The 71240-nt window shown below is 42.3% G+C and overlaps 6 protein-coding genes across 6 annotated transcripts; 3 read left to right on the top strand and 3 right to left on the bottom strand.

Moving 5' to 3' along the window:
* Positions 1 to 4020: 4020 nt before the first annotated feature.
* On the bottom strand, positions 4021 to 7739 carry LOC131281105 (G-protein coupled receptor 52). Its single transcript, XM_058310359.1, has 3 exons — positions 7571 to 7739; positions 7235 to 7493; positions 4021 to 4597 (listed from the first exon to the last, which is right to left on the bottom strand). The coding sequence occupies exons 1-3, from the start codon at positions 7737 to 7739 to the stop codon at positions 4021 to 4023; spliced, it is 1005 nt and encodes a 334-aa protein (XP_058166342.1).
* A 16171-nt stretch (positions 7740 to 23910) lies between these two features.
* LOC131293906 (uncharacterized) lies at positions 23911 to 24331 on the top strand. Its single transcript, XM_058321956.1, has 2 exons — positions 23911 to 24056; positions 24133 to 24331. Exons 1-2 carry the CDS (start codon positions 23911 to 23913, stop codon positions 24329 to 24331), a joined length of 345 nt encoding a protein of 114 aa, XP_058177939.1.
* A 7453-nt stretch (positions 24332 to 31784) lies between these two features.
* LOC131293905 (fibrillin-2) lies at positions 31785 to 43783 on the top strand. Its single transcript, XM_058321954.1, has 8 exons — positions 31785 to 32434; positions 41998 to 42000; positions 42261 to 42353; positions 42431 to 42516; positions 42586 to 42807; positions 42899 to 42990; positions 43557 to 43652; positions 43736 to 43783. The coding sequence occupies exons 1-8, from the start codon at positions 31785 to 31787 to the stop codon at positions 43781 to 43783; spliced, it is 1290 nt and encodes a 429-aa protein (XP_058177937.1).
* Positions 43784 to 43974: 191 nt separating this feature from the next.
* LOC131284400 (uncharacterized) lies at positions 43975 to 46170 on the bottom strand. Its single transcript, XM_058313258.1, has 2 exons — positions 45816 to 46170; positions 43975 to 45443 (listed from the first exon to the last, which is right to left on the bottom strand). The coding sequence occupies exons 1-2, from the start codon at positions 45992 to 45994 to the stop codon at positions 44279 to 44281; spliced, it is 1344 nt and encodes a 447-aa protein (XP_058169241.1). The 5' UTR covers positions 45995 to 46170; the 3' UTR covers positions 43975 to 44278.
* An 884-nt stretch (positions 46171 to 47054) lies between these two features.
* On the top strand, positions 47055 to 47887 carry LOC131280998 (uncharacterized). The gene is made up of 2 exons (XM_058310254.1): positions 47055 to 47370; positions 47445 to 47887. The coding sequence occupies exons 1-2, from the start codon at positions 47200 to 47202 to the stop codon at positions 47733 to 47735; spliced, it is 462 nt and encodes a 153-aa protein (XP_058166237.1). The 5' UTR covers positions 47055 to 47199; the 3' UTR covers positions 47736 to 47887.
* LOC131280987 (syntaxin-17) lies at positions 47759 to 49256 on the bottom strand. The gene is made up of 2 exons (XM_058310243.1): positions 48712 to 49256; positions 47759 to 48631 (listed from the first exon to the last, which is right to left on the bottom strand). The coding sequence occupies exons 1-2, from the start codon at positions 49031 to 49033 to the stop codon at positions 48021 to 48023; spliced, it is 933 nt and encodes a 310-aa protein (XP_058166226.1). The 5' UTR covers positions 49034 to 49256; the 3' UTR covers positions 47759 to 48020.
* Between the last annotated feature and the right edge of the window lie 21984 nt (positions 49257 to 71240).

Genomic DNA, 71240 nt, shown 5'->3' with positions numbered 1-71240 from the left:
TCTGTTTGGAATGCCCCGATGAGGGACTTCGGTTTCGAGTTTCTGTTCCTGCACCCTCTTCGCCAAAACTGTTGCTCGTGGCAAACCGATCCTCTCCGTTTAATGTAAAATGTACTACGCGGTTGCGTCTATTCCAAAAGCCAAGCGCAACTGGGAATGCTTTTGTTTACTTCCATTCTTTTCTAGGGCTATGATTTAAGCCAGATGTATGGCACACCCTTCGATGCAGTGCGGGCTAGAGAGTGATGGTGTATGAACTTTTTGTGTGCTTTTTTTACGCACAAGCTGGTGTTCGATAAAAATTTCATAGCTGAAACGTACATTTCTCGTACTTTTGCAAAAACGTACATTTGCTTTCTTTTTCTTTAACTATTACTTTGGTCTGCTGGGCGTTATTCGTTGCGATATTATACCATTTATATTTGGCTGCATCTTCAACTGTTCTGTTCTACATGCCATAACTCGTGGAAAAAATGGGAAAGGGGGCAGTTTTACTGTTCAACAACCTTTTGTTTCACATTGAATGTTTGTAGCTTCATGACGCGCGACTGCGCTGTGTTCAATCGGTAATTGAGACTCTTGTGGCGCTCCGCCGAAATAAAGCTATTCCTACGAGGCCCTCCTTATGGACGTCCTATCGGAGGGTGAAGCTTCTGCACACATCGGATCGTGTTTTCGCAAACACCTCCCAGAGAAGAATGTGCATCCATACTGTTGGCGGCGGTCAGCCGAAAGGATTCCGATACCGCGGTCTGGTGCGCCAAACCTGTTCTATTCGGTTTGCTTAACGTTTGTCCCACAATCCAACGGGGGTATGAGTAGTAGTGTGTAGGCCATATGGAAACGTATATGCCGCAAAAACATGACAGTAAGTATGGCTTAATTGGTATGCACCGCGTGCGTGTCTTGCAGAAAGTATTCCCACTGCTTGAAAGGGGGACACATTGATTAGAGTGGCCTAATATGTTATACTCACTTCCTATCCGAATGCCACGTACTACACGTTGACTAGCTTGGTGGGTAGAAGTAGTAGCCTAGCGGTTGAAGTAGTTAGTACATGTCGGACTTTTGTCGTGAAAGGACGTGTCTTAGTACCCCAGCCCTAAATGGATCCTGTTGCTTCACTGCCACTGCCGCTGCTCGTTTCTTTTCCCTCTCTCTTTCTGGCTGTATCTCTTTCTCTTACAAACAAACGTTAAAGGAATGCTTGAACAATGGTCTAAGGAAATGTCCCTGTTTGTTTATTATTATTATTATTATTTTTTATAACTGGTACGATCGCCATTGGGTTGACTGAAATCCCTCAGTACTTCAACCGTTCTTAACAACCTTCCAAGTTAATGCAATTTCAACCATACATCAATCCTTATCAGATACATTAACCCTTAACTCGCTAACATTACTTGCTGTTGCTGTATCTAACTTTCGTATTTTTCATTTTCTAAAGTTTCACTAACTCTCACACAAATTCCATACGTATCATGTACAAGTACGAGCTTAACCCAATTCCTACTCCAACTGGCTCTCTCGATATTCCGTCCTCTATGCACACTCCTGCTATAGATAGCCACCGCTCGTGGGCATACTTTGTATGAAACGTTAACGAACTTTCACGTACACTTAAACTCAACATACTACGCTTCTAGCGAACTTCGAGTGACGCGGCTGCATTCATCTCTCTCCCTTCAACATTCAACCGAGAGTACCGATTCGTTGTCTCTTGGAGTCTGAACTAGCTTTTTTCACCGGAGGAAGCTAAATGATGTTTTACGTCGATGCGTTTCAACTTCGAGCGTTGAAATTGTATCACTCGATGCATGTGCATGTGCTAAATCGATTACTTAAGTTACTCTGGCGTTGCTACCAACGGGGAAGGATCGCGAAAGTTCGTACAGTGGACAAATGAACGCGCCACTATGCGTAACACTCCGGCCTTAACCGATTCGGCCTGGTTTGTGCAGTCGCAAATAACAAAGATACTACAAAAAACGAACGACGTCCAGATGCGAACGAACCGGCCCTTGTGTTCCGAGGGACCGTGCATCTGCTAGCTTCTACTACTATATAAAACATAAAACGCCAGATCGTCCAAAGAGGATGTCATGCGGATTTTTCAGCGTACCCTCGGTATTGCTTGACAAAACAACCTCAAACGAATCAACGCGAGCTGCCTGTACTGATCTTGGTGTTGGGCAATTCAGGCCGCCAGTTCTATTCATGTATGGTACAATTTTAACAGTATGGCGTGCAACGAGCTTGGGTTTACGTTTTCCTACTCCAACCGAACGCCTTTCGAATTCCCACTGAATGTATTTTAAATCATCAATGCTGGTACAGTCGTTGCCTGTTCGAGTCCTGTTTTGGTAAGTGCCATTGCGTTCGCTACAACTCCTACGCTTCAAACTCCCCGAAACGCTCCAGTACTCCTTGGAATAGACGGTTTACATTCGGTAGTCGAGGGTGATTTGACGGTGTGTATTGTTACTCGTTTTTGTTTTTGTTAAATCTCACTCTTTAAAAACCTAGAAAATATAATTTTCTTTGAATTTTTCACTTCAACTTGCATGTATGTACGATGCCCTAAGAGAAATACTTCTCGCTGGTGTGGCTCTTTCTTAATGGCATCCGACCAGTACCTCAAAACTTTAGCTGCATTGCAGCTTAGCGTGCGTACACTAAGCTTCTGTTCGGCTCTATTTTGCAAATGTAAGTTTTTGTCTTCTTCTGACCTGGACCCTGCAGGCGGGGTGCAAGAGCGAAGCCATTTTAGCCATTTCTTCATTGATACAGCATTTTTTTAGTATTCTTTTGCTTGTTTTATTTGGCATAAGTTTATTATTCTAAATTTGTATTTTATTTTTCATCGCGTTGCGCAAACCTGGGTTTCCTCCTTCGCCGTTATGCATGGATTTTCCTTGTATGTTTTTTGTTTTATATCTTTTATAGATTCGTTCATTATGTCTACGGTGAGCCCTGAAAATGTTTGTTTTATATTAATTCCGCTAAAAGCACATCAGACGCGCCTGCGTTCTCTTCGTTCATTCGTATTCATTTTTTTTTATTCTGCCTCTTGCTCAACATTTTCAATTTCCACCTAGCGGTGTTGCCTTTGCGCGATGATCTCACTCATGGTAAATGTTCAAGATCTTGCATGCGCGTCCTGCGGAGTTTTTTTAGCGCGAAAAATCGCTTTCCAAGTCCGCTCGCTAGAACACACCGAAACACACCGAAACACAAACGTGTTTTTGTGTCTGTTCTAACATGTAATGTACGCTTACGGATTGCGAGACAGTTTGATTGTTCGGTTCCTTGAAGGTTACTTGTCTGGCATCTACACAGCCCTTTTTAAAGTAGTACGTACGATGCCGAATTTTGTTTAGTGTGATGTTTAATATTGTTCTTGTTTTTTTTTTTAAACAGTTTCATTCCAGTGCACACGGATAGGTGAACACGTGTAATCGTGATGTCCTGTTAGTCCTTAATGTGGTATACCTGTCTGAATTGAGCACTACACCAAGAGTAAAACGTAGCTTACGCATATTTGAAAATTTAAATTGATGTTCTTCTTGCGAATGAAATGCTTGCTAGAACCGCTTTGTCTCCTGATTTTTTCTCTTTTTCCTTGAAAAAGGATGAAGTGGATGAAATGGAACTGCTATGAGACATACGTAACCGATCTGCGCAATGTGTTGAATGTTTGTTAATTTTTTTTTTCCTCTCGTTTCTACGCACAAGCTCAAGCACTGCGCGTTACAGAATGCTCGCTTTATTTTTCGTAGTTCTAAATGGGTGTCACACTCCGCGGCATCATTCAACGAATGCTTGGAATGGAGCAGTAACTTGTTCTAATTAGCGGCGGATTCTACTTTATCTGAGTGGGATAAGATTTGTTTTTATGTATGTTTGTTTTAATAGCACAAAGTTTGTAAACTTGATTGTACGTTCATTCGATTTGACTAAACACACAGTGTGAGCGTTGCGGCTGGGTGCAGGAAGGTGCCCGTAGGGCCGATTAGCGTCTTAGTCATCCGTTTCGAGCCCAATCAACTCAGCCTGCTGACGGCCCTTCGTCTTGCAGCAGATGGTGAGGAACAGGAGCCGCACGAGCAGCCGGAACTGCTGCGACATGGTCGTCATGATGATGATCTTCCAGAACGAGTTGAGGATGCCGATCCAGACGGCGGCAAAGTGCAGCAGCGGATTGTCGATCGTGTCGCCGCTGACGAGCTCGTAGATGCGTAGCCCGATGAACGGGGTCCACGAAATCCAGAAGGAAAACACCAATGCGAACGACATGCAGTGACTGGGGTTCGCTAGGTTCTCTGCCAGCGCCGTGGCGTACTCCTTATCGTGGATCGGTGCCCCCGATCGCACTTTGCGCATCATCGTGAAGATGTAGCCGTAGTTGTACACGATCGAGATGACACTCGGCCCCAGGACCAGGATTGCCAGCGTTGCGCTATAAGCCTCTATGGTGCCCCACTCGAGCATACAGATGTGGGTCACTTTGTTGTAGTCAGCCCTGTTGTACCCAAGGAGCGGGGGGCTGCACAGCATGGCTGCCGAGATCCACGTGAACGCCATCCAGCATTGGCATCTGCAAAGTCGGTTAGTTAAGAGAGCGGATGGAAATAGCAAAGAGGAAAAAAAGCACGTTAGCAAGGGTTCCTTGATCTTCAGCACGTGCACGTGCCCACGTGCAAGGAAAAGAAGAAAATCGAACTGCTTAAGGCGCCAGTTGTGAACGATACGAAGACGGTCGTACGCGTCCCCCGTCGTCCCACTTCAGCCGTGGCAAGGAGACGGACGGGCGCGGGTACAACCGACGACAGCTCTACTTTTACAGGTTACAGCAGTACACTACAGGGAAAGTACAGGGGAACACGCGGCCAGGCTGCGTAGTGTGTACACGGACACAAGAGGTGCCGCCACGTGGCTTTGCGTTCGTTTCTGCGCATTCCGCTTTGATTCAAGAAAAACGTGAAACCACCACCACCGCCAGAGGGGAGGAAAACAGAGGTGCAAGGTGCGCGTGCCTACACAAACAACAATTACCGCCAACATTACATCTACCAGGGAAAGCGATAGTACTGATCTACACATAAAAAGACGAGCGAGCGAGCGAGCGAGCTAGCGAGAGCGTTGCATGGTGGCAGGTGTACTTAGATGCCGAAGGCTACTATCTACGCGCACATGCTTCAAGTGCCGTTTGTCAACCGCCATCGATGTTTATGTGCTCGAAGCGACAGAGTAACCATACACCGGGTGAGCCACACATAACTGGTGTTACAATGCTGCTGTTGAAGAGACTTAAGTGTAACGGTAGATAGCAGACATTATGCGTTTAGTACAGTTTTAGAACATTTGAGTTATGGATAAAGCTCGTTTGCCATAAGGTATTTTTGTTAGCGTAACCATTACTGATAAAGCTGTATTTATTTCATTTTGTTAGGGTCACTTCTTTTATGTGCTTCAAAACGGGAAATAAAAAAAATTGAGGACACGGGTGCTAGTTAGGTTTTATGAGTGTATGAAACAAATGTTTCGGTGGATGTGCAATGTGTTTAATCGAAGACTACTTCTAGCAACAATGGTATATACACTAACTATACACAAAAGTGGAAGAGTTTGAACAAACAGAAAATATTTGGATTGGGCTCAACAATAGAGTATAAAGGAATTTATAGAACGAAACTCTATATACAATAGCCAGTTAAGCAAGGGATACAAGAAACAATACGGAAGTTTCGATGGAAAGCGTTAGAAGGATTATTAGATTAAAAACAAATGTTGGTAAGTAAACATCTGGCTAAAGTATGCAAACCTTCCATTCCTAGATTTTAGTACATATGGGGAGGAACAGCACACACCAATAAACATCGATCAATAAAAGATTCTTCCGTTCTTTCGTTTTCTCTCTCCCGTCGCGTGCACAGATACACGCGAGTTGTTATTGTTTGGTTTGGTCATTGTTTCATGTCCGTGTTGTCCAGCACGGTGAATATGATCGAGGGGTTGTTTGCGACCATTCGGGGGGGTTGTTTTCAGGATATGGGGATTGATAGTTATTAGTTTTGTTATTTCGTTTCCAACCCGGAGGATCGGCACGGGGTTTGTTGGTGGTCGTTCGGTCGGTTGATCACGAAAACGGCACGCACAACGTGGGGGCCGAAGTGTGTTTGCCATAAAAGTATACCATAATGGGACGGCAACGTTTCGGTCATTTTGGTGTGGCGTGTGTGTGGACAATATATTTGATGCCAAACCGATCAGCCGTAACCATGAATGCGGAACGAGAGAAAGAGAAAGATAGAATGAGATACGGAACACAATCGGGAGATGTAAGAACAGGTACAAAACGAGATGGGATTGAAAAAAAAGAGAGAAACAGAGAGACAGAGAGAGGCAGACAGAGATAAACAAGATAGAGATAGCAGGAGAATGTGGAAAATCATTCGGTTTTCCAGCAAACAACGCGAAACGTTAAACTAAATCGAATGTTAAACCCATTTTCCAACAGAACAAAAAAAAAACGAGAAACGACAGACAAAACCGAAAAGATAGGTAGAAAAAGCACAGTAGAACAAAACACAACAAATTTCAATCCTTTGTTTCACACTAAAACAAATAAGTCTTCCACTAGAATGTTACATAAAGGTTTAGTACACACACGAACACGAACCATTCTTGAAAGTCAAACGGGTGTATTATGGCGGAAATTGGAAAAGTTGTTAAGATTATGTGAAACACACACACACGGAGGTAAGTGGTTAGTAGAGGATACATTGCACTACTACATGGTGTGATTACGCTTTAGTACACAATCGATTTAGTACACATCACGCACAATACACAACCGAGCACGCAAACAGACATACATACGCACACACATACACACCCGCCGATAATGGCATTATGCACACCAATACGGTGCGATAGTGAGGGAAACAGTTTCGTCTTATAGGCCATGGGGTAGATATAGGATTTCGTGTACATTTTGGGAAGAGTTCGTCTGGAACTTCGGACTTCTGGAGCAAAACATAATTTTAACCGGAAGAATACTGGAAAAGGTTTCTTTGGGTAACTATTCCAAAGTGAAGGTTCAGTTGTGTTGCGGGAGGGAGGGGGGATACCGACGGGAATGTTGGGGAACAATAAGGTACGAAGGATAGTCCTCCGGTTCCGGTTTGATTGAACTCCTCTGGTAAACCGGGAGAGGAAGGTCAACATTTACCTGGTTTTGGTTTGGATCGTTTCGTAGCGTAGCGGTTTCCGCACGGCCAGGTATCGATCGACCGAGATCCACATGAAGGTGTAGACCGAGATGGACCACAGGGTCACCTCTAGGTAGCCCACCATTCGGCAAAGCACATTGCTGTACACCCAGTCGCCATAGAATGCCGGATAAACCGACAGCGAGACGATGAACAGGCCACATAGCAAGTCGGCGACCGCCAGCGACAGCAGGTAGTAGTTTATGACCTCATGGGGACCTACGAGGGAAGGCGTTAGTAGAGACATGCTCCGTTGCAGTGCAATAGCACTGATCAGATGGTAGCGGATAGCTTACCCTTAAAGTTAAGATATGTGGCTACTACGATGAGGTTCGAGATGACAATGGCGACCGCTAGGATGAAGATGATCGTGGCCTGCGTTAGCGCCTCCAGGGTTGAGCCGGTTTGCAGGTGACTCAGCCCATGCATCGTAACTCCTGAAACAGAGACGGGCGAGATAAGCATCGTACCCTCGCCGCATCACTGCGTCACCGGATCCGGGATTACCTCACATCCGGTCATGACGTGGCGACGGCGAAGGGCCAAATGCGTACTCGCTTGAACCGTCGTCGTGTTCGGAGGTTCGTCACTGCGTGCCTGTCCTCTGTCCGGTGGTGTTTTGCTCTGGTGCTCACACTTTTTACGGGGGATCCCTCAATACATTGCTTCCGATGGAGGTGTTTATTTGTTTTGTTTAATTGGATCAGTTCATGATTCGATTTCCTTAGAGTATCTCGTAATACCGCACCAAATGTCACGCACTGAATTTGTTGAACTACCGCTCCTGTTTTACTCAGCAATAATGGAAGAACTGTTGATTTTCAAAGCCAACTTTAGCGAAACTATTTTTCCATGCCAAATCTGAAAGAATGATTAGAGAGGCAAATGTTAGTAGAGAATTAAACTTATCTGCATTTTGTTCTAAACGAATATAAAGCTATATAACACGTTGACTGCCACGTCACCCAAAAGTAGGTTAGCAACAGCAATTAGTTCTTAAAAGTGTTTGACCCATAAATACATGAAAATTCAACATAAAAACTATATTAATATTTCAAATAAGTTATTTGGAAAGTCTTTGCTTGGTCTTCAAAACCCGTCGGTTTAACAAATGTTATAAACAATTTTTATTTAAAAAGATTGTGCTTACAAATTGTGCTAAAAACGCTTGGCAGTCAACGTGTTATGTTGTAAATATTATGATCGTTACTTAAAACTAGAAACAAATGGAAGATGCAAAATGATACATGAATAAATAAGACTTATACCGAGAGAGATGAGAGCTTTTATCACGAAATTTATTGTAGAAGCTTTCCCCAGAGAGACTGTCTCGTGTTACTTATTGATTAACAGTGAAAATATTTGGACGTCAGTCTTTAAATGTTCAGAGAAACGTGAAATAATGTGCTTATTATTTGACCATACTTCACAACACGTCAGTTTTCGCTGTAAATGTACCGGTTTTCTACTTTTGGGGACGCCAGACGCTCGTTTGCATATCTAATTTCCCTTGTGGCTGCCAACATACAGACACCAGTTGACTCATTATGGCACCCGTTACTGCTGAAGGCCTTGCGATGTGCTGAATGGTTGACGTTCGTTTCACACGAATTGTTTTTATTGAGGTAAAAGCATTGGAGTTGAAACACATTCCAAACCGGTTGGTAATTATTGAACCGTTTGGTGGCTTTTGAAAATACTCTAAGCTTTTCTCTGGTCACACACGAGAGAAAAAGGCTTCGTACATTTTTTCCAATAAAAATGCACATTTATCTTATTTCCCAGTGCCGAAAACCTCGCTTCACTCATACTTACACGTCAAACGACGTACAAACGTAGTGCTTATCGTAAACGTGCTACATAGTTTCAAATTCCACGTAATGGCGCTACATCGCAACGGAAAAGCGTCGTTTCCGGAAGAAAAGGATTTAATGAACGGCCTGCATTAAATGCAATTGCATAATTGTTAAATTATGCACCTCCCCATGTTTCACCGCTGGTTACTCCGCGTGGTAAAGTGGAATGCAGTAGTTCGCGCCGGACCGGGTCAGGTCAGTTAATGTCCGGTGGTCAGCAAGGAAGAAAAGGAACAGTAAATAAAATAACCCCTACATCGCTCGGGAACGGGTCTGGGATTAACTTGCAGTGGAGCAAAGGTGCAAAGGACCGCGTTGGCATGCGTCCATCGATTTGGAGGCATGATTTTATTGCCCTCAGACACGCGGCCGCGTGCTTTGTTGCTAAAGTTACACGGCACGGCGGAAAACGAGGATATCCACAATGAGAGTGCTTCCCCGTTTGATAAGTACACAATAACGGGGATGAACTAGTAGAAGGGAGTACCGGGAAGTAGCCTTTATAGATCTTGTAAATCAACGCAATTGGAACAGTTAGTACTTGATTTTTTGTTATTAGTGCTTAAGTCAGTTTATTTATACAGATATCAGTTATTCATTTGCTCAACCATCGAGCTAAACATAATTATCTCTCCTGAAAGCTGAAAGTTGGTATGAATCGCAAAAACAATTCAAGTCAAATCCTCAGGCTGCACATGAACCACCAGGCGCCCCCATTTGATGATGAGCGAAACCAAATGTGTCAAAATTATATCACAATTGCAAAGAGCACCGGAGAGCCGTCAACGAAAAGTCGTTCAAATGCAATGCGAAAAAAGTACTTATGTGCAAGTGTGCATTGGAAATCTCATATTTGACACCGAAATGCGTATCCCCAGCGTCATAAATAAAGCTCTCAGCTGATGACAGGCTTATTCCAATCCAGCAGGCTCGGTAGTCCAGCCATCAGTGAGGAAGGGCATAGAGCTTGTCATGTCGTGTTCTCTCGCAAAATGCACATGTGTTTCGAGCCTGCGAATCCGAGCGGAACGGTTCGTTTTTATTGAGTTGTCCATCGGTCCAAGCAACAAGGACGAAATGGTTTCGCTCGTCTGTTATATCGATATTTTGTTGTTATGGTGTAGTATTATTTTTCTTGCCGGATGTTGTTGGAATCTTTGCTGCGATCCAGAGACCCATCGCCAGGCTGTTGAAGGTCGGTCGAGGGAATGTTTGAAAGTGGAACGCGCGGTTTCGGTCTCGATTCGATGGCGCGCGAGTAAATCACTTTCATCAACACGAACGAGCTGAAATGTTGCCCTAGGGAATCCTTTTCCTAATTTTGCATACACTCAAACGAGCGACGGCGCACGATAAGGGAAACCCGCTCCGGGGGAGGAAAATTCAAAATCGATCCGGTTAACGAGACCGCGAGCCAATTCACGATGGATCGATTGCCAACCGTAGGACGAAGCTTCTACAGCGCGTACGACCTGGTCGGATTCTTGCTGGTGAACCCCGATGGCAGAACGGTGATAAAATTCCTTATCCGAGCTCTTTTTTCCAGCGCAATTTTCAGCACCATCTCGCTGGGCGTGTGTGCGTGATGGAAACATGGAAAAACTGCTGGGAATTGCAGCGCCGATTTTTTTGTTTTGCCTTTTTTTAACATGTTTTTATTACGAGTTTCTTATTGATTTTGTAAACCAGATTGGCGCGATACGGTGCGATACGCACACCGATAAAGGGAATCGTTTGAGAATATTCGCACGTGTTTTGATTAGTTGTGTGGAAAGGGGCAACGATGGTTCGATATTGGCTTTTGACCTCTACGGGGTGGGAATGTTCGGTACGATATTTTATGACACCCATCAAACAAACTGTCTATCATTTTGCATAGCTTGATTTAGAGAACCTGCTTTCGCAAGGTCATGAGAAAAACAAATAGTTTTCGTGGTTGCTAATAACCCACATAGTGGGTGACAGACAATGCCGATGTTGCCACGAAACTAGTGTATAATTGTACCTGTATAGAAATAGGCTATACTAAAGCAAACAATTATCCTTATTAAAGTTTAGTCTATTTGTTATTTGTTTAAAAAAAACGCAGTATTTGTTTTATGTGTTTATTTTATCAAAAAAGACTGTACCAAACAAATATTCTAAAAACGATTGGTAGACAAAGAGTTAAGCTGAAAGACCAGGCCAAACATTGAATTCCATTTAACACGTTGACTACTAAGCGTTTTTAGCACACTTTTTTTAGTAAAATATGTAATTTAGTAAATATGTGTATTTATGGTTTCATTTATTTATGGGGGCCGTGACAGCCGAGCGGTAGCGCCAGTTATAAAATCGGTCCATGACCACCTCGACGGCGTGAGTTCGAATCCCAACCGAGACCGGACCCTCCCCTGTACGAGAGGACTGACTATCCACGTACATATAGGGTAAAACGGCTCATAAGCCCTTTAACGGGCAGGCATGACCCACAAGGTCTTTACGCAAAGAAGAAGAAGAAGAAGAAGAAGAAGAATAAAAAGAAGAAGAAGAAGAAGAAGATGGGTAAAAAACTTTTAAGAACTAATAGCTGCTGTCACCCACTTTTGGGTGACATGGCAGTCAACGTGTTAATTAAAAAAAATTACTAGCAATTGTTCTAAAATTGCAGTCAACATGTTAAAATATCTTGGGAAATCAATTCTTAGAAAACCAAAGAAAGACTACGCTTCCAAAAGACTATATTTTTATACTTACAGCAGCTTAACTCTACATCAATGCTCTACTGTACTAGTGTACTATATAGGAGGTGCTCATGGCGCAGCAGTAGCGCGAGGAAGCACCACCCTATAGGTGTGGAATCGAACCTCGAGTCTGGCACCCTCCGGTACTACGAACGCCTACGAGAGAGGCCTTGTCCCACTAGGGGATGTTATGCCTCATAAAAAAAATATTAGAGCAAAAAGAGCTGATGTACTACTGCGTCCAAAAAATAAGGTGCAATTGGTGCTCAAACTGTGCGCGTCAAAGGTATTGGCTGATTGTTATTTTTTAATTGTTAATATATGTGTTTTTGACTTCTCCAGCAAATCTCACCTAAAAATATTCATCCGGATAGGAGATATGATTTTTTTTGTGGCCTACTACACGTATAGACCTCGATTGGCTAGTTTTTTGGTCATGGCTTATTCCTGACACGGTATTTATTCGATTGATAGATTATTTTACAGTCTTAAGCATAGTTACAGGTCTCGTCTACAGTAATAATGCATTTGGTCTTGTCAATTTAGTCGGATAGCGTTGTTTCACCCACTTCAACGCGACGCCTTTTTTAAAAAAAAATCAACGATTTTGGTACCAGTCGAGTCCCAGCCCCAAAACCTCCTCTAAAATGGTATTTACTGATACTTTCGATAATTTAATATTATCAGTGAAGTCTCTAATCATCAATCGACGATTATTTAACATTGATTCCTAAATATTTTGAACGTGAGCTTCGTCGAATGCGGAATCGTTGAGGATGATTTGTCCCATGACGCCATTTTGGCAATTGTGGCCATGGCGGCCATTTTTGAATACACTAAACCCCTCGCAAACATTTTTTTTTCGACATTACTGCATCACCAAAAGCTATTTCAACGAATCCGCAGCTAAAAATTAGTTACGCATACAAAATTTTAAGCAAATTCTTTGCTCCCCAAATGTGGCCAGGGACGAAAAACGAGGGTCATACGTGTAGTAGGCCACAAAAAAAATCATATCTCCTATCCGGATGAATATTTTTAGGTGAAATTTGCTGGAGAAGTCAAAAACACATATATTAACAATAAAAAAATAACAATCAGCCAATACCTTTGACGCGCACAGTTTGAGCACCAATTGCACCTTATTTTTTGGACGCAGTAGTAAATTGCTGATATCACCCGCGACACGGGGCAGTCAACGTGTTTAATGATCTAATGCAAATAAAGTGTTCATTTTCGCCAGGTCAATTGTCCTATATTTTAATTTGTTATTGATGTCAATTATGCATCTATTTTCAACTTTTCACATGAACATTAATGTTAAGTATGTGAAATTTCTATAACCATGCTTAGCTCGGATAAATAATCAAAGGTATCTTTCAGATTTCAGCCTGCCCTGTAGTTAAACTTTTCGTTTCAAAGTAATGCAATTCACATTTTTATTTTATGTTTCTCATGCTTATTTTGAAAAATGAACCATTTTCAGAAACAAGAGAACCCACATCTTCCAAAATATATATGCATAGACTTTCACGAACAGAAGTAAGACTTTATCTTTTATGTGTCCATGGAAAACTACGCTAACACAATTTAGGGTTCCGTACACTTTGTTTCTCACTTTTGTTTTGCTCTGTCAGCCAAGATCTTTCGATATTTCTCAAGAATATCGTTCGATATTTTGTTCTGACGGCGAAAAAGATGCATCGTAGTTTAGTAGCTAGTTTGCCGTCCACTATAGCCAGCAAGAGTGTATGTGTAGGTGTGGCTGTGTGAATTAGAGAAAGGGTGAGAAGAGAAGAATGGGCGAGAATGGTCCGATCGAGGCCATCTTCTCAATGGACTTCAATGACATGCGTAGCACGTGACCAATCGGGCTTTCTGGGAGCCAGCAGTAGCGTTGGTGACCTTGGCCCAAAAATCTTGTGGTGTGTGTGTGTGTGTACATGTGTGGCCTTGTGCAACCGCGGCAGAAGCATAACAGCGGCATAATAACAGTACATAAATGCATAATCACTATGCGGTCCAAGAATACCCTCCCACTAATGGGAGGCACACTACACAAATGTTCCACCATCGGGTGGAAGATAAACGGAGAATATCTCGTCCCTTGCCGACATTCCGACTCCGTCCGATTTCGCACACCCCCAACCTTTCCTCGTGCTGCCTCTCTCATTGCGCACAAGGTGCAACAAATGGGCGGAAATGGGTTTCACCATTTTCCGGACTGGGGAGAAAAATCCCAGCGATTCCTCGACCCAAAGGAACCCCTCTCATGGATTGAGGAAGCCGTATGAAAAGAATGGGAAATGAAAAAAGCCTTATAGAGGTTGTGCAGCATCCTACGGCGAAAGAGAGCGAGCGAAAGAGACCGCGCGTCCGAGTGAGCTAATGGTGAATACGTTCTAGACTCGACGTATGACGTCAGATCGCTCGGGGCAGTACGTTTTCCAGCGCATTTCCTCATTTCGACACCCTTTCAATCGGGCACAGCAAACGGATGGAGCTTTCCCGTAAAAGTTGCAGTTTATGTAGCGCAGCTTTTCAACAAAATGGAGCAGCCTGCAGCCAGCGAACGATTTGCAAGTATGTTCCAGTCGCTCGGAAAATGGAGGAAAAAGTTTATGCTACAAAAGACTCGGAACGAAAGGTGCGCAGAGGAAAAAAAGAGAAAGAATCAAGTGAAAAGGTTTTTACAATAGCGTGGGAGTGGAATGACATAGGTTCACTAATTATTTTTAATTTGCTTTTTTCCACGCTCCCGGAAAAAGCGATGATCCTATCTTTCACATTTTTCCCATAAAGATACTCACTTTTGAATTATGCTTTTTGGCTTTTGTGCTCGATTTCAACAGAGAAAGATGCATAATAGGTTAGTGCTGTTGTGAGCGTTTTTTAATATCCACCAAAATGTTAAGTCGGTTAAATGGCTTTTCAAGAATCGATACAGGGATTTCTACGATACGTACTTTTTGTATCCTCTTAGCACATTTTAACATTTTCTTTTCATAGCGTGACAAGTTTTTTGGGTAATGAAGTCTTAGAATCCGTTCAAGTTTCGACTAAAGCATAGAATAAAGAATGAAGACATTTTTATCGTTTTTTTTTAAACATCGGTTGCAGTGAACTATTATTAATTGGCATATGTTTTAGTGTGAAAATTGAACTTCAAAGCTTTATTTGAAAGCGATAATTTAACAGTTTTTGTTATTTTGATAACTACTGTTGGAATCTAGTGTAACAAACGTTAACCTGTTGTATATCGTAAGTGTGTTTCAATTAAAAACAATTCACAACTGACACGTTCAAAAGTGTTTTAAATAAGGGTAGAGCTAGTTTTAATTCTGTGGATAAATTCAAGATTGAGTGTGCAGTCATTTCGCAGCAGTGAAGCTTGAGCTGCACCTTTTTACAGTAATTTCCACATAATTTGTGATTGATTTTCCGTTGGGCTGTCTCTGTCCATCAGCTGCACGATACATCCCGTCTTCCAACAGAATGCACACGACTAGTGCACAGACAAGCGTTCACTTAGCATAGCAAAAAGAAAAGCCAAAGTGGAAAACAATCACACTCATTGCTCGTTTTGCAGGCGGAATCTCGTGCCTTACGTCCCGGTTGCGGGGCAACGTTCAGCTGGCAACCGGCCAACACCCAATCGTTGCGGGCCCCAGACGATGTGCTTTGCAATCGATTATGCACGTGATTTGTACAATAAGATGTCACCAACTTTCGCCCCCGTGGACCGCACACGTCCTGTGGGTGTCCAATCCCCGTTCGGAATGCCCCGTTCGCGATGATGCCCCATCCTTGCCGACGATAATCTTTACGAAACCAGCACCTCCTTGCTGCGGTATGCATTTTATTGGCATGCGCTCGTTTGCAGCTGTGGAGCGAAAGTTTAACGTTGGCTCTTTTCTCGTTGGTCAATCGCTTCATTTATCAATTATCTTCCACCCGACGACTTCGGCAAAACGGCCCGAGTTGACAGGACGGAACGCTCATCCTATCGACGTCTTCACCGTACACAAGGATGTGTTACCGTGTTTCGGAAGGCCAACTCTCGAAACGCATTCCAGGCAGGAGGAGGACGTGGGCGGATGGTGATTTAATTTTCCAAATTACCCGAAAATCACACTCGACAGATCTCGTTCGCGAGCGCTCCATCCGCCATTGGACCGCCATATGTGAAAACAGTGGCTCCCGGGGACGTGTGTGCGTTCCACTTTTCCGTTCGATATGCGATCGGAAAAGGGGTAACGGTGTGGATGGGACAAGGCTGACCATATTTAATGGCGCCATCAAAATTAATTTATGTGAAGAGCCTAGAGTGGGCGTATGTGTTACCAAATTCAATGAACCTAAGGCCCGCAGTCGATGCCACTACTCGGACCGGATTGATTGGTTTTGGACTTTTTAAAGCTTACGCTTTGTTGGAGTGGAAAGAAAAAGGGTTATATTTTTCGTCAACGACTGGTGGCTTTCGCCTGTTAAGTGGTTGATTATGGTTATTTTTCAAATTGGATCATTAGTGTTAGGTCATAGTTTCTATCTCCCTAATAATTCAGCTTTTCGTTGGAGGTTTTATTTGTAACTCTTTGCTTATGGATACTAGCATTATCATTATTTTAATAAAGGTATAATTAAAGCTTTGTACAGCTTTTGAGTGTTTAAGAACTATTTATTACGTTTGATAGCTCGAATTGTTTTATGATTGGAAGTTCAAAAGCAGAATTATAAAAGTATGGAAAAGTAAGTATTTTATCATTATCGCATTAGTTTCCTATTACCATAATATCATTAAAAAAATATACGTATGGATTTTTAGCTGTGTATCTTGAACAAATCTAAATATAGGTGTTTAAATAAAAAAATGAGAATAAAAATATAAATTTCCCTACTATGGTGTTTATTTCTTGATAGATGATTCAATAACTCTACGTAAGGATTTTCGACTTTGTATTCATTGTGAAAGAAATGTAGGGAAAATATTGTTTTTAAACCCAGTTTTCCAGAAATATATATTATAAAAAATAAACATGAGTTTACCTATAAACCCTACTTTGAAAACTAATGGTAAATTACGCATACAGTATTTCTACTAGAAAATTGAATAACAAAATTAAATATAAAAGTACTGAAGTCGGTCATAACAAAATAAATAACAAAATTACTGACATTCGTTTGACCACTTCAGCAACTTATATTCCACCAAACTACTTTATGCAGAGTAGAATCGATGGTGCTGTCCGAACCGTACACCGCATTGCATTTCCTTCCGTACGTGAGGTACACTTCGGTTGATAATGTTTTAGCCGGTTTCAGACGGTGGCCGTGAGGGGCACGTCGGGCCTACTCAAACAAGGGAAATTTTGAACGAGGACCTTATATCGACCCCGGTTCAGCAGCCGGGACGCCGAAAGGAGCAGCTGAGTCAACAAAATGGTGCAGATACGCGTACACGAAAACGAGAAAGAAAACATCAAACGGTTAATTTTCCGTACAACTGGGAGGGAAAATCGATTTTCTCGGCACGCAATAATTCCGGCACCGGGTAGTGAAGGGCACCTTTCGAAGTATGTTTTTTTTTGTGCTATCGTGGTTGGCACCCGTGCCGGGTTTCCCGAATGCTTTTCGGGTGGTTTTTCGTCGATTCGATCAGCGTTCTGTGTCCATAACAGTGGAGCGCGGCGTCGTTCCGTTGTGCGTTATTTGAGGTGAAAAAACCCGGATGCCACATTTCTGGAGGATACAAACTACTGATTTCAGATCAAATTAATTGGCCTGGGGAACGGCCAGAGACCGTTTCCCAAGAAAAGCATTTGATCAAAAAGCTTAGGTAAAATTCATCAGAAGCTGTTTTTCCTCCGATAATCATCTACCGAAATTCGTAAAAATACATTTTTGGGCCATGTTTCTCCATTTCTTCTTTATAGTCTATCGGTGTGCAGAGTTAGCTATTCCCTTTCGGCGTGACCTCGAGCGACAATGCTGCAACCGACGCCAATGGAGCAGACTGGGGAAAGAAAAATTGTCAACAAAAATGCCTGAAGCACACTTTCTAGCTAGAGAATTTACATAACAGCAAGTCCTGTCACGACAAGTCACGACAACGAGCCAGGCACCTCTAGTTCCCACCGTGACGGTGGGGTTTTCATGTGCACGGCAAGGTACCTTTTGGGCAGAAGATAGGAGTTGCTTTTTTTAAGGAAAAACACCCATTACCCCGACACCATGGAGATGCCAGAGGCCATGGACGAATTCCAACAGCGAGCGTTATGTACGTTCGGTAAGGTGGAATGTAAATTTGTTCACGAAACGCCATGTTGAAGTTCCTAGGGTCGTTCGTAGGAATACGACTGTTTTGCAGACGATACGGAGACACAATGAATGAGAAAAATTTCAACAAATCGTTTACCAATTTTTGTGGTTAAAGGAGAGTTTTCTTCTAAATTTGATTCTGCCCAGCCAACAGGGAAGCCTTCGCCGACGGTTTATTGTTCGAATCGAACGCATTTGTTTAGATATCATCTTCACTGGGAAGAAATTAAAGCTTTTGAGAACCTTCAGTGCATTTTCTGTTCCACCCCGAAACACATTTGACGTGTTTGTATTTTAATTAAATCTCTTCTAATTAAACACCTGCTGGTTTTAGCAAACAGATTGGTTTCATTTTACGCCCTACGATGACACGTTTCTTTACACAGTTTTACACAAGCAAACGGGCTCACGCTGCTCGATCGCAGCTTCATTAGTCACCTAATCAAAGTTGACTACATCCCCTTCGGGCCTGTTTCTTGTTGTGGCAGTATCACTTTCACGCCCACTAATCCTCAACCCACATTTCCAGGCGTTCGTCTCCACTCGCCAACACGACAGGATATGCTCCGAACAGACAAAGTGTATGGCTCTAGTTTGGATTTTAATCAAAACTGGACGTTCCACGCCCTTCGGCAGAGCAAGATGATTTTTCTTTTCGGTTTTTAATCCCACCATTCCGGGGATTGTGGTAGGAGTCCCTTCATTTGAGTGCACTCAGCACGGTGGTGTTTTGGTGGATACTTACACCAGCGTTGGCACAATCTAGTACAACGTAATCCAAGATGTTCCCGGTGGATTTTCGCCTTCGACCGCACACTGTCAGAATCAGTTCGTTGTTGATGCCGTGCAGACGATCTCGATTATGCTTTTGTCACAATGAACAATCACACACAGACACACGTCCACTCTTGCACCAATGAGGGGCCACCTTTTGTGCCAATGAAATGCTTTCCGTACTTCACTTCACTTGAACACCGTCGCAAACATTTGCTAGAACACTGCTGGCCAAACCACGTCTTCTTTAAGACAATTCATCAAAAATTTGTAGTAGCCTTCAGCTCCAAACTGCTGATTTACCTGGTCGGTATATTGTTTCACGCCAAATTATCCACCCCGTAGTGCACTACCGGACCGGAATAGCGTTGTGGTGGTAGTGTTTTGTAACCGTTTGCAGATCCTTGTTTGCTGGGCCTCGGAATCGATTCGGAAAAGCGCGAACCTTCGTACTTTGCCGAAGCCGGATCCCAAGCGCCGCTCGCGCCACTCAAACTCACTCTCCGGCACTCACCACGTTATGTGTGTAGGTGTATGGACGTCCCTTTTTTGCCTGCTGGTACGGGTTTTCCGGCGAATCCTTTTTCGGCTCCGTTTTAGCTACGGCTCCAATCACTCTCCCACGCGATATGGTGGCTTTTCTAACTCCCTTTCCTTCCGTTTCAGCCGCAATACACGCACACAGGTTGAACACACGCGATCACAATGGAACAGGGATTCTTATTTTCTACTTATCTCTGTTCGCCACCTCAATGATCTGTTCGAAAGGTTGGAAGGTAAATGATAATTCTTCAAACGAAAATGGTTGCTACCATTTTTTAAGTAGCACAAGACAACTCCTTCAATTCTTCAATCGATAGAAGTTATCTAACAACAAAGGAAACGAACAAACAAGTTTAGTCATTAAAATCAGTGATTAAAAAGTGCAAAAGACGTATAGAGGATTCTTTGCATGATTGATTTTCGGTAACCTATGAGCATTACTCATACACTGCACGAAATTACAAGTATTTCATAGCACTTCACTGACCAAAGACGCTTCGCTATAGACCAGACGGGTGAAACTTTGCCCAACTGAGAAATGTTTTTCTCAGAGATAAACCTACTGGAGTCTTCTTTCGGGTGTCATACAGAAGGGTAGAAAACATGGATATTTGGCCTCAGAAAACTTTCACGACCTTCCGCACCGTTCCGTTGTACTGTTACACAAAGCAAAACGCAAGAAACATTCACAACGCACGCGGATACCTTGAAAAGGGCGAGTTTCCCGGACCGTGCTCGTCGTTCAGCAAATTCTACGGAAAGTCCTTCACTGCCAACGTGGGTTTCGTTTTCTTCCTTGCGCTGTGTCCTTCCGTTTTTTTCCCTGCTGCGCCTGCTGCCAAGGCGAAGGTGAATGCTGTGCGTACCGTCACGTCCGACAGGCACCACACGACGACGTTTACGCTCGCTGCTCACTCACAATACTGATCGGGAAAAGCCGTGCACCACTGGAGAAGCTCCAAGTTTTCCCAGCCGCAAGGATGCCAGCGTCCGAGCATCGCGAGAGTTTGGAACTCATTGAAATTGGGCTTCCGATGGAGGCGCCCGGTACGTTTCGGGAGCTTTCATCACTCATTTCCCAGGATGTCCCCCAAGCTCCGTAGAAAGGATTTCTTTATCAATACGCGGTCGGTTGTTTGAGCTCCCTCGTTGTTGGAAAGAGTGAGTGTGTGTGCGAGTGTCACCGGAAAAATGGTTTAGAAACGCGTGTTTTCCACAAGTGGAGAGGCTCGGCCTCGAAGAGGTGCTTTGATAGCGTGGCAATTGCGTAACAGGGCAGCAGCAGTGATTGTTACGCGATTGTTTGTGGCAAACAAACAGGCAAAGCAAGACAGAGAAAGAGAGGGAGAGAGAGAGAGAGAGAAAGAGAGAGAGAGAGAGAGAGAGAGAGAGAGAGAGAGAGAAAACGGGATATAAAAAACAGAAAGGGGTTAGCAAAGGAAAGGAACGTATCAAGAGTAATATTTCCCACGCGTTACTTATGAGCACACTGACCTCAGATCGTTTGCAATAGTGATGTTATAAGCCGATATTATTATATGGCAAGGTGCACATACAGGTGATAATAGTACATAGGACCATTTAATTTTTTTCATTTTGTTAGGCAAGAAAAGTGTGTGAGCAATGTTCTGTTCCACACTTGCGTCTTGTTGAAAAACTACTTACAAGCAATAAACGTTTAGTGAGCTTTTAATAAGATTTTAAATATCGTAGGTCTGTTGTAAACTTTATTATTCATTGATACTATTACTATGTGACGACAGTAGGTTATAATAATAATATAAAATAAGGCTTTGAACCTATGAAGGGGCCTGTTTAATCGTAAGAAAACAATATTCATGCTCAATTACTACCAATGCATTATGTTTTTAAATCATTCATCAATCTTAATATCAGAACGAGTAAAGTTTATTTATTTCGTGCTGTTTATTTAGGCTGTGTTCAAATATTTTCTTATTTCAACGTTAGTCAGGAAGGCTTATAAAAATCTAATTAAAAACGTGTTATGTGTTTCTAATGTACTGATATTTTCCTTTATTTTATTTAGAATATGTAAACAATTGTATGTGTTAATTAATTAACCGAATCCATTTACTACGGCAATTAAACTATAAAAGTGTTTCTTAAAGAAAGTATTTGCAGAAAGGTGTAGCACAGCAAGATAAATACTAAAATTTAACAGTCAAATTCGTAAAACAACTCTCAAAACCCAAACGGGATGTTCTGGACCATATTTTCGGCTATACTAATAATACTTCTATTATACCATATACGGACGATATATAAAAAGCACGCTATAAATCACCAAACCAATTTACAACCCAACGATGTGCGATTGGGTTATCAATTTACGTAATCAATGCGGGGTAATTACAATGCTTTATCGTTCGTCATTATAGCTTTCCACAAGCCCAAAGCGAAAGTTGTCCGGGATAACCCATTACAGCACAGGAACCATCCAACAAGCACGCTACGTAGCGAGATAAACAATCTAAAAATAACATTCCAACAGTTCGCGCGAAACCACTCTTCCCTAGAAGAAGGAAAACGCTATGTCCGGAAGCGCGACGCGTACTATCGGAAAAATTGAATGACGACGAGTCAGCCGACGCCTGCGGGTTCACCCCTACGGATACGTTGTTCCCTGTCGCTGTGGGTTTAGCAGGCATGTAATCGCTGCATATTTCAACATGTAGTGGTTCCGAACCTACGTTCCGAACGGGGGGAAAATATAGATCTAAGCATTTTCCAAGCACCGTTCCGATAGAGAGGGTAGATGACACGAGAAGCACTGGTGATTCAGGTTCTAGTACTCGGACCTCTTAGCACCCTTCGTGCATCCGTTTACTAGCAGCAGTTTGAAGGACACTTCCGGCATCTGCTCAACTAGGCCAGGCGAATGGAAAGCGTCTTCTCTGACATGTGCTATTGTTCGGGGGAAAATGCCGTAAGAAAGAGATGATGGTCGAACATATTTACCGGAACCTAGTGTATCGAAATGATGTGATGCTTTGATAAGCACACATTGCTTGTTCAGAAAGAAAGAAAACCTAAGAAGCATGAAATAAAGAAAAGTGGTGAATAAAGAGTGGAGGACGTGGAGAATTAAAAAAAAACAGATGTAGGAAGAATACCCTAAGAACTCGGTAGTACGTCAGTGTTCGTTTGTCTATATACACCACGGACTCTACTCGTCCATACAAACTTCGGGTGAGAGAAAAGTATCGGGTGGTAAAGGATTCCCGCTCTACACCAATGACCCTCTCGTGGAAAATGGTCCATTGAAGTTTTTCCGCTTACCGCGTTCATGCTGTGGAAAGCGGTTTTCCTTCGAAGGTGAATGGTTATAGCTGAGCGAATGAAACCAATTCCTTTGAGAGGAAGAGCGCAAAGGTACATCGGGAAGGGATAGGGTAAGACGAAGGGCGATATGAGTGTATTCGTCGAATGTCGAGGAAAACTAATGAGTAACCCAATCTCTTCCAAAGGCTAGCCATTTCACGGAGAGCATGGAGCTTAGAAAATGAGAACCCATGTTTTGGTGAGGAAGGAAAATGAGTGTTCCTTTTCCACCAAGCATCACCCACCGCGGAAGTCCATAAACAATGATGACGTCATTGTGTCCCGGGAATTAGAGTACGTATGCGCTCATGGTAGGCAAAGCATTGCAAGAGCCTTAACTACTTTTTTTTTGCACGAGGTATTTATTCATTGATTAAGGATGAACGGGTTTGAATGATATTCGCCTCATCGACACGACTGTTACCTAATTAAGTATTGAGGCAGGTCATTTTGCAGATGTGAAGCAAATTTTTTGACACAATATTTATCTTTGGTAGATAACTTGAAATAAAAATTGCTGTCAACAATACCTTGACATGCATAGAATTCGGCCTTGACCAAGAAGTGTCAAAGGCACTACAAAGGGTTTCAAATTCAATTCCTGAAACATTTATTCGTAAATCATTTACTATACCTTCACAGTGTACAAAAAACATAATTTATCCTATCTTAGAATTGATTGACTTGTTCCATTTCTTCCGTCTTACAGCTCTTAACAACATCCGTTATTCTTTCACCATATTTTCTCTATCATAAAAAAATAAGCGACTACTTTAATCTATAAACACTATTTTTCAATTGAAACACTATAGTTAAAATTGAACGTAACATCCAATTAAATGGTTTATGTCCAAACAAATGTTTAATTATTTAAACTCAGACCACATCTCACGTGTTAAATTGTTTATTCAAGCAATCCAACAACAATTCAATGCGGCAAAAATTGCCAATCTTAGTCACCTGTGATAAAAAAGCTAAATGTCATTTGACATAAAAAAATCATTATTTTGGAAGACACGCTTCAAAATTTGCTGTATAATTTTTATTACCATCAAAATTCTTCGCATTGTTTTCCGCAACATGAATGTCGTTTTTCTATACGGTTACGTGATTGCCAGTGTAAGTGCGGTCATTTCGATGATTTACTTCGGTTTATACAACTTTACTCAGCAGCGAAATTTGCGCCTCATTCTGGACAGTACGGTTTTTCGGCAGATTTACGAACGGTAAGATATCTCAAAAAGCAGTATTTTAATCGATTTGGTACCTAGCTGAACTCTGATCGTATTGTGTCCAATTTAGTCGAAGAAGTCACCCATCCCCGCACAAGTACGCCAACAGGCACCGCTCGAAACTGATCACTCGTCGGCTGCTGAACAAGATCAATCAACTCAAACCCCGGATTCATCTGCCCTCGGAAGTGCCACGATGGAAGCTGATCTGCACGCCAACCGGTGAAGTGCGGGCCATCCCTTTGGCACCCTGCAACGAAGCCAAGTGAGTGCATGAACCGGATGATCAACACCCGTACCCAAGTGGAATCGCATCGACTAAGGCCAATGGTTGGGGCCCTTTTTCGCAAATGCATTCGCACCATAATAAATCAATCCGCGCAAGATCAATAAACGTTCTCGTCAGTCGAACAGTAAACACTCAACTTGGAAATTTGCTCGACGCTTCCTAACACAGTACTTAAACTATCTGCTGCATTAAGGTTGATTTGCACGAACATTTCCATCGCTCCCTAGACCGCTTCAATAGCTTCTTACACTACCGTATGGATAGCGTCAATTCATATCTGGAACATGTCGCTACGGCTTTCGACGAGTTTGGCTTTACTGGAAAACACTTCTGTGAATCAGTGGTTTATTTAGGATCGAAGGAAAAAGAGTAGTAAAGGAAATGATTGAAAATAAAGAATAGGTTTAGGTACATTTTAATTGTCACTCCTTATTTATCAAAAATGTTCTCCTTGGAACCCAAAACAAAATCGCAAATGTGGTCATATGCTTACAATCCTTTGAAACTATGATCTAGCTTATTATTTAAATGTGATGTTTTACTTAGTGCATTATACATTATATCATATTCATATACAAAACTACTGTACAACGGGACTATATTTTCGATTTATGGAATCGTTTTCGAAGCTCATCAATAAATCGTTCAACAGTTTGTAACTGTTATTGAAACTGCCCTCGTAGGCCGGCATCGAATCTCTGCTATTAAATTCCTCTTTAACCTCTAGAACCTTCACTTTGCCAGCCAGCACGCTGCAATTCAATTGACATTGACAATGACCGGGCTACAGTGTACGCCTTGTTGCGCTCAATCGCTGCACGCACGCACGTTGCAATTCATGCCCCCGCAAGGCCAAACTCTTCCAGCCTATCGACCCCTTCCGGTTCAGCATGAATCAAAGCCGCAATGAAGGATTCGTGCGCACGAAGAAGAGTTGGACGCAACAGAAGGTTAAAGTTGTCCAACGAATTGCCAGTGGGACACGACCGGGTGTTCTTTCTCCCATCTCTTGACTTCTGTCGCTCTCGATGATGCCACTGCACTAGCGGAAGGTGTCAACGTGTGGTAGACGTTTTTATTAACCACTTTCGCGACCATGTTAGCAATTTATTCGTTAATGAACATACCGACGAAGACGACGTTGTCGTTGTTGGTGAAACGTGTAATTCGCGCAACGGTGACATCTCGACGTTATGCAAAGAAATGGCAAACTGTGAGTTTGGTTGATTGTGATGAGCAAATGCTCGAGAATAAAAAAATGGTTCAAGTACTTCCGAACTCCCGGAACTCTTGTTCACAATGCTGTTGTATTCGTGACTGACTTAGCTTGTGCTTAAGATTGGAAATTTTGAAGGGTAATAAAACATTTCTATTGTAATTACATAGTGAAAATAAAAGTAAGGTTGAAGTACGTTTGAAAAACATTTTTAAATAAGAAAATAGAAAAAAGTTATTAAAATTATAAAAACGTTTTTCATTGGGACTATCCATTTTAAAGGAAACTTAGTACCAACTGTTCACCAGAATTTAGAATTAGAATTTTTCAAAACTCTTGGTTAACGCTTGAAACGGTAAAGCAATTTGATAATTTACGTACCAAGAATATTTTTAATTTTTACAACATTCTATGGGATGTTATTTTACATATTTACATGTTGATAAATGGGTAGGAAAAAGCTTTACATTTATTCTTTTATTTTATGTGAACATGAAATACCTATAAAAAATTAAAAAAGTGTGAAGAGTATTCAAGGCCAAAAGGAAAATTATTGAAGCTTACAAACCGTGTGTTTAGGAACTATTTTTTTAAATCAATTAAGCACATGTATTGTTTACATGCATTAGGTCCTATGGCGCCTGTGCTAGACATTAAATGCACCTCTACTTCCAAACCAACTGAACCGATCAAAGAAATCCCATCATCCTGTAGTATAAACAAATAAATAAACTCCTTCTTCCTAGTTGCCCGCGAGAGCTTATTCCTACTCCACTGCGATGGCTTTTAATCCAATCAGTCTCGCCGCCAGCTTGCAGACGCCAAAGTGCCCATCCGTTCAAAATCAACTCTCTGATGCATTTACCCCGAGTTGACACTCCTCCGTCTGGCACGATTCATATCGCCACAGCCGTCATAGTTGAGGTGATTTTACTTGGCTGTCACCCTTAAAAGGAATGTGCAGCTACCGGTTTGCTTCGCTGCCACGGACGAAGCTGAACGCCGAAAGAAAGAGATGGTAGGTCGTAAAGACACGGCACACGGAAGACAAACCCTCAAGCAGGCCAATTGTCGTTGCTATTCTGCGCCACTGGTCCCTAGATCGGCACAGGTGTCAAACCGGTGGAGACGCTCACGATTATTATTTAACTTTCTCAAGGCGTGCCACCGAGTGCGGGTTGCATCTTCAGCGAAGCGGCATGTTCCGATGCGGAAAGAAGTACAAAATACGTGAACATAATCTGCACAACAGACCCGGTTAAACCACTTCTACTCGATGAACCATGTTGGCTTCCCAACGAATGCCGTTCCGTCGGCTGGTTTACCTCAGCAGCATGTCGAATCGAACGTCCGGACAAGGTCAGCTAGAGGAAGTTCTGCAGCACACTAATTTTTCGGTGCCTTCCATTTCTGGCCACCTAACCGAGAGCGGTTTTGTCCATGTTTGGTATAGAGCGTAGCGTTTAAGTTTCAGACACAAGACGGGAAGCACGGTTTGATAACAAGCGGTGCGAGAACAGGTTCTCGTTCTTGGGGTTGCTTTTTGAGCCGATTTTTTTATTCTGCTCAGCCGGAGCCACGCGAACTGCTTCTCTACGTCATCCAGTGTGCGCTCACGACTCGTGGCAGCATAAGTATCGATCACGAGCATAGCGTGACCGACGATCGTATCGGAAGGCGACGAGGTCGTACTCCGCTGGACCAACGGAAAAAAGGCAGTCGCATGGCAGAGGCCATCGTTTACAAGGAAGTGGAGGCAACTTGCGCAACAAGGAGGGCGACAAGTAAACAAATCAATGATCGCACGTTGACTCACCAGGAAAGTGGCCGCCGAGCTAACCGAGCTGTCAGAAGTTTGTCCAAGCAAAGCAGTCAACGTTCGAAATCAAACCCATAAATTGAATCGATCCGAGGTCAGTTCGCCAAAAGGAAGCACGAAGGGCACGTTCAGGCCGCATCTAGAAGTCGATCGCCGAACACGATCCAACGAGTCTAGATGCATGGATTAACCATTCGGGAATAAAACGTACAGCAAAGTAAACAACCCCAGCCTAACCTCTGTGAGGATCGCTGTTCCGGGTGTGCCCGCCCAGCCCGCCCGGAGCCCGAAGGGTGTCATTTCCCTTTGAGAACCTCCCTTAAAAGGTCAACATCCGGTACACGCAGGTCCTCCGCTCCCACGCTTTCGTCGCACTCGACTGGTGCGATCGCTCGTACGGGACTCAGTTTACGATCAGAGGAACACGATACTCGACTTAGAGCTCGGTACGCCCTTCATCGTTTATTCCAATGCGTGTTACTCGCAAAAGAAGTAGCACAGGGTGGGCTTCCATTTCGAAAGAAGAAGCTAGGATCGCGAGTGGAATTTCAATGTGAAACCACCTTTCGATTTTTGTTGTGATCCTAATAAATCCTCCCATTTGTAGCAATTTAATTGAATTGAAAAAATATTCATTTATTGCAATTTAATTGAAGTGATTTTACTGCTGCGCATCGTTTTTTAGGAGTTTATAATCGTAGAGCCTTCGCAAAAACTAATTCGATATCTGATATGGTTTTTGGTTTTATAAACTGGTCTTACTTTGAAGATATTTATATGATGTTAACAATGAAAATACAAAATAATTAAGTATGCGTTTAAGTAAAATTTTAAATGTTTGTTCAACAAAACATCGCTTTAAGAAAACAGTCTGTTTCTCAAAACTTAAACAAATTATGATAGAAAACACACCTGTTCTCGCCATTCGCGTAAATGTCATAATGACCTATCGATACGTTTTAATTTTAAGAATGCAGCCGATAGCAATAAAATCTTATCGTAAAAAGATTATAAACCGAAAAATACCAGTAAGTCTATAGCGATCAAGGATTAAAGTTCAAAAGGCGTCCAAGCACGACGGTTGTTCTATGAACGTTGGGCGGACGGAAAAGTTCAAGCGCAGTTTGGCGTAAAGAATATAAGGATAATGGGGGGAGGAGAAGAGCGCACCCATGCCCCAATAGAATGTGAGCAAAACAAAACGACACCATCTCCATTAATATATGCTTCGTTTCGTTGCGTTTCCATCTGCGCCAACCCAACACCTCCAAAACGATCGAATCACTTGGCCCGCGGGGGTAAACGAATGTTTCCGTTCTAAGGAGCAGCAGAGAAGAGGCGGTGAAAACATGGCCAGTGCAAAACCCGAGGATAAATTAAGAAAGGCACGAGCGAGGGGTGACACGGGGGAGGCCGGTGGGCAGCCTCCAAACGCAATCTAACCGATGGAGGAAATAAAAACAAAGAAACATTCGATCGCAAACGCCACGAGGTATATTCAGTGCTGGAGAGAGCAAAGCAAAAAAAGCCAAGGATGAGTCAATCTTTAATTGGTGTTGGGGAAGTGTTGATGGAATGCGCTAAGTTGAGGTGTTGACTTAACCTTCGGCCGGAAAGGGCTCACGGCATATTTCACGCTTAAACGGTCAACCCGGCTGTCAAGAGTCATCTTCCGGAATCGATGTGTGCAAGGTGAGTATGAAACCACCGACATCATTTGAGCGATGTTGTTTGACACCGTTAGGTACATAATTGTACATGATTTGTGAGTTGTTTACAGCCATTTCAACCTGCTTGCCAACTAGTAAAACAACACTCGTTTGAAAATTCATTCATTCATTCATTCGTTAAAATGTTTTAAAGAATTGTGTATAAATAATAACTTTATTGCAACACTATGCACCACCATCGCACCATCGAAAGTATCGCATGGTGCAGGACAGTTTAACTGGATCGACTCATTCGCCCGCAACCTAATTGGCTCAGCAGTCCATTTCTTATATTGTTGCTGAAGCTGCAGACAACCGTTGTGTCCACATAGGAAGCAGACCGTAAATACACACGGCCGTATTTAAAAACGGCAAATAGAGAAATCTTGCCCTCCGCTAAGTTTTTTCTGGCTTCTGTTTGGCTTAGATTAACGTCACAATGATAAGATAGTGCGTAGAAATTGCTGTTAGCGATGGAAAGTCACTGATCGCAACTGCAAAGATGCAACGTGAGACAAGGATGCAAAGACACCTTACAATGTTCAACTGCTCTTCTCCAGTAGCTCTCCTCAAGCAACTCTACTAATGTTTTTAAAGAAAGCATCAATTGAAAATAACTCTACAGACAGAATGACGAATAATGAGAGCCACAAATTGAACTGTGCTGCATGAATCTTTTGAGTCGAATCATTAAATAGCTTTGGTGGGGCAATAAAACTACGACAACGTATTCACATTGTTCCACGGCGTTATTTGTAACACATCAGATTTAAAAAATATGAAACGGAGAAACAAGGATTTAAAAACACATAAAATTTAAAACAACATGTTAAATTGTGAATTGTTTATTTTTGTTGAGATAAATGAAAGGACTAGAAAAAGAGACCTTAAATTATCTGACCTTGTCCTTCGTGTTATAAGCGTATTACTGTTGGATTTTTGTTTCAAGCTGATTTTACGAGCTAACTAAACTAGTGAGAAAAATATGCTACTTGAGCTTGAACGGATAGTCAAGAAGTAAGAATTTTTGAAATATTACGAGACACTGGGACATCAATTCATCAGAGCATTATGGAGCTGTCGTAGTAAAATTGAAGGCTCCAGCCCGTGAATGAAGGAGAGTAAAAGAAAGAAATAGAAGGAGTGAGAGAAGCGAGGAAGGAGAAAACGAGAGCGAAACCACTCGCGCTTAGGGACGCAAAAACAAAGAATAAAATAAACCTCAACAAACCCGACGTCCTATCGTTCTGTTGCGCGCGATCGCGTGGAGGATATAACGTATGCTCCACCGTTGGCGCTTCGACATCCCCAGCACAAAGGATTCTGCACTGGTAGAACGGGCGGGGGGCCAAGCGTGAGATGGGAAGACAAGCACGAGATAAAGACCCGCGAGTCTCAAGGAAGGAGAGAAATCGGCCCAGCGAACGAGCGAGAGAACAATGAGGTGGCAATGCGATCGCGAACCGTGGAGCTGTACAACAATCAGATCCGGCGACGCACAGCTTCTTCTACTACCACACTTTTAAGCCATAATGGTCGCGCTGCCGGCGTCCGAGAGCGCAGTGTCGGAGCAGTGTTGGATTAGTCCGATCGAGACCGTACGTCCGCTCGGTTGTCGCTGTAAAATCCTCCGTACGATCCACTCGGACTTCTGACGAGAATCGCACGAGTGCGCGAGCTTGTCCTGTTGTACATCCCTGTTGCCTAGCGACCTCAAGTTTACAGATCCGCGAAAGATCGGCCCAGTTGCAGGTAGCTGGATGCTGTGACAGTTTGGGGCACTGTCCTAACCAGTTCTTAATCTCTTGTGTGTGAGAGAGTTTGTGCGTGTGAGAATTCTAGTTTTATTTCCCTTCAGCTCCTCATTAACAGAGCTACAAAGTGTGTTTATCCTTTCGGAGCCAAAATCAACATAATCTGGTGACTCAGAGTGTGCGCGAGATTCGGTCTGTGAAGTAGCTTAATTACCGTTGGAGTCCGGATTCCAGCATCTTCCTTTCCGTCGGATTAGCCCTCCCACTACCTCGGGTACCCTAACCCGGGTGCATGACTGACGTGTGTTTGTGTGCTAATATTGGATGTGCTTAATTTGTGCTTACTTTTGGTGCCGATCGCGTTGTGCAAACTGTGAAAAAGAAAAGTTAAACAAAGTCCATCTTGGGGCTCTTCGTGCTGCAGCCATAGGAACTGGGAACCGTACCCGTGCCGGTCACAGAACCCACGCGTCAGGGCCCATCTCCTGGTATTTAACCTGAGCCCCGGCAACCCGGTTGAGAAAACATCCGAGAAGAACGACGGACGGCTACGCGGAAAGCAAACCTTGCGCTCGGTTCCCACTCCGTCCGTCCGTCCAAAGCCCGTCGTAGCGAGTGCGAGGGCATTTAAAGATAATTGCGATCCGCCCCTTGGGTGTCTTTATCCGAGGGCGACTCCGCGAAACTGCTGATCTCGTAATCCCATCTCGCGTCTTTGCCTTAAGGCGAAGGTGGAGGGCAAGTGCTCGGGAAAGGAAAACACAAGGCCGACACACGGCACACGAGCAGAAAGTAAAGAAAACAAACGAAGGGTGAAACACTGAAGGGTTAATCACGTCCAAGCTCCCAAGTTGTGCCTCGTTTGTGAGGCACGGTAAAAGTGCACTGTTGTGGCAGTTCGCTGTAATAATAGTGATAGAAGTAATCAGCAAACCATGGGTTGTAAAACGCCGCGCCATCTGGTGCGAACCATTGTGGTGCTACTGCTGAGCCTTGAAAGTCTCACGCGAGCACTGCAGGCTCCAGCAGCGCGTCCCCAGGAGCTCACAGAAGAGCAGGCAGGTGATTATGTGCCAGCGCAGCACCACCTGCGCAGGGAGCAACCACAGCATCACCAACATCATCACCACCAAAGACACACACAGCAGCACCAACAGCACCAAGCCCAGCACCATCCGAACCAGGGTCGTCAGCGATACCAGCCGTCCTTAGGCAACTCCTCGAGCTACTCGCTAATAAGTGGTCCTGGGAGTAGTAGTACTAATGGCGGAACCGATTATCGACCGCCCGTGTCTGTCGGTACACACCGCAACCATCAACACTGGCTAACTGTCGGGCGACAGGGAGGACACCAGGATACGCCACCGCAGCATCGGCGCCATCATCCCCGTGGGCTACCGCAACCCACAGCACTTCCCCAGAATCCTCACCAGCAACCCGGTGCGAGTGGTTGGCGCAGGACTTCCGGAAGTGAGCCTGGTGTCTCCGGTGTTCGACCGGTTGGAACCGCACGTCCGGTTACACGGATGCTCACAAGAAGCGGTACCAGCTCATCCGATGGCACACGACACATCAACAATTCAAGGTATTTGGAGACAGGAACCAAACACATTTGGGATCTTTTCTATTGAAGGTGACACTAGTAGTCATTATTCACTGATTGAGATCTGTAGCTCTACTCTGGCGATATGAAAGGTTTTTGTCCAGACGTCCGATCTATTAGTTTTTTAAAGAAACCTTAGACCTTTCGTGCGAATCGAACCCATTACCATGAAAGATATTCTCTTCAAGGCATTTCGCAGATATGGTTCTAATCAGCGACCATCCACGACTTTTCTGAGCCTCAAAATCTACCCTTCAAAAGTAATATGAGGAAGCTTCATGGAAAAACAGAAGAAGTTACGCCGAAGAATCACATGTCGAGGTATTTTTCGATGTGCGACCGGCAGACGTCTTTCGATCTCAGGTGTTTACGGCTTGTACAGTCAAAACGTCAGGATTTAAAATCAATAGGCTATAATCCTTATACTACACATACGAGCTATACAGCATGCAAGTAGTACCATCATTAGCTATTGGAAGTTACCCTTGTTATTTATTGTGCCAGTGGCATTCGAATTGCAGGAATTCATCGTGTCAAAAAAAATCTACCTGAAAACTGATAAACGTCTCTCATGGTTTCTTGTCTGTCACCATTGCATGGAATAGTAGCTACTGCACGGATCACCTACCATTCTGCAGCGAACAGGGAGTTGGGATTCCGGGAGGTTTTTTGTTTTTTCGACCAACTCCTCGATCACTCACGCTCATCTAAACCACAACGACAGAAAACAAATTCATTTTTACCCCAAAGCGAAATCTTATTTCCGTCGCAAGCTGGCCAGCCCACGTTCCGCGACGCAGCTTGATCGGGAAGATTAATACAGCTGCTTCAACTTCTTCACAGCAGGGAGTTTCCTGAACATTTCCGAATGTACTCACTTGGATCAATCCATCGGATGGGTGTGCGGTTTTGTCTGCATTTTTGTTTCCAAGCGGAAACCCCTCCATTACGCTGGAAGCGGACGGTTTATCTTTGGCCAATTATATATGCGAGCGTCAAACGAATGAGCAAAACTGCTAAAAGGATCAAGCAGAAGATCGAATGGAGATATTTGATGTTTCCCGAGGATATGGATGCTTTTCTTTTATTTTGAAATTTATAATTAAAACCAAATCCAAACCGGAGAACAACTTAGTACGGCAGGAAAAGGAAAAGAAACGTCAAATGTCTACAGGCTGACTACAAGCATGTGCATTGTGTTTTTGCCTCACTTTGCTGCGAACGCAGTTTGTTTATTTTATAATCTGATGAAGATTTAAATAGCTTTCGGAGCAAGGGAACCCCTGTTAGGCGCATTCGATGCTAATGGGATGCCCGCTAACAGATTTCTTGTGGTCCTTTCGGTAGGATGAAAATGAAATGCTGTCAACCATGATATCTGTCCTTTCGAGGAGCGAAACAAGGACGGTTTTTTGTTTGCATCAACCTCAATGTGTTTCATTATAAATTGAACGAATGCATTCGGAGGGTAATCCTACAACAACTGGAAACTGTTATGAGGTGCAAGCAAATTTTCGATTATCTGATTCGTGTGTAACAGCAGTTGTAAATATTTTGAATATAATGTGGAAATGTGTTTGCAGTCCTAGAGCACACAAATGGTAGCAGAAGTCAAATGCAAAATGTTAAATGTCATGCAAAAGCATACAATTGATGTTAGAATAAATTCAAAAAGTCTTAAACTTTAAATATTGCACAAAAAAAAACAATAATAAATGTATATGTGTTCTATATGTTCTTAGTATTAGATGTGTTTCCACAACTTCGCATTTCGAATATACACAAAAAAATAGTTGAATCCTAGCTTTTGTTTTCCTAGCAAAGCCTATTTCTGTAGCACGTTGTAGCGTTGTTAGTTCCGGTAAGAAATTTGTTTTCAAAGTTGTTTTAATTGATTTTGAAATGCTGCTTAGCTTTCATTTTGTTGTTTTCAGATATGTTTGTATTAAAGTTAATAATCGAAAAATATTTTCTCACTGACATCATTCCAAGCAATTTGACTAGTTACATCCCCTCCCCCAACACCTACTTCGGATAGGCTCTTTGACAGTTTTAACGATGTAATGACTATTCCCTTTCCAAATAATGAATAATGGAAGGCAATAGCGTTATAACGACATCAGCTTTGCTTCAATCGTGAGATAGTTCCGCCGCCCTCATGACAGCAATCATCCGGCAATGGGCTAATAAGTCATTTTTCGTCATCAAACGGCGATCGGCGTGAAATGAATTTTCCACATGTCCCTACCATCGTTATCGGGACCATCGAGTGGAGTTTCTAATCGTGTGTGTGTGTGTATGTGTGTTCTATATGCATCATCTCTAGGACTTATTTATGATAGTGGGTCAATGTGCTAATGCAATCGTTGCTAGCGCATAACAATATTTCATCCATGCAATGGATGCATGGTGAGAACGAGCGTTCGTATTTTTAACCACCAACGATATTCTGCATTAACCATCGATGGAAAGTGGAAAACTGCGGGTGTGTTTATCACCTTTTCAGCACAACCCGTTAGTTATCGCTAGCCGCAAACGATCCTTCTCCCGAACGCGGCTGTTCGGCGGATTTCCCACCTTTCCTTTTTTTCCTCCATTTTTCAGTCTTCTTCGCGAACCGCTTCCGCTCTCCGTTCAAACGCGTAATCGCGTAACGAACCGTGCAAAATTACCGTTGCCGCATTCCACACGACCCGATGCTCTCGCGCGGGTGAAGAAAGGACGGATGGAGGGAAGAGGGGCAGGCAGAATTGCATTCGTACATAACTCACATCCTGCAGACACTATAGCGGCCTATGCTTGGGCTTGGTCGGCCGTTTTGTTGCGCGCTGCCCTCTGGCGTGACTCACGAGCTGTTTTGGTCACCGTTTGCCGTCGTTCGCAGACGGTTTTTCCCGCCCATGTCCGTGCATTTTCCGCCCGGCATGTCCGAACTGCTGGCAGCGTCCGCTCGGGAGATGCTGTTCGATTCGCTCCAAGCCCTCTTTTCGTTGTTGCTATATTTTTGTTTGCTGCTTTCTTTCGTCCGACCCGCTCGGACGCTGCTCCTTGCCAGGACCGAACGCGTCGCATCGACCGACACAATTCGCCGGTGTTTGAGTGTTCGCGTCGGCGGCTTTCGCACGCGTCCTACTATTAATAGCTAGAAATCGACGCGTCGCAGGACGGAACGGGCAAAGGGCGCCCGGGCAGGAAACGAACATGTGTTCCGTATGTTCCGACATAGACAGCGAGCCCTTCGTCGAGCGAAAGTCGCCCAGACTCGGCGGTGGGCGATTCTATAAGTGTATGGGATGATATTTTACGGTAGATTATTCTGCAAAAAAATACGCCAATGAACGTAACGCCGAAGCGCAGACGGAGACTATAACGCTCGTTCGACGCCGAGAGCCGAGATCGGATTTCAATGATCTCATTGAGTTTACAACTAAAGATCAATTGTAAACACATGTTTGACCACGAACTCTCTTACTGAGAAACAAAGGAACGTGGAACTATTCACAATTGTATTTTATTGACCAATAATTTTCATATGAAATTATTGCCCTCATTAATTGACAACTCCATTACTTTTCTCTCGTTTTATGAAGCTGTGGTTTAAAATCAAGTATATTCTTTTATGGTCAGTTATCATCCACGGGTACATGAATCAGATTGACACCTTAAGCGTTTTTGGTTGGTTCCCAATCACAAAAAAGTAAACTATCGGAATTTGTTTTTTGCAACGTGAATGGTTTTAGAAACCAGTATATAACATTGTTAAACATTCGGTCACTGTCTCGGTCGCAATCATAAAAATAAACACGATATTAGAAATATTTCTTGGAAAAAACTATTTACTGTGTTCCATAATAGTATCACAAACAATTTCAAACTATAATTAGATGATTATATGTGATCAAATTATGTTCAATAGATCGAATTTCTTCTTCTTCTTCTTGGCGTAACGACCTGTTGGTCATGCCTGCCCGTTAAGACTTGTTTCCCTGTTGTAACGTGGATAGTCAGTCCTCTCGTACAGGGGAGGGTTCGGTCTCTGTTGGGATTCGAACCCACGCGCTACCCTTCGCGGAGATCGGAGATCGAATTTATATTCTGTGAAAATATTTTTCAATTCTGGTAGTATAAGAAAGAGGAACACTACACAATACTGGATCAAATTCAAGCATTTAAGTTTATTAAATTATGATAGCTTGATTTCTAAACTGACTACAGGTTAAGGTTGCTTTTATGAACTATTCAAAACAAATAAAACAACTATTTTCTATTTCGGAATAGAAAAACAAAAGAACAAAAGGAGAAAAAGATGAAAAAAATATCATAAAAGGAATCGTTAGCAAAGCATGACCGTATCCATAAATCGGCTTAGTGACTCCATTCGTGGGGTTCACCTGTTTCGTGTTTATAAACTCATCTTACTCATCATCAACACACACCTTGGATGATGAATTTAGAAAAATTCTCACGTAACTTCCTTATTGTACCTCACGCTAAGAATGTAAGAGTCAAAGCTAGGCAGATGGCTTGTGATAGATGTGAGGTCAACACAACGCATCTGCCCAGAGTATTTCAACGTGATTTGTTAACAACTGATGGCATTGGTTTGACAGCTTGAAGGAAGCGTAAGAAATTTTGCGACATTTATGGTCATCTCAACAGGTCTTATGTTTATTGCTAGGAAACATGTGGATTGATTGCTGAAAAACACCTGCTTCCGCACGGCACGAACAGCATCAAGGGTTGAATGTGTTTGAAGTATGACTCTTTTATTGCTCCACCGAACCACCCTCAAGTCGGGGTTTTGTGGAGAATATTTCGTCTGGATTTGGTGCAGTGGGTTATGTTATCTTTTATGTGTGTCTTGTCAACCGTTCATCACTTGTGCATCGTGTGGATGTGGAGAACATTGCGCACGGTTTATTGCTCCGTTACGCACGCTTTCCAAACTGCGAAATTGTCACATTTCAACCATGATCTGGAAGTTGACTTCCAGAAGCAGTTCATGCAATCGTCGATACCACCAACAAACGTCTGAGAGTGCAAAATCCTTGTGTAGCGATCGAAATGCTCTTAAAATAATCCAATACCTCCCATCAACGGTGAAGTGGCCACCGAAGAAGTGTTCGCCATTGGAGCGCTGTCCCCACGAGGTCAGATTCTTTCCTCCGATGACGTCGCACGGACGCATATGAATTATGCGATGCACCGAACACTAATCCGTGGTGCCTTGATTGATCGTTCTCCCCTCGGAACCCCGGTATCTTCATTGCAAATCGCATTAGCTTAAGCCAAAGGCAATGTTCGGGCAGCTGGCAGCAGTGGCGATGCAATTTTATGCCTTGCAATGCACTGTCGTCGCTCGTGTCGAAGGGCGATGGAAATTCGAATTCACGGCACGCCACCTCCGCGCGGTGGTTCGAAGTCGTGGTTAATGGCTTAATTAAAAATTCACTTTCGTCCCGCGCGTGGAACGACTTGGTACGCCGGTGTACATCCTTTGCGATGGAATCTTCACATGCAGGATTTATTACAGCCGTTTCGGGTGGAGCTTGAATTTATAAGCGCTTTATATTCGATAATTGGGTGATTAAAGTACGTTGCAGCATGCTTATTAAAATTCCAGTCATATTCGTGCAAAGTAGACGGTAATGAGGAAAAGTAAAGTGGAATGTTATGCATCAACAGAATGTAATATTTTTTCGTTATAATAATTATACCCTCATTTCTTGAACATTAAGATATTTATTGCATGTTATCTTCGTTCGGGGTATTAATTTGAATTAGTTGTAAAAACTGGTTTATAAAAATGTTGCAAATGACATTTCCCTACTTCAATTATCAATCATCATACGTAAAATGTAACAAACAGTTGACGCCTTCCAATATGTATTTTTTTGCTTTTGCTTTTTTTGTACAAAGGTGTATCAAAAGTAAATAAAAAATCGTTCATTTCCACATTATATTCCTTTCAAAATGCTTGTAATAATATGACCAGCACTTAGCAATATGAGGGATAAAATTGGAACTCTGTCATGTGTTTTCCGATATGAATCATAGTTTTACCGAAAAGTGTTTATTTAATTGATGTACAGAATGCACTCATTCACTCATTCAAATTATAAATTAATTTACAAAACATTCTAACCACAGAAAAAAACCAAACTGCTAATCTTACAAACGAAATGTTATTTGAGTATGCCCAAAATAATGGTTGAAAATTCGCATCTCTTTCATGTCGAGTCTTTAGACTGCTTCACTTCTTTTCAGTTGACAATGGTCAAAATAAAAAATCCTCTAACGGGGTTCGATCGCGATCTAATAATAAGAGTAAACTTTAAATAATGAGCCTGCTTACCTCCATCCTGTCCATCCTTAAATTTACTTCCACCCACCGCGGTTGTACCAATTGTCACGGCTAGTTCCCCTATTTCGACTTGAACTTCAAACGCTTCCTTTCACCGCTGCCCGGGCGGTTTCCGCTCTTTTCACACCACTCCTACCCGATGAAGATACGATTGCAAACCCTTGCAAACCGAAGAAAATTTATTGTCTGTCAACCCCACGGAAGGGAGTGAAACCTTTGTGGCCAAGATGGCCGCTGGCACGATGCGGCAAAAGGGCGCGCCGGATGAAGCGGCGATCTGGCAAATATCAGTTGCAAGATGCCACCGTGATCGTATTTCATTTAATTTATTAATAACCCATCCGTGCAGAACAAACCATTCCGTCGTCGTCGTCGTCGTCGTCGTCGTCGAAGCGGTGTCTGTGTGATAGGGCAAGCGCAAGAAATGGACTTTAAAAACAGACTGCGCCTCGTGGCCTTTCTAGCCCTTGCAAACGTTACCAGCGAAACTGCATTAGAACTAAAATTTTAACCCGAAGGCCACCCATGGATGGCTTGCATTCGAGTGCGCGTAGGAAACCGAACACGGCGAAGAACGTTCTACAATTTTCTACACCCCGAACTTGTCAACCGGCACGAAACGGCGTCCACTCGAGGGAATTAATCGATTTCGCACAATTTGCTACACAAACGATCACTAAAACCGTACCCTGCTATTTTGATTAGCTGCGTACATTTTCTCCACAACGAATTTTCTGCTATTTTTCACATTTTCCACCCAGCGCTTCGCACTCTGGTCGGCGCCATGTTTTCGCCTGCACGAGTGCAAATCCAATCTGTCGCCTGGCGGTAGCGAGCCGCTTCCGATTATGATCACGATCGCACGTATTTTCACAAAAATAAACACATTTCACACGAGCGCACGATAGGCACCACTCGCACACTCCCCCTGGCTTTCACCCGTACCTCACCATTCCTCTCCCACTGGCGGCATAATTACGGAAGCAAGCTCACTTGTCACTTGTGTTTGTTTCTTCTTCGCGGACTGAAACCAGCCCAAAACCGACCGCGTCCGGATCACTTTTCACTCAGCTTCACTCGCGGCGCACGAAAACTCGGCACGGTGGGGCCAGTTGGTCTCGGACTTTGTTTTGACTGCTGCGATCGTGGATGCACAAGAAGCAAAAACAGATACCCCACATCTGGAGTCAATGCTGACATGGAATCCACCCCCCCAATCGTGATCGCGGATGTCACCGGCTGGCAATAAAAAGGGAAAAGGAAAATTTGGGAAGTCCGCTTTAATTGGCGATTCCGATAGAACTGAACCGAAATCGTCAGCCCCTATCTCGATTCGATGGCCGTACTTGTGGTCGATGAAAAACCACTTTGCGATGAGATTCGCCAGGGGAGAGTTTCAGCGGAATGAATGCTAGAAAAAAGGAAAGAGAACTTTTGGGTTGGATTTTTTTATCTTGCGGTGCAAATTTGCGAGAAGGCGAAAAATTAGCGTTCTCGAGACGAATGTTGGTTTTTTTTTCGTACATTTTATGACTCACGCTCTTTTTCTTCCTGTCGCTCACTCTCTTGAGCTGAGGTGAAATTGACCGACCGAGAGTTTACAGTAGGGGGATGATTTAGTCGGATAAATGTTGTCACCAATGTGACGATGCACGTTGTCAGCGTGTCTCGGACGATCCTCGGACGGTGCGAGAGAGCGCTTACCTTCTTATCGTTCATTGCCACGATTCGCTTCTCTAAGCAGCGTACTCAATCTCATCTAGATCCCTGCTCGCGGGAGATTAAATAATCGTTAATCCATCTCATCGCAAATCAACGATCGAGATTATGCGACACTCAAGATCTCTACGCAAATTTTGGTGCTCTCCGAGTTTGGTGTGTTTGCTTGTAATTAGTTTTGCCCGCTTCTTGGCACCAACGAACATACAGGAAGCGATCGTTTAAAAAGGCATCGACGCCAGAGCCAAGGATCAAAATGGTGGAAAAGCGGAACTCAGGTGTTAGACGTGGGTGGAAGAGAGCAGGAACAAGAATAGCAATCGAACTTGGTCGAATTAATTCAATGTCTAAATTTAGAAACTTCCAATTTTAGAACTGTACCATGACGTGAGCATCATAGAGGTGTACATCCTTACACTTAAATAAAAGTATCATGTCATGTCAAGTTAAGTGAATAAGTTTTTGAACACACACGCAAAAACACCTCTGTCGTGTATTTAACGTGAGGATTTTAAATCCCTAACAAAGCTTAATTTGATTGAATCAATTAGAATAAGCAAAGTGAACGATAAAAAGTAATTTAGTTGACTATCATCAAGATTAAGCTGCTTTTTAATTATATTTCTCTCAGTGGAGTTGGAACTTTGATGTTATGGGTGATCATACTTTAAAAAATGGTCAAAATTAAAACATACTTGAGATAATAAAAAATGCAATATAAAAAATACCTGAGAATCTATTTAGCAGAACTCGAGGAATTTAATTGGTTAACTGTTTGGAGAGAATTGGTTACTGTTTAGATTTCTATTTTCATAATGTAGGTACGTATCACCTTGAGAAGCTATTTGTTATACCTAACTTGTTGCTAATCCTTTTTCATTAGTCGCATCTTATCTTCCTGACGGAATTTTTCTGATCTCGGATGATCGAAGAGCTCGGATGATCGAACAAAACACAAATTTTGAACAAATTAATCTTTAGTAGTTTGTTACCATATCAAAACTCTAAATAATCGTCTTGACGATACAAAATGACCGCTGATACTGATCAAAAGATTTGTCTAAAAGAATCCGTTTTCTACCAAAATCAACATGCTTCCTCAACTAATTTTATTTATAACTTTAGGCTACGCACATTTTGACCACCATCAATGAATGGATAAATTAATCTCTCCTTGATTATTGCGGTACGGCCATAAAGTAAATAAACCCGTGTTATTTCCGGTCTTTCGCAAATGAACCACCAGTTGGGTGTAAATGCACACCGAAACTGCAGGAAAAACCATGCACTCTCTCGGTGAAAAAGCGTCTGTTGCAAATGGTTTCCATCTCGGCCTGCGAACCGAGAGTGCATTCGCGCTACTGTTCAATCAACTCGGTGGGAGAACAACAACACCAATAGAGTCATTAGAAGAGTGCAAGTCATTTGGTGGCGGCCTTGAAGAATGATTAACTGCAGCCAGGAAGTGCAATTTTCGCACGACGTAACATAACCACAATTGCTCTTGTACCGTGGTCGCCTGGACGAGGTGGTGGGGTTTCCAGTTTGCTGTTTTTCCTTCTGTTTTCGTTTGCACAAACAACCATTAGTCGTTAACTACTTGGCTCTTCGTGTTGCGTTCGACCACAAATGCAGGGTGGGATTATTACGTTCTTATGTTAAGTTCTCAATTAATGGTAGGGAAAAGTTTCTCTAGCTTCTTTTTGTTTACGGTTATTTTTTCAGTAAAAACGTATGTACCGTATACATGTATAGGAAATCGATAAGGACGTCCCACTCGATGCAACCCTGCCTGGATGCGGCCAACTGCGGACAGCGGTAAGTATATGGTTCAAGATCGTTGTAAAATTCCCCCGCTCGAATGTGAATCATTCTTCTCCTCTCGCCAATACCAGCACGTACAGCTATCCGGTGGCCAAACGCGAGACCTGCTGCCGTGGCTGGGAAACGACAACGACCATCGCCGATGGCTGTCTGAAGCGTAAGTGGGAACCATTTCCTTTAAAGTGCCTTTAAATATTTGATTCTACATTACCAAATGTCTCGACAGCAATCTGTCAAACGGCGTGCCGTAACGGTGGCAAGTGTGTGGCTCCGGATCGTTGCTCCTGCCCGGCTGGATTTACCGGCAAGAGCTGCGAGTTGGACGTGAACGAGTGCAAGGAGTTCAAACCGTGCGATCAGACGTGCTACAACACGGAAGGTTCGTACTACTGCACGTGCCGCGATGGCTTTATGCTTCAGAGCGACCGACAGAGCTGTAGAAAAATAGGTAATGTAAACTGCGGGCACAATGAAGGAATGTCGCATAGGGAGGATCTGTTATCAGACACGTGTCTCTGATGGCCACTCTTTCTTTGCAGATGAAACGAACGACATTGCTACGGAAGCACGCGACATGGAGAACGACGTAGACTATGACAGCTTGGATATTCGGTTAAAAAAGTTGGAACAGGTAATGAGGAATTGGCTACCAACGGGATGGAACTGAAAGGATCTTATATCAAATATTTGACAGAGTAATTTAATTACTAACATTTGTCACTTGCCTTGAATATCTAAAAGCTTTCCCTTTATGGTATTTTGCGTTTGATGAAACTTATTTGCTTAGTTTAAATAATTTCGTACAGGTTTTTTGTACCATCATATCAGAATTCAATTTTATGAAATTTGGAAAAAGTAATTAACCGAATTCTGGCAAAAATTTTAGCTTCTAAATGGACTCAACTTTCTCAATTTACCAAGAGCAGAACTCAATATTGAATTATTCATACAGTGAAGAGACTTCTGAACCTAAACCTGAAGATGGTCCATAGCTTCTTAAAAAAATTGAAGATTCTGGTTTTTTTTTAATCCGCGGCGAGTTGAATGAACGTGTACTGGGAAATTGTACTGATATTCATATTTGTACATTCTAACTTAGAGATTTCTAACAAATCTCTATTGAAATCTATTGAAATACCGAAATTAATTGTCCAGTGAATATTTATTCCTTTTCCTCTACAGATGATTTCCCATGAGGAACGGCGATCGTACAACGAGAAACAGGAGCTCAACAAAAAAATGCAATACACAATGGATGCCGTGTCGGTGTTGAAGTCACAGGTTGCCCGACTGGTAAGAATAACAGCAATAATTGAACCACCAGCAACGTGATGCGTTTAACAACTATACGGCGGATATCTCTTTTGCTTCCACAGACGCACCGATTATTTCCTTCCGTAGACTACGGCAACCGAGTCCATTGACCATTGGGTTTGGAGTTCGACCAGAGAAAAGCTCTAACGATTCTTACCGGTGGAATGTGGAATCCTGGGACACAACCTTTGTTCAATCGCCGATGTCACTGGAAAGGAAAACTGCTGAAACTGCCGATAAAGAACCACTACAAAAAACCCCGCTAATATGACTTTAGTTGACCAGACGATATCGTGCTATGTTCTAGAATGAAAGTCTTACATTTATTGTCCTTAAAACGCTATTGTGTGTGCGTGTGTGTGTGTGTGTATGTGTGTATGTCTGTATTGGTGTACGTGTGTGGGTGTGTTGTCAAAGAAGAAAGATAAAAAATAAGATATTCTAAAATCGCGTTGCGTGCTACTTGATTCCCTTTCCTGCCTGAAGGTTCCTTGTTTCTGATTTCTTCTTTTCTCGCTACACTCGTGCCGTTATCGTTGGTTGATGAGTTGCACTGCGATATAGATCTCTCTCGATTAAAAGAAGTTGCAATAGCCCTGCCCGCTCTACTCGGACCAACTGTTGACGAGTTCCGGAAAAACGTTGTTCTTCCAGTATTCCACCGCCTTCTGCAGGTGCTTCGTAGCCAGCGGCTTGTTGAGATTGAACGAGTGCATGTACAGATCGTTGTTGTTGTCAAAGTCCGGATCGGCCACGCACACCACGCCCTGCGTCCTGCCGTACAGCAGCATGTGCACCTGCATCTCCAGGTAGTACTTCTCGTTGATGCTGCCATCGTCGGTAACGTACTTTTTCATGTGCTCACGCGACCGGGGACACTTGATTTCCACCACGTGCGATTGACAGATGCCATCCGGGATGTCGAAGATGACCGGATAGGAGGCGTTCATGGTGATGCGTGGATTCTCGTACACCATTTTAGTGTACTTTTCGAGCCGCTGGCGAATGGCAAGCTTCTTCCGCAGCACGACCGTGTCCAGCTCCTTGTTGCAGCCGAGTATCGTCTCGTACAGGAGCGGTCGGGCCACGTTCAGGTTGGCACAATCGTACACCTTGGCGCCCGTAATGCGACCATAGCGGAGCTCTTGGAACCAGGGATAGAACCGAGGTTGAAATTTCACCTTCTCGGCCAGCACGGCCATAGACGAGCCGACGACGGCTTGCGCGTGCTCGAAGAACTGATTTAAATCGTACCCGTTCTTTACGGTGCACATGATCAGCTCGTGAATCGACAGGTTGGAGTACTTTTTATTCACCGATGAAAAATTCCATCGCAGCGGACAATCGATGTCTTCCGTCTGCAGACCGTGCACGATCTCGCGGATGAAATTTTTAGCCTTAGTTTTGTTCAGGATTGGCTTCGGTGGGATCTGTTCCAGCTCGGTGACGAGCGGTGTACGGAAGAAGCACTCCAGCTCCTGGTGCGTACCGAGCTGATTCTGGCTGTGCAGCCACAGCAGGAAGCTGATCGTATGCTGACAGAAGCCGACCTCGGTACAGTCGCTGCATTCGGCGGACTCGATCTTGTGGTTCTCCTCGTCTATCACGACCGACAGCTGGTAGATTTTGATTTCCGCACTCTCACCATCATCGCTCGGGCTTATCAAATGGATCTGTCCCTTCAGCGTGCAGCCAGAATCCTCCCTTTTAAGCTGCACACATCCGACCGAATCGTCATCAAATTCGGCATTGTTTGCCGCACTTGCCTGGCTGCAATGGAACAACAAAGTTCGGGTCAGGAAGGAAAGAATTCAATTTTGCTGCTGCATCCTAATGCTGTCAAACGCAAGCGCCCGGGCACAAACATACACACACCGCAGCAACGCATGCCCTCCTACAACATCCTACTCGGGAATTTGCAACTGAGGGATTGCAGTAGCATCCTGCAAATTCGTTGCATTGACTCTTGGTCTGCGAGGGACCGTCAGATTAGGTGACGGGTGGACAGAATGACATATCTGCCATATTCAGATTGACGTTCCGTGAACGACAGCACGAAATCCGTTGGTTGCCACTACTGCGCGCGACCGACACACCATTGCAGGGACTGCTCTTGCGGTCCACAAGTGCTACGATACTTACAGCATCTTCAGTTGACCATCGTTGCCAGACACTGTCTTCATTAGGCGCACCATGTAGTCCCAGAACATCTGTCTCGTTACCATCGGTAGGTTGCACGAGTAGGCCTTCTGATAACCGATCGAAAGATGCTCCTCCAGGTCGTTCGCTCGGTCCAACACATAACGCATATCTACTTCCATTTTACGTTCGCTACTCGTTTATTCAGGCGAAGGTAAATCTAACGGATTGAATAACTGGTAGTGCGCTTGAGTGTAACTGCCTTCAGTGCCACGGGCGTGATATTCGATCAAATTACACAAATATATTTATTACAAACTTATAGTTTTGTTTACTCGCAGAGTTTGCACCGCTTGATAGCTTGTGTTCAAGGTTTGTATAAGAACAAGCTCGATAATTACAGTACGAATTGCGAGGGAAAATGTTTGACAGTACGTTATTACGTTGATCGTATTCTTGACGTTTATTTCCAGTTGGCAGCCATTTGTATTGAATTCAGTGGCAACGCTAGTATTAATGCGGATGAAAATAAACGATATCAATATTTTCATTCAATTTTACCATAGAAAAGTACACGAGAATATTGCGTTTAGAAGCTACTGTCAAAACAATGGCGATTAAAATAGTAGCTTTGCCTTTGACCTATCACTAACATAGCAAACCTTGGTGATGTTCTAGCAAACATCGCAAAATGTCAAATTTTGCCACCGTCGACCATCTTGGAGTTTTGAAAAACGATAATTTACGTTGAAAAGAACTTCTAGCAAACACAGTGAAACGTAAAAGAGACACAGTTAATTTTCGTTTCCCATTGAAGCCCGTTTTACTAGCGTTGTTTTTTTTAATATTACCCAAAACAAGGACCAATCGAAGGAAGGTGCTTACAGAAATGGGCTAGATACGTTGAGTGTTATACATGTATACCTTGGCTGTTATACGTTCTAGTGGTGAAAAAGGATTCTTTTGAATTAAATCAACTTGAAGATCCGGATCATCCAATCCAAATCTCTGAACGTCATATAATGTATGAATATATTTCCAATCCTTTCTATCCGCCCTTCGAATCAAGTAAACTGAACTCAATCATATTGAATCTAAATCGACCAACATCGAGATTAAGATTCGGATCAATTTTGAATCGCATTAAATCGAGTCTTAACGAATCCAATCTGATTCAAATCCGACAAACAAAATCCGGCCCCGTAGGTGCCAACGCTATATTCATTCCTTTCAAAACACGAATCTGTCAAGGAGTTGCACGTTTTCCTTGCAGCTCCGATATTTTCGTGTTATTTTCGGTGTAAATAGCACTGAAAACGATACAAACACAGAGTTTGTTTCGACGAGATAGTGCAGTAACCGAAGCGAAACCAACAACACCCCCAAAATGACTGCCCGTTCGAAGAAAAAACGTTGCAAGAACAAGGCGATTAAGCGCGAGACGAACAAGGTGAAAGAGTTGAAGAAACTGAAAAAAACCCTCGGACTCCTCGACGAAGATGGCATGGATTTGATGGACAAAATCAAGGATATCACGAAGCAAAAGCAACAGGAGGAGGTAAGTGCAAACTTCCATTGTCGGTAGGTTTTAGATGGTTGTTTTTCTAACGCGCAATTACCTTCGCCCGAAAGGAGCTGGAAAAGGTGAAGAAAGAAGTGATGGCAGAAATCTACAAGAAGGAAACGGAGGATGTTGACCATAACGAGTATGTCGAAACTGTGAACCCGAAAACGAATGTGAAGCACGTGTACAACGTCAAAACGAAACGGGATCAGTTTGGCAGCTGCCCCGTTTGGTATAAAAAGAAGAAGGAAGAAATTAAACAAAAGCGTAAGGAAGGTACATATGTGAGACAACGGCAGTTCCGTGGTAGACGGGTGCACTTTATCGATAAGACCAGCGCCTGGAAGAATATCGTTTGAGGTAAATAAAAGAATCTTTATTATTTTGCCCTTACGGTAACAGAAAGAACAGTGTACTGGATGATTTATTCGTTACAAAAAATTAACAACTTGAAGGAATTGCGATTAGCTGCGCCTTCCATCTTCCGCCGAGGACATGGACAGACCAATGTGGTAAGCTTTCGACATCGAGACTAATGTATCGCTTCTAGAACACCTAGCAACATTTACTTCCATGGAATATTAATAAAATAGACGCATTTCCAGCATCAACAGTTACTGAATGGTGCACCGAGTGAGTATGTGTCAAGTTTTCGATACTATAGGAGCAGCGTCTCCCGATTCCACTAGAGCACCGGCCGTTGCCTCCGTAGCACTATCATTTGAATCAACCTCATCGTGTTCCTGAATGGCGTCAACATTTTTGATAAATTTCCCTCCGGCGAACCCGACCAGTCCTCCACCCAGTGCTGCTAGGCCACCCGCTTTTAGGCCTACTACCAGTCCGATCGGACCACCGATGCACGTGCCCAGAAAGGCACCCGCTAGCGGATAGACGGCTTTCTTGTATGCTAGGGCCTTCTGTAGAGCGGTGACTCCCGCTTCCACCTGTATCTGGGTAACGTCAACGTTTTCCTCCACCCGGGTAACCGTTTCGCCTTGCTCGTGCACTAATTCGTGCACCTTTTGGTAGATCTCTTGAATGTCTTCCATTTCGCGCTGCAAGTGTTCCATCTGACGGAAGCATTCCTCACGCTGCTGAAGCTCGTGGTCTTCAATGTTGAATGAGCTGGTAATCTGTGGGACGAAAGCTAGTCGACCACCGGTCGGATACTGGGATGCGCTTTCGCTACCCTCCTCACCGTACTGCTCGTCATAGTCTTTGGCACTTTGTGCTCGTATCTGTTGTTGCATTGCTGTTTGGGAAACAGAAAGGTAATATTTACGTTCACTGAATGAACCAATCGTTCCTTGCCCTTTTGTCTGTCCTCCTTACCCATGTACTCAGCCATACTGTTGAATGCACTTGTTTTCGTTCCCTCGATACCCGCATCAAACTTATCGCAATCGCAATCCCGTATCCGGTTGCGCACTTTGTCTATTTCCACGAGCATGAATTTGATCTGCTTGACAATGCGCGTCGCATTGATCTGTTCCCGTTTGACCTTTTCCCAGTTTTTAAGCGAACCTGCTTTTTCGATGTTACACTTGTGATTGCGTAGCACTGCCAGATACTGCGGAACCGTCTGGTTGAACTTGTCGATCGATATTTGCGCTAGCTTTAGGGGGATTTTCGCATCCTCCTCGCTCGGTTCCATCTTGCTGCTGGTACTGCTGTTGTAGAGTGTTATACTGTGACTAGAACTGGACAAGTGCGAAGTTCGTACGCTGACACAGTTGAGCGTGACGAAATGCGATGCGTAGAATGCGGTCAAAACATCTAATACCGTCAAATGTTATCAAAATAGAGAGCGAAACAAAGAACACTAACGCCTGTTATTATTGTGTATCGACAGTTGTTGAATCACCATTGTTTGTGTTTTTGTGTTTTTCTTCCTTGACGAAGGTTGCTCTAACGTAGCTCTTCGCTTCAGTATCCTTGGTAGTATGTACCTTTCGACCAAGATTACTTGAACAATGAATTTATTTTATTTTTTTTCTATCAATTTTCAAAATGAACTCCTTAAACGAAAGGTCTTTCAGGTTCAGACATTAAATAACGTTCTCGAAAGAGAGTTTCTCTTGAAGCAGTGTGGGATTTCTCATTCAGAGGTACAAGAATTTCGAAATCACAACAAAGAGTCGTTCTGGTTCATAAATCTGAATCTGAACTACCCATCTCTACTATCTATTCAATATCGATGAAATATTTCGTAAAACCGTTACACTGTTGGAAAATCGTACTATACGGACAAAATTTAAAATAAAATTTTTATTTTTGGTTTATTCAATAGCATAAGCAGCTCAATGATGGAACACAAAATATATTGTTGTGTTATAAAATTCTATTATGAATTATTCTATCGCTACCAATTCCGATTGATCAGTTGAATCGCCATCGTTAAGGGAAGGTGTATTCATAAATCTTCGTTTCATTGCCTCTGTGTCTTTTACTTTATTTCCTTTCTTTTTGCACCTTCCTTATCATACCTAGATTTGAACGCCAAACACCCGCCTCCATTTTAAGGGTGTGTTTTTGCCACCCTAACTTTTTTCGCTAATCTTCCTTTCCAAATCCAATGTTACTTTGCATTGACCGACCGTTCTGTGAGGGGTGAAATTTTGTAAACTGGGAAAACCCGAGGGGAGATAAAATTTACACCCCCTCGGTGAGCGAGCGAAAGGGCAACAAAACCGGTGCAGGAAAAAAATCAATATGGCTGCCCGACGTTTCCTCAAATCACAAACACCACAACGTGTGCGATTCGGATGGGGTGGGACGCATTTTCTTTGCGAACACTTTTCATCGGAACTTTACCGGGTAAAACGTGCAGTTTTTTTTATGTTCCCCGCCATTTCCCGTGTCCCTAGAGCTGTTCTCGTTGGGGTGCAAAGGTTGGTCAATTTGTCGTACATACACACTCTCTCGCACGGAAAGGCGACCGATGCTTAAGGCTGTGGTAGTTGGAAAATGGAAAGAAAGTATCCTTGCAATCAGCACATTTACGGAAGCCTCAAGAAGCAAGCTGGCGGAGGAAGGATACCAGATTGGAGTTTGTGTGAGTTCGGAGGATTTTTTGAAATCCTCGCATTGCCATAACACGCGTTTCGGACACTACTACCAGTTTCGCGAACACACCATCGTCAATCGTTGGCAAGAACGAGCGGAGGGGTGGTAGATCTATTTTTTCCTTCTTTGGGTTTTTCCTTATCTGCAATAGGGGTGGTTGTTTTTTTTTGCATTCGAGCTATTCTCGTCCAGTCCGGAAGGCAGCCATATTTGCGCGGCATTTGCAAAACCGAGGGGATGCCAAGAAAATTTTTATTAACGAGCAAAGTTTTTTATACACTTTTCGAATGGCGGTTCTTCTTAGCCTGGAGGGTGGAGAAGAATTCCGTAAAGTTTTCAACTAATTGAAATTTAACCTGGGTCCACTAATCCGGGAAACGCATCATGTGGGGGATAGCGCATGGATGTTCTTCTCAATTTTAAGTCAGAAACAATCTCGTTTCGATAACGAGCTAAATAAGTGAAGTATAATACTGTTTCAAAGAGCAATAGCACTGAGGATGTATGTAACATAATGTTTTAATTAACTTTTATACAAATTTCATCTTCTCAGTTGTTCAAGAAACTACTGCATTTCTTCTTGAGTAAATAAGACGAACAAAGTTTTAAACTGGCAGGTATGATCGAAGCTGTCGAAACTATAAAACTGAACTGGAGGTCAAATAATGGTCAAAATATTTAGAGGAATGTGAAACATAAATGGTCAAATATTTAGAGGAATGTGAAATATAAATGGTCAAAATATTTAGAGGAGTGTGAGAAATTAAAAGTTGGTTCGTTCAGTAAGTTTTCGACGTGAACTTTTTCATCAAAATTTAATTTCTATAAAAAATTGTGTAATTTTCAGATATTGATTCATTCATGCTACTGAATTTGAGTTTGTGATATCAGCTCTTGGTTGTTGAATTTGAAGTAATCTTTTATATTCAAAATTTGTTTTCGAAAGACGATTTGTTAGTTTTGCTGATTTATAGAATGAAAATTGGGTGATTGATTGATTATTATGGCCTGTATTCACTTTTCTATAAAACACTTTTGTTGGATTATCGGAGGTCCGATTCACAAGTTTTTCTGATATTTTTTAAATTGTAGGGGTATCAAGCAAATGTAAATTGAAGACCCTAAAAACGTAAACTACATTCACATTTCAGGGTTTGGTTTCAAAATTAATAAAATATTAATTTAGATTAAACCACTAATTTAATAAGGAATCAAATATAAATAAAAATCGTGAAATCATTAATGACTTTCCAAGAGAATCTATAATATTATTTTCTATGATCAAAATTAACCCGTAACTTATTTTTTAACTTTTGAATTAAATATCTTTTCATTTCTTTTGGTTCAAAACGATCATTTTCGTTCGTTTTGAAACTGAAATAAAACCTTTTTAATTCCCTAAAAAGAAAAGACAAAAGGAAAAGTTCTAAAGTACAATTTGGAGATTGATTTCTATATTTTTAAATGTGCAGGAAATTACGATTCTATTAACGTAATCTACTATACATCCATTATCTTCAATCTATTTTGGGAATTGTCCTCAGCTTTGATAAAATCTTTAAATTGATCTCTTTTATATACATTAGTGCATCAATCTTTTTATTTAAAACCTAAACAAAATACGATAATGCGACATTTGGTGACCTTTTTCCCATCAAAACTCAATTCAGATAATTCAGTAGCATCATTATCACATTTTCATATTCTTTATTTTCTTTCGCGGAGGTAAATCTACAAACTCGTCAAATACTTCAGAAGAAAAGCTATTCCTTACATTTGCATTTACATTTACAAAAAAAAATTGTCAAAATGATTTGAACATCAAAATAAAAAAAATAAAAAATTGGACAAAAATTACGGGCCTTTCGAAAGCACGAGGCCCCAAGCATCTGCTTAGTTTGCTTACCGTAAGATCCGCCTTAGGATATAATCATACGATTTTGATTTTATCAAACAATAAAATCGTACGTCTGATTTCATTTGTCACATCCATACAATATAGTGCGATAAAATTCCATGCGTGAGAGCACTGGCACCAGTCTTAATCTTATGAGCAATCTCAATTTAAGGATTTTTATATTGCTTCAGCTTAATACTAACCGCATTATACATTGCTGTAGTATTTTGCGCCAAAGTATATTAAGCGGTGCTGTAAGTCTGGCCTCATCCACGAGCAGTCATTCGGTCCTAGCAGCTACAAGTACTTACCAAGGACTATGACTCAGGAAGAATCCGTTCGCTTGTATAACGGATCATCATTAATTGCATTCTAATTAGGCGCAGTAAATTGAAATAATTTGTTATTATTACACCTACTGCCGATGGGATTTATAACGATGTTGAATGTGATGCAATTACAGCGATGACGCCCTCCATTGCGAATCACGGCCAACCACGGCAACCGAGCTCGTTCTGTTAAGCGTTCAACTATCCCTATTTCACGCACGAAAATCCATCCAATACAAAGTGAACCGGATGGAATGGCGAGAATATCGCTTAATGGTCAACAGCGTATGGCAGATTTCAGGAGATCTTTTATATTCAGCATTCAAACGATGAAACCGTCATCATGCGAAAAGACTCCTATTTTTTGTCCTTTTTACAAAAACGGAGAATGTTTTCCGTCGGATCGCCGTCTGACCGAAATGTGTCCTGTGGAGCCAATGCCTAGGTATAGAACATGATAGTACTGGTTACATTCATCACACACGCGTGCATTCACACTAACTCAAATTCGCACAAGCGAACTTCGTTCGTATGATGAATCACATGATGAGCGGGTTTTGAGGCGTGATTGCGGCCGCCGCCGAGTGGCCAACGTGCCCGAGCCAGGAGGAATCGCGTTTGGGAGCAAGATTTATGACGAAAGTAAAGCTTGATTATAGATTAATAAATTAATAGTCCACGTCCACGTAGGTGGTGATGGTATGGTGATCGTTCCCAGTATCCTAGAAAATTTTTTATTCCCATTTTTGCAATATGATGTGTTGCCGATGGTGTTGCGAAAATATATGACCCCGTAATGAAGCGTGCCACGTCCGGTTTGCAATCGTTTTGTGCAAGGTGTTTTTCAACCGGCCTGGGTTGGGTTGAGGAGAGGAAGGACCAGCTGAAGCTAGCACGGCATGAGGAACATTATTACTACCAGACTCCAAGCGAATTTTTTCATATGGTCATACAAATAGTGAATTTAAGTTGCAAAATATTTATCACATTAGAACTATTGCATAATTGCAGCTTGAATTTTAAATTCTTGCATTTTACTATAAAAGTTCTTATAAAAATGAACAAAATATTTTAAATTTATGAATTCAAGTTGTTTGTATAATACTTTCAAGATATGTATATACGTGATGTCTAGGGAATAAAAAATAACTCTACTTGTAAAAATATATAAAGGAACAAATTTGATATTCTTATTACAATTTTGGAGGAGTATAATTGTGAATTTTAAAGTTTATTAAATCGAATGAATGACATGGTGGCATGATTTTTACTCTTTTCCGTGACGTATAAGATTTGTCTGCGATTACTGATTGCTGTTGCTCGATGCCATTTTATAAACATTTTGCACCTTTTATTACGTTTTCTGCGATTTTGGCAACATTTTTTAATGACATTCTTTTACCATTTTTGATGTTGCAACAAAATGTTTTGAATTTGTTTTATTTTTCTACAGTGCAATTGGTATCTATCCGTTTAGCAAGAACATTTTTAAGCAAAACGGAATAATTGAATAAACAAATAGGCAGCGAAACCGCGTTCATACTATATTTTTACCACAGTTTGCATCGAATGGGTGGAAAAGGACTGCGTCGAAAATCGGCCGCGGAGCTACAGTTAGTAACAGAAATCATGTTTAAATTATAGGTTACTGGTGGTCTATCGTTACGAAATTCCTAGAATGGTGCCTTGCAAATTTGTCCAATATTTGCAAGTGTTGTCTCAGATGCAATCTTCGTCGCGGTAACTTGTGTGGGACGTCCGGGAAAAACGCGGGTGTGCCAACGCTGATCATCAGTTCGCCCACAGGTCAGTCAGATCGGAGTGCTCTTTTGTGATGTGCTGTTATTTACATAGTTTCAACAACAGTCAATCTACCAGTACGATCCTGCAAGTTGATCGAGCCACAAACGGTTTACACCATGCTCGTTGCAGTGCTTGCGTTTGCCTGAGACTGGTTTCCAGCAGCAGCTGACGGAAATGATTTTACATCATTTTGGGAGTGGTAGAGTGGATCGCGCGCTATCAACCAGATTTGGCCAACAGCAATCCTGTTTCTTTCATTACAGTGAAGCACAGTCTCGTTGGTAAAATATTGTGCTTTCATTGTGTTCTATAGTGTTTCTAATAAAAATGGCCTAAATGCGTTTTTCTTATGAATTTTATCTGACGAATGATTCTTGTTACATTTTTTTGTGATTTTTATGAAATTAGAATAAAAAAAAAAACGATCAAGTCAAACAAATCGTTGGTCATAAATTATAATTTTAATTAAAAATCTAGTTTACTTTTCAAGTTTGAAAAATTGAACTAATTTTAATTTGCCTTCGTGAAAAAATAGCGTTTTGATTACTTTTTAAATCAACTAATTAGGTTTTCCATACGTCCAACATTTACGAATATTAAACAACAAATATATTGTAATGTTTTGTGTATGTTGTGTGTTAGTCCATTTCAACATGGTGAGAAATCAATCATGTACGAACGTAAATTGTAGTGTTAATTGAGAATTATGTACGAACGCTTAAAATAGAATGGTAAAAGATATTGTTGAAAAGTTAAGCTAAAAAGCTTCTAGTTCATTTTTTTTTGTAAAATATTGTTGTTTGTACAGTTTAAAGTGTGATTTTACAAATAGAAACTTAGAAAATCCATAGGTTTCGGTACAGTGATTACTGTCCTCTTACAGGGACAAGGCACACGCGAGAATATCAACATCAATCACACGAGCGTTGTTTCCATCGATGTGGATGCTATAGCTGGCGAAGTGACGAAGTATAGTGAGGCGCGTGCTGCTGCAACTAATAGATAGGTTGAAAGTTCTATTTTTTCCCCAAAATACCATATAGCAGAATTTTCTGGAAGAAATGTTGTAAAAACATTCAAGAGGTATTTTATTTGAGACAGTTTATAGAATAATAATTTTTTAGAAATATCCTATGTCGGAACCAGTAACCATGTAGCATATCTGCTTCAATTTGAAAATCTCTAGTAAGATTCCATTTGGAACTAAACAATAGCCCAACTGGACGAATAACTTAACGATTTGTTACTCCAACAAACGACTCAAACTTACGCCAACCGTTTGTCGTTTGCGTCAGTGCGATTATGACGATCCAGTTTCTCAGTTAAAATAAGTAATAAAACCAAACGATGGCGTGCTGTGTACGGTTCCCACTTCTCAATCATCCTTCAATCAATAATGATCGGTTCCTCGCAGAAACAAGCGAGAAAGAGGAAAACGGCGCCGTTAAAAGGGACCGCTCGATCCTGAACTAAGTGAGCTGTCAGTAGAACCGTCCGCGGCGGATGATGGCTTGTCCGATTATTTGAATTATCCTTTTCCCATCGCCACGGTGCAATAGCTTCATTCATCTGTCGGTCGATAATAGGCAGCTTGTGCAGACCAAGCGCAGTGTATGCATGCACTGTTGGTGATGCCGATCGCGTCCCAGGCGTCTCCTAGGCTTTCCTGATCTCCCGACTTCTCCTGGGACTCCCGAACTTCCCTCGGGTTAGGTAACGTCCATCCGCTGTGTCCGTCTGCACGCTGTCGATGCCCAGATGTGACCTCCTTCGACCTCCTCAGGGAGGGTTCGGTGGATTCGGTATCCACCATCTCATGCAGCAGGTTGGCGCATTTTGCGTAACCGTTTTTGGATCGCTGTGTCTGTTTTACCCGATCTTCTCGTTGATACACTTCTCACTTTTACTTTTTACCGAATCGTCCTTAACCCACCGGACGTCCTCTTTCATGCGGGTTTCAACTCCTAGCTCCTGTTTGCTCACTCTTTACGTTCGTTAAAACTCTAAAGGACCTCTCAAGAGGCCCTGCCCCTTGACGAAACCGTAACAGAAAAATCAAATTAAAAATTCATTCATTCGCTTAATAAATTATTTAAAGCGAAAACCATGCATGCGAGCAAAATCCAAACTGTAGCAACTGCACTACTGATCGGTTGGTTTGTGTTCGCCGCGACGGCGTCAGGTGTTGCGTGATGCCTCCGCGGTGGCTCCGGAGGGCAGTGAAAACATTAACCATCGCCGTGTTTCAACGAGACCCCGGCTATGGTTTGCAGAGGATCGTGAATGGCGATGCTCTTACTTTTCTGGAGTATTCGGAGGATTACCTAAACGGACTGTTGTTGATGGTTTGTTGGAAGTGTTGGAATTGAAATGATGTGCTTATGTTGTGGATTCCGTTTTTAATTCGTTTTGACAAATTGCAATAATGTAAACACAGCAAATATTTATCAACCATCTTAAATTAATATACGACGAAAACAACACAATAAATATGAGGTAGTTCGTTAAATATTATTGTTATTTGCTTAAAATAGATATCTCCGTTTATTGAACAATAAACATATTATGAAAATAGTTCGTTCATACTGATTTAATTCATGCACCGCTTCCTTTGTAATGATGTAAACGAAGCTTCTTAAGTTTGTCCGAAAGAATACATCATAATATGGTTAATAAAATTCAGAAATTCTCTTTAAATAAGCTACGGGAAAACCAGGAAGCGCAACAGTTTCTGAATCCACAGCACGAAAATTAAATTAACAGTATGCTTGATAAATAGTCGCGTGGCAGTTGATTTCAGCCGAAAGTTTCTTACCAATCGTTCCACCATACCGATGCACACACATGAAATTTCTATGGATTCTATGGTATTTTTCTTACGGATTTTTCCCTTCCTTTGGTTGGCAAAATTGGACAGTACGAGCAGAGGTCACCAACGGCACGATAGGGAAGGGCTTTTGATTCAAACGCTCTGCCTCGAACGTACGCTTTCCCGCAAAGTAAACGTGAGTACGATGAGCCGATGCATCGCCGGACGGGTGCCAATTCTGCCAGGGTAGGTTAATGTTTGCACACGATCAGCATATTATAAATACAAACATTTGCACCTTCATCCAGCACTCTCCCCCGAAACACCACGATGCAAGCCCATATTTCGCTTCATTAAGACGCGCCTTTCTGCTTCGGCCACTACCGGATGGCGACCTTTTTTGCCCTCGCATTTGCCCAACGCCAATAGAACGGAGTCTAAGGGGCATGGGACTTCGTGAGTTTAGTTTATGATTAGTTTGGCTCGCACAGAGCGACAAGCTCGTGTGATCAAGTGGGAAAAATTGCACATATTTTGTTAGTTATCACATTCGTAAGGTTGACTATTGCAGGAAATGTTAGAGATTGGCATTTAGTTGAAGAATAGTAATGCTTAAATAACGTTTTACCTTATTAAAATGGATTAGTTTTCTTACCAAACAGTCTTGTTTGTAGCACATTTCTCAAAACATTAATTTATTTGATTGACAATACGTCAATCTAGCAACTCAATTTCTACTTTTTAAATCTACCATACAATGTTCTGTTTAATTTTTTATTACAGTTCCTTAATTTGATATGATTTTTGTAGTAGTTTAACAATTATAATGATTAACAAATTATTAAAAACTTTCACCCAAAAAATATTTCATAAGTCATGATGACACGAACCCATTGTCTAACCGATGATTTTTGGAGTCGGGCCCTTCCTTCCTTCGCCGGCGCACAAAAGTTTAGGCAATCGTCAACCCGTGTTTACTTCTTGTACGTACTTGAGGCATTTCCACGATTCACCCTAAAAAAGGCTCCTTCACTTTACTCTTCGGGAGACTCGGTGTTGCATTCCGTCTCAAATGCAACTCTATTAGATCCCTCCGTGTACGACGTTGTACCGTTTTGCTTGCCGTGCTCCACCAATAAGGCTGCGATTGGTCGCTAACTTAATCCCGACTGTACATTTGCGAGGCATAATGTTGCGCAAATGGCAATGGATACGGCAAACAGGGCAGAAGTTTAACCAAATGCGCCAACACGACCACTTACCAGGGGGCGACATGCACAAATTTGCCTCGCAGAAGCGAACCGAATGGCACCGAGGATCTCGGGGTCAGGATCATAGCGTGGCATATGGTTTCCCTCGCTTTGCCGTCCCCTCGTCGCTCTCTTAACAATCCCTTCGTGGGTTCCGGGAAGGTGTTGGTGGATAAATTGTGCAGGATATATCAAACATCAGATTCAATTATCCCCGACCGTTGCCGGGGTGCGCTAGGAGGTTGGACGCCAAGATTGAGGTAATTTGTTTGGCACACGTAAGCCGCCAGCCAAGAGCGTTTTCTTTTCGCCTTCGGATGGAAATACGGCAGCACGGGGTCTTGAAAGTTAGGTAACGTTTATGAGGAGAACGGTTTTTTCCCTCTTTCGCCGAACGTTTCGTCTTCTCCATATGTTTATTCAGCCTCCGAAAGTAAGCCAACCGAAGCGTGACTAGAGATTGGTAAGCCGCTAAATTTAGATCTTCTGCGAACGAGTGGGACTTAGATCGTTTCCGTCGAGCCAGCCAACGGTGGCCATGGCAGGGCTCTCCACCAACTCACCGGTGGCTGATGAAATCTGCATTTGCAACACATTTCCCATTGGTCTGGTCGCGTGTGTCTTGGCGTGTGTCGTGTGGCGCTGCACGGAGGCGCTTATGCTGTTCGAAGGTCGCAGACTCCGGTGTATGATTCCGCGACGATTAAGCGCTTATTTATTGTCCTCCAGCGTTCCCGGGTTCCAGGAGTGTGGCTGAGACGGTGTTGAATTTGCATGCTGAAGATAATTAGAGACAGTACAACTTCGTTGTGCACCTCGCATCAGATAGTGGAAGTAATAATCGCCGTTCGTGCCGATGGTACCGACTTTAAACGTTCCCTTTTCTGCACATCGTGAGAAGTTGGAGGCTGGCTTCTGCATTTAGTTGCATTTCGTATGAATGTACAAAATATTCCTTAACCAATCTTCAATTACTCAACAGTTGTTTAAGATATGGATGTTGTTCTTTTGGCAATACAAGGAAAACTGTAATAATTTGTTAGGTACTGAAATATGTAAATAAATTTTATAATAAATTGAACAAATGGCTTGTTCAAATAACCACTCATCATGACAAGTTGTTTTGAACTGCTAAAGATTTTGTTAGAAAATGTGAATGCTTTGCTTTCTTTTTATCAATTAATTAAGAAATTATAATATCCGTCAAAATTGCGTTTTGGTGTGCCTTCTGTATCATTAATAACAAGGCTGGAAAATAAACCAATTATTCAATTTGAATATTTTATGAGTTATATGTATCTTTTTTACTACCGAAATTATATTCTCACCTGGACGTTTCAACACAATCATACCGAATCGAAACAGACTGTATACTCGATATAAAAAAAAATAGCATGTGCAATCATGCCTTTACAAGGATCTAATTATTTTATTACTTCTGTTTGTTTCTCATCGGTGGTCGGTTTTCCAACCCGATGATTTCCCAATAAAGCAAGATGCAAACACAAAAACGAACACGCCTTCCTTTCGTTTTTGGTCAACAGAACAGAGTGAGCGATAATTAATTCCATCAGATAAGCTGTCGAATCACCAAAAAATTACCTTCCGCCAAAAACGGAAGGGTTGGATCGGAGAAAGAACTTTGATCGAAAACAAAGACACAAGGAAAGATCATATTTGTACGGTTAAAAGGCAAGATATAAGGGGAGCAAGGGGGAAGAGAAAGCAAGCAAAGAGATAGCGCCAAGTAATGGAGGCAGAGGAAGGGAAAGGAATTAATCTTGATGGTTACAGTTGAGTTACATTTACTTAATTAATGTTTGTAAGTAACTCCCATTCGGATCCGTAGCGACCATGGGTTTTCCCTCGTACCGCCGAGGTTCGCGGAAAACCCCACTCGAACGTCGGTGAACGGGTTCCCGGGGAAAGTCCGCGCCGGGAGTGGCTCTCGACAATCCGTTCCCAAGAAAACGGCCGCCCGAACAGCGGATGGACGGCGTTTGCGAGAAATCATTATCGACGGATGTGCTTTTCATTATTATTGTTACAACTGATATCATTATTATAACTGCAGAATAAGCTGCGGTCCACAGGGTCCGCGAATTACCGCGAAAAGGTCGTTAAAACATATCGGTACCCTTCACGCAACCCGGGTCCGGGCCAAGTTGCCAACATCCACCCAATATCAAACTAATTAACTTCAGCACTTGCATCATGCGGCGAAGGGTTGGGTTTCGGAGTTGAAAAGAAAAAGGGAAAACAAAACCCTTCCGAACGGTTCGCTTGGGATGAGGGATCGTTCCTCCTCCCGAAGACACGGGTCGGCCCAAGGTTGACCACCCGGATGGCCGCGTGCTGGCGTATCGTTGCTCCATTCCCCCCAGTGCACGCGGAAATATGATGAGATTGCATTTCCCCGTTCGCTCGGCACAGCTGCGACTGATGCGGATGCGTGTGCTGATGATGACGTGATGTCCGTCGCACTGGAGCCCCTTCGACCGACCGAGGGCTGGATTTTTAACCGCCCGAAAATTCCATGAAGGCCCTAACCGAAGCGTCCTTTTGGCACGGAATCTGATGAGGGCAACGAGGAAGGCTGGGTGGAGATGGAGGCTACACAACATGCACTTAATTTGGTGGCGCTGGTGCAGTGCACTGACCGCTTTGCGGAGTATCCGGGGGAATCCATGCCGGCCCGCGCAGCGCCGAGAAAAGAGAAAATAATATGAAAAAATGGCTGCAAAATACCACCATAACCACATAAGAAGAAGAAGATCTTTCGCTGAAGTATGTCTATGTCTTCTTTTTGACAATTTTGCGAACAAATCTCTCGAGCCCGTGAATGTAGTTCATTGTCCTGGGAATCCAGGAGAACCCTGCCAATGAATGTTGGGTTGGATTTCTTTCATAAAGCGGAATGGAAAGATTTGTTTTATTCTTTTTTCTTGAAACTCTTCCTCGTGCACACTAGAAACAAACGGACAAACCAGGAAAGATGGTACTAGCGTTTCTTTCATACGACAGAGAAGAATACGAAATCTGTCGAGGATTGTCCATTAGCCATATGGCAAAGTGTTAAAGTAAAGACATGTGGTAAAATAAAGACATGTTGTCCAGGGAAGACAAATTTACAGTTTTTTTCTTTGAAAAGCATAAAACTTTGCATTAAACTTGTCTATTATAAATATGAACATGGAAGATCGCAAAGACAAATGGAAATACTGACTGGGTTGTACGAAGTTCCAGTATTTTATCCAACTTTCTTAAAATACTCAGCTTGATCTATGTTGTTTTGTTCCTCTTTCTATCTGCTTAATTCCAGGCAATTGAATTCTTTCTGTTTTTATGAATTCCGTTTCAAGCTCCTTCTTCGCAATACTAAATCAGTCCCGGCTCGATCGGCGTGTGGCAGTTTGAGAGTTCATAAAGACCGTAGGCCAAAGGGCGTTTCGGGCACACGGCCAAAGGTTACGGTACAAGATCAACCCATGTCCATCGGTATGTTGCACAACTTTATTACTGCTCAATGGCGATGACGACTCGCGGAGTGTTGTCCAACGTTAGGTCGATGATTTACGAATCCACCAGTAGGGATCTTCCCCAGAACACGCCTTATCGACCATGTGCTTTTGCGTCTTTCTTATTTGCGAGTGTTTTTTGTCCCACAAGGCAGCCCGAAAGAGGATGGCGAACGGAAGAACATCTACATATGGGAAGGTGGGTAGTTAAGGGTAATCGAACTGAAAAATTGAAATCTTGTAACTTAGAGGAGGAAAACTCGCTAAATATTTATGGATCGATTCTTTACATCTTTTCTGTTGTTTTAATTAACAATCACTGTTTCAAACACATTTCAGGGTAATATGAATGTCGAATACAAAGCAAATACAAACTTGAATGTATAGAAAAATAAAATTGATTGTAATTAGAATCATTTGATCGAATTCATTTGTCAGCATTCACATTTGTTCGAAAGTACCAAAAACAACTAAAATTCTTTCAAATCAAAATTTCATTTTACGTTTTAACGCAGCTTTTAAAACGAATCATTCAGAAGCTAATTACCAATTTATTCAGACAAAAAATGAGTACACTTTGGTTTATTTTTGCTTTAAAGGGTATTTATGAATATATTTCAGAGTTTTGTAAATGAGGTCGTGTTGCCTCACAATGCCTGATATTTTTGCTTATCTCTAAACTACACCAATTTATGGACGTTTAATTCCCGGACGGTCATACGAAAGAGAACAAGGGTAATTGACTCCATTTGATTCAAAGTCAATCTCATTTAAACATATATAAAAGAAGGCCACTCAATGTTATAAAGAAATGGATAAAAGATAATATATTTTCTTACTCATATTTACATACAGTAAAGCTAGCGGTGTTGTTTCGCTTTATGACCAAATTGCTTAATAAAGCTAACATTCTGTGAGCGTCTTTTGCCTTATTACCCCTCTTGCTCCTATTTCGTTACTGCCGTACCACAATGCAATGCATCACCATGAGATGACCTCGCGATCCTCGCTAGTGGGAGGAATTGACATGTGGACACACAACAAACAACGAAGAGAACAAACTACGGTGGAAAATACTGCTCATCGTTTTAAGCTAGCACAGGTAACGGTAAGTTTATCAGCAAGTTGAACAATGTCCAAAGATTGAAGAAAGTCGTGACGGATATCGATGTCAGTAAAACAATTTTAAATTCAACTTTCATTCCCGAACTTTTTCAACTTTACGATTGTACAAGTACTAGTTAAAAAAGGACAATTATTCAACCTTCGCCGTTTTTTTTCTTTTCTGTGTCTGTTACAAGTTTTAAAATCGTTTTAGATATTTACTTCCTACACTTACATTGCATTCTAACTCTTTCGAGTGGCAAAATATGTATTTTACAAATATTTATTCATGTACTTTTACAACTAGTTTTTCATTGTAATTTTGTGTGCGCAGGCTTGTTGCACAAGAGGAAATTTAATTTGTGTTGTGGCGATGCTACCCCTTCAACCTGACATCAAACGTTAAAGCTCATGTCCCTCGTAAACGCTGTTCTGGTTGATTTTTTTTCACCCAATCATTTTCGACTAATCGATCGTTGGTGGGTCGAACAGAAATGTCCCATGTTTTGGTGCGTAATTGGACTCCATTTACCTTCCGCTCCCAGGAAAAAAAAGAAACATAGAAGAGATCCCTACGCACTGCACAAGGAGTGCGAAGGAAAAACCAGCGAATCGACAGCAATCATAATTTTGTCGAAACATGATACATGTAATTGATTTTTTCCTGACGCACCAGGAAAATGAGCCGCCCATCTCGCGCAGGGTCCGTTGCGGTTCGGGCGAAAACTCAGTACCGAATTTCAATGACCTACTTTCCGGACGTTGGGCGCCATGTTCTTTGCAGGACGACACCTCAGGACCGGTTGCGGGAGGTGAGGATGACCGACAAGCAATACGGGACGATAAAGACAGTGAAGAGACAGAATAGTTTAGGCGATTTTATTGACGAAACAATTTCACCATCAACCAAAGTGCTTTCGGCTGGCTGATTAATGTCCTGCACCACGAAAGCGCGCCATAGCCATAACATACCAAGATTTCGCTGCCACCGAACCGAAAACAGAAACTCATCCCGGCTGGGAAAGCCTGCAGGTGATTTCTAGCCCCATCGTTTTGTTCGCGCCTGTTGGAAGCTCTCGTATATCTTTTGCATTCACCCGATGTTATTGGTTCGTGAGTTAATTTATCATTTCGGGCCATTCAAATAAATGGTTCGAATTTTATTTCTTGCCCCCGCCCAACGCAAATTCTGCACAGGGTATTTGTAGTAAGACTCTTTTTATGCATACAGACAAAGCTTGCTTATCGTGGTTTCATTAACGATCTTCAAATTTCATGAAGAATTTCGGAGCCTCGCGAAACAGTTTCGCGGTCAACCGGCACGTCTGCCTTTGGTCCATCAATCATGTTGCTACCGAAAAGGAAGAATAGCAGGAAAAGAACAAGCCCATTGGGAGAACCCGTTCGGCCCCGGGAGATTGGTTTCCGCGAGCACAAAGCGAACCCACCGGACGCAGACCGGGAAGGTCACCGCGAGGTGGAGGCTCTTTTTTTGGTTTGGCGAATTTCTTTCCGTTTTCGTTAACAAATTATTGACACGCGGTGAAACACGAAATCAGTAGCCGCTAAAGGGCTGGCGCGGGCAGGGATGACATCGGGGGCCTCGCAAAAAAGCGACCGAGTGGCGTAAAAGAAAATAGCGTCGGATGCACCGGCAGCAGGAATGACCTTTCATTACCGTTCTTCGCCAACAGCTCCTGCGCGGCACGGGACGGATCGTGACGGAACCGTAAAGCGAACGCATTAGCGATGATAACGGGCTAACGGTTTATGATAATAAGGTTCGGTATGGGCTCGGTTGGGCCGTGTGTATAATCAGCATAAGGCTAATGACGGGAAGCTGCGAGGGCCCGGCCACCGAAAACGGCTGTACTGCCTTGCCTTAACATGGTGGCGTATTTCGGGTAAGAGTTTTCTTTTTGGCAGTGAAATCTGATCGCCGACGATTGGCGGGGGTTCGCGAATTGCAAGTTGAGACATGCGTCAGAGCTGGGCTTTCGACTATGTAACATTGTTAAAGTCTTAATGGCTCCTTAACATCTAGTTATTTTGAAAAACAGCTTTCATGTTTACGGTTACAGCTACATTATGTGTTCCTTTATAGGGATTCACAGAAAAAGGTTTCTTGTTGTGAGTCGGTGCCTGAAGTAAACGTTGTAGTGATTCTGAGAGGACATGTCAGTCGAGGGAATGTGACCTGCTGAAGTTAATAAAATCTAATTTAATAAAATAAGCTTCGTCATCACATGTGTAAATAGCAGCCAAGCTTAATGCAGTATAATTTATCATTTTAAACCAATTTGTTTAAAAGATATGTTCAAGTTACCTATAAAAGTTGGAATGTCTCTGAGCCAATTAAACAGAACAGGATAGAGGATTCAAGGGAACTAAAAACAATTTAAGAATAAAAATATTGTTCTAAAAGTTATTCTACTTTTCCCTGCAATGTGGGGACTTACAGCAATAATAACTAGGAGTTTGCTCCCGAATTTAACTCTAAAATGATGTTTGTCATTTTTGTCTAAACTGTTAAATATGAACTTTCCATATTCTTATGTGTATTTGACATACTGTGTAATAAGGCAACTTATGATAAAATACAAAACATAATGCTAACAAATATGATTTGTACATTATTAAAGATAAGACAAGATTACTATTAATATATGATCGATTTTCATTCCGAACAATTTTGACTCAAGCTTAAAGGAAATTGATTGTAGTATACGGATTTTAGTACTTGAAGCAGATTGTCTAATTTCATCAGTGCTTCTTGTTATTCACAGCTGGCTTTCATGACGATTCAAATAATGCGTTTCTTTTACGACTCAGACTACAAGTTTTCCCAATGTTTTTGTTTGAATGTATGTTTAACCTATAGATATTAAGTTCAATTTTGGTTGGAGTTTTAATTACTTCTGCTTGTAAAAAGAACAGAAATACGGACCAAAACAGTTAGAATGATTCGTCCCTAAATCCAATTTGATCTGAGAGCATTTTAAGAAATTTTACAAATGATCAACTTCATGTTGGCCAGTACAGCCGTGGGAAATCTGTGTAGAAATTCGCGTCCTCAGAGTAAACCAATATTATGTTTTTCTATTTGTAGGAGCATTGCACAACGTCGGAACTTTCTAGAAGAATGGCGCAGGAAAGGTCATTAGAAGCCACTATATTTTATTCAACACATTGCGGGCTCTGCCAACCTTTAGTACCTTCATTTGCGTTTAATTTCCTCTTCTCATTTTCCACCGCTCGCCGGGTCAAAGGGGCAAATGTCCCGTAAATGCTTGCAATGGCGATAGCGGACTCACATCGAGAGGTGTTAATACCATGTGGCTATCGGTCGGCATCGACAACGAGTGGCTTTGATGTTTGAACGTTAACAATTTCACATTCGGTCACAAGCTGCCTGGCACATTCTGCAAACCCTTTTTCGCTAACTATCGGCTTGGCGTTGCCGATTTCCACTTGGCTGGAAAAGAAAATCCCCGGTGCTCATTGCCTGTCGATTAGAGCTAGCACCTTCTGTCACTTTTTTTCCACGCGATTCGTAACGCCTAGTTTGTGAGCATTTTCATCGTCGACATCGTTGCAATTTAACCTTTTGCTTGACCCGCCGAGATTCTCCGCCGGGGTTTTCTTATCGTAACATAAAATTCGAAAAGCCCTGGGCAGCATCTAGCAAAGCATCCCTGCTGGGGAAGCCACTAACGACATTCTTCGAGACTGATAGAATAGTGCCTGAGGGTGGGAGTTTGCAAATGTGTGCGTCTGCGTCAGCGTCAGCAACAACTTCGCATGGAGCTCGATTGTGCTTAACCTTGCGCATCAAGAGATCGGCGAATCCCTTTCTAATGTAGGCACAAAATGCGCATACGACCATGCCGAAGCTTTTTTCCCCATTTGCAGCCGTTCGCAATGATTGCGATAATTCAAACACATGTAGGCAACAAATTATCGTCATCATCCGTTTATTGCTCGTAACGGCCTACAGGTTGCCAGGTTGCTTTCATCCATTCCGCGGATCGAGGTTCGATTGCATGAACGCCCACGTGGGAGCGCTTTCCGTCCCTGTTTTTTTTTGGTGTGACCCACGATGGAAATCCCATTACCATCGAGACCGTGGTTTTTGCAAAGAGCTTGTGGTGCGGGTGTTTTTCTTCTTTTAATACGTCTAGCACCCTCTTCTGGCTGTCATACTATTTCAGAAGGTAAAGACGTTCGCACCACGCAACAAATGTGTTGCATGATGCACCTACGGTATGCACCCTATTTGGGAAGTGTATGCTGCGGAAAGAATATAGCCGCGTTTGAAATAAAAATTTAACACCTGTGGTCAAGTTTAAAGTATATTTTTGAGAGGAAACTGCAATATTGATCAAACTAAACCAAGGGTTGGATTGACTATGCTTGAGATTGGAGTATACCGTAATCCTTTTAACATAACTTAATAAAATCTTTGTAAAGATGAAAAGCGTAAATGAGTAAAGTGTGAGAGATAATCATAAAAATAAACACCAAGCCACTAACTAATATTTTTCCGTCGTTTGGAAAACATTTGCTTACTTTATCTACAAAATATATTTAACAAAAAGTGTGTGCCCGTCATTCCTAACGCTTAAAAGGTCATTTCAAATGCACGATCTTTCCTCCTCTGGCACAAAAAAGGGGCGAACCACAAAAGTTGCACACCGGAGCCGGAACTGAGCTCGCACCTTTCAGGTTCCAATTGGCGTTGAGGCGTTGAAAATCAATTTCCTGCAAACTTATGGCACGGTAAATCTTCCTGTGTCAGTGCCGAAAGACGTCCCGCGTACGTTGTGGCCCTCGTGCGAGGCCGATTGCGCGTGGGGTGACTTGAATGCCCGATGCACGCACGAGTGACGAACCTTTACGAGGCCGTGCGGTGCAATAAAGCACCACACCGGTTGGAGGACATAAAACAGAAACCCTCGAAACCAATCAAAGGTGCAGCAATCATGGCAACAGGTCATCCGTGTGTGTGCTGGTGGTGAGGGAAATCGGTTTCTTGAATCAAGCAATTACGTACGCCCCCTCGCCAGCGCTAGCAATGGAGCGGTGAAATATGAATAACAAAACTGCAGCAACATGGTCAGTTCCTGCTGCACACGCGATGCAGTTAGGTCCGTTGCAGGTCATTTGCATTCATTCATAAAAATCTCGGGAACCGCTTTTCGGAACGGTCCTTGGCAGGTCGTTACGGAAGAACCGATGGTTAAACCGCCGTTTATTATAGCTTCCCGAGGTGGGTGGAAGGTTGTCCAGCGAATTGATGTTGCGGTAAACAAGGCGATTCACGGCGTGGATGGTCGTGATCGTATAATGTTTATGGTAGCGTGGATTTTTGAGGTATCGACCAGGTGATGGCTTTTGGAAAAGTGGGACACACAATGTGGTTGGAAAATATTACGAAAATAAATAAAACTAGTCGCGTTAAGAAGGGTGTCTGTGATGGAACCCTACGGAAAATAACGATTTCATTCCGCAAACACTTTAATAATTGCATCTACATCAGCTCTGCTTTTTCGTAGTTTTGATTATGATAACTGAAATATTAAGATTTAAGTGAAAAGACATCCTCAAATTAAGTGAAGTTTTAAATGCAGCTCAAATCAAGTTAACCTTGTTGCACTTTATCAACGTGCTTGCAAAGTTGTAACATCTGTTGAGATATCCTATCTCGCCATGTGGCGTAATGATGCAATGCTGCAACGGAACCGACCCGGTTCAATCAATTAGTAATTCACTTAATCTGATGTGTGATAATTGAACATTTCAATCATGGGGCGTGTTTGTTCAAATTGATTGCCGACGATGATATACTGGACGGAATTCATTAGAAATCGGAATGAAATCAAATTCCATTTTTGCCCAGCATGGTAAGTGTGACAAAGTAAACAGAATGTACTTCATCTGCCAGCAGGGGTCGCGAAAATGCAGTTGATTACAGATTTGATTAATAATTTGCACCCATGAACACACATGTTGATGGAGTAGCACGGACTGATTAATGTACGCATAAATGTCAAAATAAAAGGTACCTCTGCTCGAAATTGCGTATGATGGAAGTGGGAAAATATTGTTTGAAGAAGTTGCATAATGCTATGTAGGAAAAGAGTAAATAACGGGATCCTGTACTGGAAAAGTGTTTCCAGGTGTTCCCATTTTGGCAAAAGAAAAACACTGTTTTTTACCCACATAAGTGTGTTTCGTCCCGCAAAGCCAGAGTGCTTTCATCCGCTCGCCGTCAAGGAGCTCCTGAGGTGCGTGAGGCGTGCGTTAAAACCTCAAAAATTTGCACGCTTCGTCCTGTGCGTGTTTGCGCCTTTCGCTTCGAACGGCGTCCTATCGAGACCGGGTGTGGTTTACCTTAACTCTTTCGCCATGCCCAATTCCTGACAGCCGTCTGCCCGTTTGCTTGTCTCGACACTTGCTGACCCACTGCCGACGATCGCGTGGGGCAGCAAAAGCTGTCGGAGCTCGGCCGAACTCCCTCGGACGAAGCTGCGGCTGTGTAATTAAGCAGTTTATAATAAATGTTTTCAAATAATGATTATTAAAGTGGATGTTTATGGTGATGTTGCTGCCGGTGGTGGTGGTGCTGCTGCTGCTGACGGCCTTTACCGGTAATGGACAGCTTCGCCGGCTGCGCCACAAGCGAACCGTTCGTTTCCTTTTTTTCTACCGGGCTTAGTTCCTTTGCGTTATTGGTTTAAGATCCCGTGAACAAGACTGTCTTTCTGTCTGTCTGCATTTGCCACACGTTCGAAAGAAAGAAGAAAAGGACCTCATGGCAGACCCGCATCTTAAATATTACGTTTCCTTGGTGCATTGAGACTGCCGTCAGCATCAAATGATGTGTTGAGTGTCCCTTGTTTTGTCCAATTTTTTTTTCAATCATTTGTTTCTCCCTCTGAGTCAGAATGGTTAAAACAACCCAATAAAACACGTGACGAATCCCCTCTTTTACTTTCGGTTCGTTTTTGATGGAACTTTGATTGACGGACTAAGTAGAATCGAAGGTTCCTTATATGGTTGTGAGCAGTGCATTTCTTTTAATGCCGCCTTAAGTGCTTAAAAAAAAGTGCTTAGAAATGCTTTAACAAGGATTTCGCAATCTAATTTAAGGTACTATGAAATATTCAGCAGTTAATTAAAAAGGTGTATCATTCAGAATTTGAATTGAAAGTATTTTTGTGCGGATTTTACTCACTTCGCAACATAGTTCAAAAGCTGTGTTGGACGATTTTCTTAAATTCCTCCCAATGGCTTCAGAAATTTAGCTTGTTTTTAATTATGACTTTTCAAAGGTTCCAGGAATTAAAAAAAAACAAATTACCAAAGTTTAATCATCATTAAATGTTGATGGGTTTCAAAGAATGCTAAATTTAATGATAAAGTTATCAAGGTGATTTAGATTTAGTTTTTACTTTTATTTCAAAATTACCTTTTCTGGGAAATTATGTGTGTATTTTTAATATAATTTTATGTTTAAAGAATGTTCCAAAGAACCGGGTTTGCGTTACTTATTTTTCGATGGTGCTAGCTTAAGTTTGTCAATGTGTTGTTTGTTTATGTGACTGAAAAATAAACTGTGACTGTATAAAATCAGCGAAGAAGGAATAGAATATTTTATCACACAGTTCAAATTAACACATGTAATAAGCATAAGTTACAGTAAAGTAAAAAAAATCCAAAAGCAATAATCGAACGAAGCCTGAAAATTTGTACTATTTCTTTTCCTACGCCATGAAAGATACCATTATATTAGCATAATTACTATTTCTGTAAATTATTAATCAAAATTCCCCATTCATTTTCTTTTAACACAATTAAAAACACGTTTACCGGATACAAAACGGTGGTATAACTTTACACACTTAAATTGTTTTAATTCACTTCTTAATTATTGCTCGCAGAGTAATCCACGATAGACCGCAATGGAATGAGGAGCTCAACAATTCCACGGAAGAAAGATTGTGATCGCAATACTGACAAACCGTTTGTTGATGGTATGCGTCAGTCCGATGATTTCTGCGAGCTGATGTTTGACGCGCATCG

The sequence above is a fragment of the Anopheles ziemanni genome, chromosome 2 (assembly GCF_943734765.1).
Source record: "Anopheles ziemanni chromosome 2, idAnoZiCoDA_A2_x.2, whole genome shotgun sequence".
Classification (NCBI taxonomy): Eukaryota; Metazoa; Arthropoda; class Insecta; order Diptera; family Culicidae; genus Anopheles; species Anopheles ziemanni.
Note: the sequence above shows the minus strand (reverse complement) of the source record. Positions and strands in the feature narration are given on the sequence as shown.

Excerpts from the sequence above, each read along its gene's own strand:
- LOC131281105 (XM_058310359.1), bottom strand. The coding sequence starts at position 7,739 with ATGCTTATCTCGCCCGTCTCTGTTTCAGGAGTTACGATGCATGGGCTG. Across the intron at positions 7,494-7,570 it reads CACATATCTTAACTTTAAGG|GTCCCCATGAGGTCATAAAC; the intron begins GTAAGCTATCCG and ends CTTCCCTCGTAG. Across the intron at positions 4,598-7,234 it reads ACGATCCAAACCAAAACCAG|ATGCCAATGCTGGATGGCGT; the intron begins GTAAATGTTGAC and ends CCGACTTTGCAG.
- LOC131280998 (XM_058310254.1), top strand. The coding sequence starts at position 47,200 with ATGACTGCCCGTTCGAAGAAAAAACGTTGCAAGAACAAGGCGATTAAG. Across the intron at positions 47,371-47,444 it reads AGCAAAAGCAACAGGAGGAG|GAGCTGGAAAAGGTGAAGAA; the intron begins GTAAGTGCAAAC and ends TTCGCCCGAAAG.
- LOC131293905 (XM_058321954.1), top strand. The coding sequence starts at position 31,785 with ATGGGTTGTAAAACGCCGCGCCATCTGGTGCGAACCATTGTGGTGCTA. Across the intron at positions 42,808-42,898 it reads ACAGAGCTGTAGAAAAATAG|ATGAAACGAACGACATTGCT; the intron begins GTAATGTAAACT and ends CTTTCTTTGCAG. Across the intron at positions 42,991-43,556 it reads GGTTAAAAAAGTTGGAACAG|GAACGGCGATCGTACAACGA; the intron begins GTAATGAGGAAT and ends ATTTCCCATGAG.
- LOC131284400 (XM_058313258.1), bottom strand. The coding sequence starts at position 45,994 with ATGGAAGTAGATATGCGTTATGTGTTGGACCGAGCGAACGACCTGGAG. Across the intron at positions 45,444-45,815 it reads GATGGTCAACTGAAGATGCT|CCAGGCAAGTGCGGCAAACA; the intron begins GTAAGTATCGTA and ends GTTCCATTGCAG.
- LOC131280987 (XM_058310243.1), bottom strand. The coding sequence starts at position 49,033 with ATGGAACCGAGCGAGGAGGATGCGAAAATCCCCCTAAAGCTAGCGCAA. Across the intron at positions 48,632-48,711 it reads CAGTATGGCTGAGTACATGG|CAATGCAACAACAGATACGA; the intron begins GTAAGGAGGACA and ends TTTCCCAAACAG.
- LOC131293906 (XM_058321956.1), top strand. The coding sequence starts at position 23,911 with ATGAATGTCGTTTTTCTATACGGTTACGTGATTGCCAGTGTAAGTGCG. Across the intron at positions 24,057-24,132 it reads TTTCGGCAGATTTACGAACG|TCGAAGAAGTCACCCATCCC; the intron begins GTAAGATATCTC and ends TGTCCAATTTAG.